At 35.4% G+C, this 72,089-nt stretch overlaps 1 protein-coding gene across 1 annotated transcript; it reads left to right on the plus strand.

Annotated features, from left to right (window-relative positions):
- Nucleotides 1-11,011: 11,011 nt before the first annotated feature.
- LOC106143489 (netrin receptor unc-5) lies at nucleotides 11,012-35,249 on the plus strand. The gene is made up of 10 exons (XM_060945268.1): nucleotides 11,012-11,157; nucleotides 16,628-17,080; nucleotides 24,804-24,982; nucleotides 28,459-28,537; nucleotides 31,195-31,365; nucleotides 31,898-32,041; nucleotides 32,644-32,778; nucleotides 33,346-33,469; nucleotides 34,297-34,412; nucleotides 35,055-35,249. The coding sequence occupies exons 1-10, from the start codon at nucleotides 11,061-11,063 to the stop codon at nucleotides 35,213-35,215; spliced, it is 1,659 nt and encodes a 552-aa protein (XP_060801251.1). The 5' UTR covers nucleotides 11,012-11,060; the 3' UTR covers nucleotides 35,216-35,249.
- The last annotated feature ends 36,840 nt before the right edge of the window (nucleotides 35,250-72,089 follow it).

Below are 72,089 nucleotides of genomic sequence, written 5' to 3' on the forward strand. Positions count from 1 at the left end.
AAGCTTCTTTATTTATAAAAGTTTAACTTTTACGTTTACCTACTTAAGTTCTTTGGGAAATTAAAACAACAATTAAAGAATTGAAAAAACCAATACTTACATAATTACGCGCACAAAGTCTACAACAGAAGCTAGCGGATCTTATATTTGAAGGGTAGAAAAGTAATTTCAATATTGAAGAAAAATAAGAGCAGAGTACAGTTCAATCAAAAAATCAATTGGCCCGGACAATCGCCGGCAAAAAGGTTCCGAACCCAATATTTTCTGTTAGCGGGTGACACTCGAGTCCTGCGGCCGCTAAAAACTCGATACAGTATTGCTTTCACAGCGAACTATCTGCCGTAGCTTAGTGTGGATATTCCTTCAACATACATACTTAAAATCATAAATGTATATCCCTTGCGTGGTAGATAAAGCCAACAATCTTGGAAAGACTGATATGGCACGTTCAGCTGTTTGGCGTAATAATAGAATTGAAATTGAAATAGTGACAGGTTGCTAGCCCATCGCCTAAAAGAAGAATCCCAAGTTTATATGCCTATACTTTAGTCGCCTATTACGACATCCATGGGAACGAGATGGAGTGGTCCTTTTTTTTTGGTGCCGGGACCCACACGGCAAAAACAAAAACTATATCAAGATATTATATATAGTACTAGTGACCCGCCCCGACTTCGCACGGGTGCAAAATTATAAATGTTATTTATTATACATAAAAACCTTCCTCTTGAATCACTCTACCTGTTACAATACTGCATCAAAATCCGTTGCGTAATTTTAAAGATTTAAGCATACAGACAAACAGACTAAAATAGCGACTTTGTTTTATACCATGTAATGATTAAATTATAAAAGTCGAAAAAATGGGAAGGTCCATATAATCCCATCGGTTGCCAGGTCAGCGCGACAAGGCGTGGACATAACGAGTTTAACAGAATATGATTTTCGCTCCAAATGGAGAGACGTTTTAGCATCGCTTTTTACGTTTCCCCATGAGGCTTGTCGCAGACTGTACGGGGAATACGAGGAATAATTGATATTTAGCGGGGAAATGTTCCTTCGTATTGTGAAATATTGTGTATATGTATTTTTTTTTTGTATATGTATTTGTACCGTAATATATGTAGTAGTAGTATTTAATTTTTGTTAGTTATCTGAGGGATAGGTGGTGTGGTTTCCGGCACCAGTACAAAAAAGAATAGGATCACTCTATCTCTTTCCCATGGATGTCGTAAAAGGCGACTAAGGGTTAGGCTTACAAACTTGGGATTCTTTTTTAGGCGATGTGGGCTAGCAATCTGTCACTATTTGAATCTCAATTCTATCATTAAGCCAAATAGCTGAGCGTGGCCTATTAGTCTTTTCAAGACTGTTAGCTCTGTCTACCCCGCAAGGGATATAGACATAACCATATGTATGTATGCATGGGATAGGCTAAATAAACTCGGGATTCTTCTATCAGGCGTTGGGATAGCAACTGTAAGGCATAAAGACGTGGTTATTGTCTTCAAAAGAAAAAATATCGTATGCTTTTTCTTTATTATGACAGCATATTTCTAATCGCATTTTCAGCTTTTCACTTTAGACTTTTGAATCCGCTTAAGATATGTCTGACTACATTAGAAATACATACGTACATGCTGTGAATATATAAGACGATATCCGACGGTAAATTAAACCACAAAGTCCGGTTAATTATATGGGAATTATTTAATACACTAGCTGTGCCTGCAACTTCGTCCGCGTGGAACTGTTATTTTGGGCATCATTGAAGCTCTCAAGAATGAATAATTTTCCCCGTTTTTTTTTCACATATTCCATTATTTCTTTGCTGTTTATAGTTGCAGCGTGATGTTATATAGCCTAAAGCCTTCCTCGATAAATGGTCTATTCGACGCAAAAAGAATTTTCATTTCGAACCAGATTAGCGCGTTCAAACAAACAAACTCTTCAGCTTATTAGTATAGATTATTAAGAATAATCAACAGCTTATATACTAAGGTAAATTGTGTGAAGAGGGGTAACTTCGCTGAGTATGTACCTACTAATTGTGCTACGTGCAACAATATTATTTACTGGTACATCATGTAGGATACTTTATTTCTAACGCAATAATGTATTTAACTTTGGTTTAAGATTGAGAAAGGCGTTAGGCAAGGATGTGTTGCGTCACCGTGGCTGTTCAACCTATTTATGGATAGCTGTTTGACAGATTTGAAAGAGTCTAAAAGTGGATTAAGGATGAATGAGTTACTCGTCAAATGTCTGCTCTATGCCGACGATCAGGTTATACTGGCGTCATCAGCGGAGGAGTTACAGGAGATGGTAAACTGTATGCATGAAGCTTTAAAAGAGAAAGGAATGAAAGTGAACGTAAGTAAAACTAAAACACTGGTTTTTGAAATGGAGAAAGAAATGACAGCATGTAATATTTTGATTGGAGGAGAAAAAGTGGAGCAAGTGAAAGAGTTTGTATATCTAGGATCAAAGTTTACATCAGATGGCAAGTATGATAGTGATATTGAAAGGAGAGTGAACGCGGGGAACATGGTGAATGGAGCTTTGCATGCCTTTATGAGCAGTCAGAAACTATCCAAAAAGGCTCGACTGGCTGTGCACAGGGGCGTGTTGGTCCCGACATTAATGTATGGGAGTGAAAGTTGGGTATGGCAAAAGAAGCATGAAAGCAGAATAAATGCAGTGGAAATGAGAGCGTTAAGGAGTATGATGGGTGTGAAATTGAGTGACAGGATAAGGAACAGCGTGATAAGGGAATGTTGTGATGTGAAAGAAGATGTAGTTACAGGAATAGAAAAGGGTATGTTAAGATGGTTCGGTCATGTGGAAAGGATGAATGAAAGCAGGTTGACTAAGCAGATATACAAGGAGAGTGTGGAGGGAAAGGTCGGAGTGGGAAGACCTAGACGAACGTATCTTGATCAAATTAAGGACGTCCTGGTAAAGGGTCAGGTCAAAAGTACCCGAAACCGCCGAGCTTGTATGAAGAGAGTTATGAATGTGGACGAAGCGAAAGAAGTATGCAGAGATCGTGGCAAGTGGAAAGAGGTAGTCTCTGCCTACCCCTCCGGGAAAGAGGCGTGATTTTATGTATGTATGTATGTATGTATTTAACAACACAACACCGTATATTGTTGCTAAAAACACAGTGACTTGTCGCTTTTTACCTAATTATATAGTTCCTTTATTGTTTGCCGGTTGAATGGAAGAGATCCCTTCATGGGATAAGTCCGCCATTGCAAGTGATTTTTTACTTTTATAAATATGTACTATTTCTTGTAACTGTGTTAATTTCTTTGCAATGAAGTAAATATCACAAACAAACACCTTTATGATTCAGAACTCCTCCGTTCTGAAAAAAACATACATACATATCTAATCTCAAACACCGTTGTGAGAAAAACTTTAATTAAACATTTTCCTTAAATTTTATTTGCGTTAACTTAAATTCAATAAGGCCCACGGTCCACTGCGGCCGTGTTAGACTCCCGTTGTCGCAGTTATAAGCCTCTTAAATCCGCCGCTCGCCTGCCTACCCTTTAACCAATACGTGACCGCTAGTATCACACGGAACGATGTGCTAAATTTTGGAGATGTTATTTGGTTTATTGTTGTCTTCCATCAGGAGAAGTGTTTTAACAATTTGAAATAAAATACAGACATACATATCCCTTGCGGGGTAGACAGAGCCAACAGTATTGAAAAGGCTGAATGGCCACGTTCAGCTATTTGGCTTAATGATATAATTGAGATTCGAATAGTGACAGGTTGCTAGCCCATCGCCTAAAAAAGAATCCTAAATTTGCCTATCCTTTAGTCGCCTTTTGCGACATCCATGGGAAAGGGATGGAGTGGCCCTATTATTTTTTATATTGGTGCCGGGAACCACACGGCATAAATAAAATACATCCTTTACAATTGTAATGTAGGCTAAACAATATGGATACAATTGCAAAGTAGCGCAATTACTGTCGCTCATGCGATGAGGGTTGTAAGAATTAGAGATTTGATTAGAAAATTGAGAGGTTTTTCATAATATTTTTCATCACAAAACCAACTTGATCTGACGAGGTTGCAAGAAAATAGTGATGAATTTGAACAAACCAAAAAAAAAGATCTAGGATAGTGACTAGGTCTCCGTCAACCCTATTAGGAAAGAGCCATGATTAATATTGCAAATTTTTTTCACAAAGCTATTAGTCAATATTAACACAAATCAAGTTTATAATATACAATCAAGAAGTAGAAGTAAGCCCAAAAATTTACAAATGATATGTTGGGGATGACCAAAAATGTTGGGTTTAAAAATGTTTCTTTTATTGTAGTGTCATTTTTTGAATAGAGTTTGTTTTTTTTTTTTGGTTTCTCGTTCTGTCAGTGGAAAAGTAAAGACCGTATTATCGCAATCACTTTATTTTATTTATGCCTGCCGCTATGTAGGATTATTTCTGGAACAAGGAGAGCTGCGCATAAAACGAATCTATAACAAATAGGTAATAGTGACTTTATTTTTTTTAATGCTAGTTATTTTTTTTTTATATTATTATGATGCCATGCCCATCGTTCTGTCATCTTTAACCCTCAGCAGGCTTGCCTCCCGTCGCCGCAATCGGCTCAGCGCGCAGTGTACCGTAAAATTGTGTTTGACGCTCGGACGCGGGGCGAAAATTAACAGCTTAGGACAAAATCTCCGTGTTATGATATAGCGCGATCATCGCTTTGAGTATGTTACCGGCTTTAGTTGTTTTCGGGCAGGTGTCGTGTTTTGTTTAATTATTAATATATTTTTTTTTAATTTTAATTAGGTAATATACACACATTTACGTTGTTCTTTGAGGTTTAATTAGGTACGGTTTTATGTATGTTAACTTTAGATTTATTATTCTATATACCTACACTTTTCTTACCCTTCATAATTTATGTTGTATACAGATTGTCTCAAAATCTATTGAGACACTGTTTGGTTTACAAATGCTACTCTATCGAAGAAATTCCGAAAATTCTCTCTTAGAATTTAGTCACATATCTGTTCTGTCACTATCTAAATATCAATTTTAACGATATTTCATCATCGAGATTTTACGAGAATATTAGCTCTGTCAGCCCAATAAGGTATAAAGACGTGATAAAATATACGTAGTCACAAAATGTACCTGACACATGACACGTGAAAAAATTCACACCTAGAAAAAAATTATTTATTATTTTTTTAACAGAATTAAAACCTTTATCTGATTATCTTTGGCCGCAAATAAAGTAAAATAATTTGTTCGAACTCAGTAAGCTGATGCGTTTTCACGCTGTCACGACTTTGTATTGAAGAACCACTTTTTTATTAACAATGTTAATTATTTTTGGGGGTTATGGGTGGGTATTATTGCATATGATGTTAATAGGATTTAAAAAAAAAATGAATAGACTACAGTGTTTTCTGTTTTGTATTGGCGCGATTCTCAATTTTTTATCTGTGCAATTTGAGTTATCAAAGCTAAATTTATCAAGTCATGAAGTTATATAAGAAAAAATGTATTGCGGTAGGTACGTAAAGAAAAAATATTCCAAAAAATAAAATAAATACTTTCATATGTGCAACGCAAAACGACAGGGTATTTATAACTTTGAAATTTATTTTTCGTATGTCTGTTTCATTGGACCTCAAGCAAATGTATGAACCGATTTTTAATGTGAATTAACCGAAAGTATTTTTTTTTTATTATCTATATAATTAGCTATATTTGATGAAAATCGGTTCAGGATGATTGCCGCTACAAAATGTCTAATTTCTTTTTTCACGACTCCGTCAATAAAGAATTTAAATAAATGGGTTGCAATAGTGAATGAAATGCTGGCATGAAATTTTTTTTATCCAAATTTTCAGTTTTTTTAATTTAAATAATTATACTTTAAACAACGTACCTACCTACATACAGTGCCGTGTGGTTCCCGGCACCAATACAATAAAGAATAGGACTACTCCGTTTCATTCCCATGGATATCGTAAAAGGCGACTAAGGGATAGGCTATCAAGACTGTTGGTCTATGTCTACCCTTGCAAGGGATATAGACGTGACATAACTATATGTATGTAAGTAGTACAATCCACAAACTGTATTTAGCACAGAGAAATGAACTTGAAAACTGAGCTAATAGCCATATAAAAACCGCAAATGAACTGTGTTAAGTAAATTCCAACTGCACCTCATTTGGTATTCCCCTGGTAGAAACGATGAGACTCAACACTTCTTGATAATGCTCAAATTAAGTCCACGGAGTCCGTAGTGAAAGGTAAAAACCTGGAACCGGGTGGGCAACATATACATACATACATATGATCACGTCTATATCCCTAGGGGGTAGACAGAGCCAACAGTCTTGAAAAGACTGATAGGCCACGCTCAGCTGTTTGGCTTAGTGATAGAATTGAGATTCTAATAGTGACAGGTTGCTAGCCCATCGCCTAAAAGAGGAATCCCAAGATTATAAGCCTATCCCTTAGTCACATCCGAGGGAAAGAGATGGTCCTATTCTTTTTTATAATGTTGCCGGGAACCACACGGCAACATTTACATTAAAAATATGTCAATTTACATCTAAATATATACCAAAAAATACAAACAAAGAAGGTTGTGCATTTCTATGAAAGCTTGAAATGAACATTATCATAGTCCAATTTGCAACTAATAAAGAGCTTACTATAAACCTATGTACAGACAATCCTATAATAAGTATAATAATGCCACTTAACCCACTAATCACCTGAAAAAGGGAGTATTCGGTAATCGGGTTATCGCTTGGCAACTTTCCTATGTTATCGAGTTTAACCCAAGATTCCAACAATTGGTGAAAAAGATTTGCGCGCGTGGCCCCCCGCACTTGTGTCGATCGTGAGAGGGTTGACAATGTGGGATAGGGTTATTTATACGACACGATTTTTTTCACTAAATTAAACGTTGGCTTTGTCATAATTATAATTATCATTTATTCCTAATAAGTGCCGTGTGGTTCCCGGCACCAATAGAAAAAAGATTAAGACCCTAAGAATAATAAGATAGGCTTACAAACTTGGGATCGTTTTTTAGGCGATGGGCTAGCAACCTGTCACTATTTGAATCTCAATTATATCATTAAGCCAATAACTGAACGTGGACTATCGGTCTTTTCAAGACAGTTAGCTTTGTCTACCCCACAAAGGAAATAGACGTGACCATAGATATGTATGTATGTATTTATTCCTAAGTTACAATATAAGTCTCTATTATACTGTTACCTAGCCTGTTACTGGATATACCTAGTTGTGATGAAGTATGTGAGTGTATCATTATTTTTTATAAGTTAATTTATGGTATACTAGAGGCCGCCCGCGACTTCGTTCGCATGGAAACCCTATCAATCCCGCGGGAACTCCGGGATAAATAGTAGCCTATATGTTATTTTGAGTCTTTAGCTACCTACATACCAAATTTCATCGAAACCGGTTCAAAAGTTTTTGCTTGAAAGAGTAACAAACATCCATACTGACATTCTCACAAACTTTCCCTTTATAATATTAGTAGGATAATTCATAATATGGCATATAATAAAAATGGCAGTACGTTTTAAATTGCCTTATCAGAGTTCCATGCACATTTTTATTATATCTTTGACTTTTCAACATCGCGGACGTAAAATTTTTAATATAGATAGTTTTTGAGATATTCATAATTTTTAAAACTTTAAGTATTCGCGACGTCTTAGTTCGCGGCGAACGACTCGTCATCATTCATTTGAAAGAACCACAATTTTAATATCGAAAAGCATACTTACATACTTATAGTTACGTCTATATCCCTTACAAGATAGATATAGCCAAAAGTTTAGTAAAGACTCAAAGACAAATTCGGCTGTACTTACTGGACAACCAGTCAAATCGTGCAGTGTAAACGACCCTTTCCACTAGAGCAGTACAAACTGTAGTGAAGTGGCGACAATCGGCTCACTCGCCCGAATACGGATTTACTCAGTCCGCGAGTGGAATCTATTTGGTTTGTTTATGAGCGCTTATTGTTTACTAGCTGTTGCCCGCGACTTCGTGCGGGTGGATTTTATCTTTGATTTTATGTTTATTAGGACCACTTTTGCTGGAAATCTTTTTTGTTTCTTTATTGTACATACGAGAGAACACAAAAATATAGTAAATTTGTAAGACAAAATATTCAAATAATAAATAAATATATACGGTACAAATTACACAGATTGAGTCAGTCTCGATGTAAGTTCAAAACTTGTGTTACGAGATACTAACACAACGATACTATATATTATCAAATACTTAGATATAAATATCCAATACCCAGACCAATCAGAAAAAGTTTGTTTCTCATGCCCTGACCGGGATTCGAACCCAAGACTTCCGGTGTCACAGACAAGCGTATTACCGCTGCGCCACAGAGGCGGACTTTTCCCATTTAGGGATTTCTTTCATAATTTTTTCACTACTACCTATATTTCGTTGATAAGACTAGATGACAAAAAAGTTTAAAATAAATTTTTGGACTTTATAATTATGCTTTTATATGTAAAAATGTAAGAAAATGAAAAATGGAATCAAACATTTTCTACGCAGATAACTCTGCTTGGAATGTAGTTTTTTTATTGGCTCAAAAATTCAAAAAAAATTCAAAAATGATAATTATAACCATAAAAAATGTATTTTATAATCTCCTATTCCTAACTGTATTTATATGTATGAGCTTGAAAGCTTAGTCTGTGAATGCACATACAGCAATAAAAAAAAAAACAAAAAAAAAATATTTATAAATCTCGGAAAACAAAATTTGATGTTTTATTGATTAGGTACTAAGTCTTTAAAGGTCCATTATTCATGAAAATCACCAACGGAAAGGCGACTACCCGCCAAATTTGAATTTCCGCACCTTAAATTGCGAAAAGAACGAAAATAAATTCGAATGTGTGCGAGAGAGACCTAAAATATTCCAAATACAAAAAATTCACTGAAGAATTCGGCTACTTACATATTTTTGATGCTTCAAAAGGAATCGGTGGCTTTGGAATAATTTTGAATTGAGAATACGCTGGAGCGCTGGGCGCCTTTTGTGCAATCAATATTCAATGTTGGCTACACTACTCGGAACATTTGAATTTGGAATCAATCATTTGGAATTTCAAATTTGGAAGACGTTCCGTACCGTGTGTAAATGCCACAAATGATTTGCGAATTATTCAAATAAGAAGGTATAAGGCTTCAGTGCTTATTTTAGATCCATCTTTTGCGCCGTGTGGTTTCAACCACTGTAGAATAGGACCACTCCATATCTTTCCCATAGATGTCGCAAAAAGGAGACTAAGGGCAAGGTTCTTTTTTTGGCTAACAACCTGTCACTATTTGAATCTCGATTCCATCATAGAATCGATCGCGGCTTTTGTCTTTTCAAGACAGTTGACTCTGTTTACCTCGCAAGGCATCGTAGACGTGAACGTTGATGTGATTCTATGTACGTTTGTATCTAATGTGTGATATTTAATGTGATCTAAGCGCATAATTATGCGTTTAAGTCACATTAATACGTATACCAGCTCGTTACACTCTTTTGCTGAATGTGGTGAGTGTTTTTACATACTTACATACATAAAATCACGACTTTTTCCCGGAGGGGTAGGCGACGTAGAAACTACATCTTTCCACTTGCCACGATCTCTGCATACTTCCTTGGCTGCATCCACATTCATAACTCTCTTCATGCAAGCTCATGAGTGTTATAGTGGACGTATAACTATAATGTTTATTTGAAATCTTGGAAGGCAGAAATCATATAAACATTACCTACTAGTAAAAAATATCCAGAACAAGTTCTAAATTCAAGCATTACTTAAATCATTGAGATGAAGTCTGTGCCTACTATGATAACGTATGAAACGTGATGAATGGATTATGCATAAAAATATTGAAAGTGCTATTATTACTCGTAATTAAGTGCCAAACATCAGTTCCGTAAAAGTAAAAAAAATATTAAAATACAAAATTTTATCGATTGATAGAGCAAATAATAAAACGTAGTAAACAAAAAAATACGATCCTCCTCCTTATTTGAAGTCGGTTAAAAACTTACGCTCTTTCGTCAGATTTAATATCAACGCCATCTATTCATTTACAAATAAACCTTGCTAACACAAAATCATACCTATTTAAATTGTACTATAATAAAAGCTTCAATGGAGCTTTTGTGTTTTCTTAGTATTGTACAAGAGGGCGCGCAAACGTGTCATCTATGGTTATAATGTAAAACTAATAACAAAGAACAGCTTTTGAAAGCAGAAGCATGGTAAAACTTAGAATTAGGTATGCTTTTTACGAGTTTAAGCGTGGAGAGCTTTTAAATGGGTTCGTGCTTGGAGAGCTTTTAGAAAGTTGAGCTGAAAGTAAAACAGATGGCGCTAGGAGTTGTAAATGATTATAATGTGCAAAAGCTCACTCGTGTCTGTTTAAATAACAAAAGTATGTAATTATTATTTTTTTATTTACAAAATACTAGCATGCCATTCAAAGTATTTTTTTCTAATTAACTATGAAATTAACCTACACCATTTAATATTTAAAGGTTACAAAGAGTTCAATATAATTTTTTTAAAGTTAATATCTATTATATATTTTTTTTAAATATTATTAACAAACGTTCAAACTTTTTTTTTATAAACTGCCAGTGTTTTGGAAAAAAACATTATACAACCTATTGCTTAACGATTCTTCAACAAAGATTCACCCTATATTCTATATTCAAGCAGTACGCAACGATCTTCGGTATAACGTGCACGCGTCCCATTATTTCAACCAATCGAAACACGTGCCTTTCGTATTTCAAATAGTGATAACAAAATAACGTTCTCTTTTTAAATACGCGCAAAATAATCTTTTTTTCTGTTGTTTTTTTTTCTAGAATGCCATAGAAAATTGCTCGTTCCGTTTTGCATTTTTGTTTTTATTTAAACATGTGTTATATATAGTGTCTAGTGAATCGTGATTTGTGAATGCAAAATTTTCAGTTTGAATGTTATTCAGTGACTTTATAGTTATGTTTCTACACAAATATGCCTTTAGGATTTTGTTGGTGCTCATTATGACAGAAGGATACGTTAAAAATGGAGGTAAATAAAAATGTGTGAAAGCTTTATAAAAAGTTAGTTTTTTGTAATAAAATCATTAATTCAGTAGCAGTTTTTTAATTGGCTACTTAAATAGCTACAAATAAATAATTATTGAATCTCAATTGTATTAATAAGCCAAACAACTGATGTCGTTGATCGTCGCCTAAAAGTGTATTCGAGACTGTTGGCTCTGTCTACCCCACAATGATTATGTATTTTTTTTTAACTATTCTTGTTATTATCTATCAAAAAATCATCACGTCATTTAAAACTATCTTTAGGCCTACCGAAATACCGTACCTGTTTCCGGTAGAGAACGCTAATCTTGACGCCGGAAAATAAGATACCCCGGCCTTACCTGGTTATAAGGGTTTAGTCACACTGAATATTTAGTCATTATTTGAACCTCTACTCTACCATTATAACAAGGCCTTTTAGTCTAAGATTGTTGGCTCTGTCTTCTCCGCAAGGGATATTACGTCTACATCTGTTGCGGGGTAGACAGAGCCTTGCTTTGCTGGATTTAAATAGTGACAGGTTACTAGCTCACAAGAAGAACCAAGGCCAACCAAAAACCAAGTATTGTCAGATAGCAATTTTCAAAAGTTCATTAGCCTTTCTATTATTAGGTACATCTATAGGAAAGAGATAGCGTGGTCCAATTCTTTAGTGCCGGTAACCACACGACACATTTCTATAGCACCTCTGTGTTATCTGTTATCAAAACGCGACTAGCACCGTTATTTACAGCTCTGGTGCTAACGAAATCATAATACCGGTAATTTACCGACACTTTATCATTTCATATCTAGACCTCAATTACTTTCACAATATCTACCTAGTCATAATTTTTAAGGTGTTAGCCTTAAAGTTGGTTATAAATTATAGTAACTGTCTCATTAACATGTCTTTTTTCCGTTGTGCCGTGTGGTTCCCGGCACCAATAGAAAAGAGAATAGGACCACTCCATCTCTCTCCCACGAATGTCGTACAAGGCAACTAAGGGATAGGCGTTTGTTTGTTTGTTTAGCTATCTGAACGACTTTTTTGCCCGATCTCAACGCTCGTGACTCTTCCTCCCGGCTTTAGTCCCGGTTTCATCCTCACCACTCTGGAGAGGAGCTAGGGGTATGCCTTTGACCATGGATTCTGAATTGGGTTATTCAGGATTTTACACGAAGCGACTCCAATCTGAAAGGTTCCCCAGTTAACCTAACCTAACCCGTATTGGAACATCCAGTTGCCTGAATGTGCAGGTTTCCTCACGATGTTTTCCCTTACCGTAAGAACATCGTTTAGTATTCAAACAAATGCACTGTATCTTTGTACATACATACATATAGTCACGTCTATATCCCTTGCGGGCTAGACAGAGCCAACAGTTTTAAAAAGACTGATAGGCCACGTTCAGCTATTTGGCTTTAAGATAGAATTAAGATTAAAATAGTGATAGGTTGCTAGCCCATCGCCTAACAGAAGAATCCCAAGTTTGTAAGCCTATCCCTTAGTCGCCTCCTACGACATCCATGGGAACGAGATGGAGTGGTCCTATTTTTTTTTTAATATTGGTGCCGGGATCCACACAGCACTGGTATCTTTGTAAAGAGTCATTATAGTACTCGTACATTATCGAGATGGGATTTGAACCTGTGCCTTTCTGCGCATCATGCATTTTAACCGGGCACCTTACCGAGTCGCCCACTGACGCTCTAACGTTCAACGCTAGTGATCCTATAATACTAATTTAGCATTAAATAACATTAAAAAAACATACATACATAAAATCTCGCCTCTTTCCCGGAGGGGTAGGCAGAGACTACCTCTTTCCACTTGCCACGATCTCTGCATATTTCCTTCGCTTCATCCACATTCATAACTCTCTTCATGCAAGCTCGGCGGTTTCGGGTACTTTTAACCTGACCCTTCACCAGGACGTCCTTAATTTGATCAAGATACGTTCGTCTAGGTCTTCCCACTCCGACCTTTCCCTCCACACTCTCCTTGTATATCTGCTTTGTCAATCTGCTTTCATTCATCCTCTAAAAAGAAGTTGGTTAAAATTATTAACATTCGTCTTACTGACAAAAGGACCTCTAACTCTCATTCCAGTGCATAGTAATTTATAAGCGGAATTCGTTATCAAAAATAAATATCTATAACAAAATGTCCCTAGGCATCCGTTTGTAAACGACACATTTGAAGGCAATTCCGTAATTTCCCACTGAGCCGTAACAAAAGATTGATCATTATCGGGCTAGTATCCCTGTTCATTGATTGGTTATTCCTGATACTTTCAATTCCTCTGCTTTTAAAATTTTAACTGAGTTTTTTTCCAATCAAGCACAGCTTTGAAGTTAAACTCTCGTAAGGATCTGAAAATTTCACAACTTGGATGTCTTTGTATTTTTCGTTTCTTACAATTTACAATTAATATTTTGATGCGCTGAGTTGATTCTGAAAACGACGCGTCACAAATATATATCATACATACATACCTACATATAATCACGTCTATAAAAATATATAGGAAAAAAGAATAGAACTATCTCAATCTCCTTTCCATGGATGTCGTTAAAATCGACTAAGGGATATGCTTATATGCTTGGGATTTTTCTTTCTTTTAGGCGATGGGCCAGCAACCTGTCACTATTTGAATCTCAATTCTATCATTAAGCCAAACAGCTGAACGTGGCCTATCAGTATTTTCAACACTGTTGGCTTTGTCATCCCGCAAGGGATAAAGACGTGATTATATGTTATATTATGCGCGAGTAATGCACTAGTTTTTCAGTTCCACCCTTTCCTCAAACACTTAACGTGAAACATTGCCAGTTCTCGAGAACCAATTAAGAGTTCGACAACTTTAGTTAAATAGTACAATTCTGTTTGTCAATTAACTTTCTGAGTTTTAGGTCCTTGCCAATTCACTCTGTCTGGCCGCTTTCGCTAATTTCATCAGGAACTTGGCCCAAACTGTTAAAAACTTCGCAATTAGGTAGGTAGGTAGGTAGGTTTTGTATTGACATTTGTCAAATTCTTGAGCCGTGTGTCGTGCGGTTTCCGGCACCTATAGAATAAAGAATAGGATCATTCCATCTCTTTTCCATGGTTGTCGTTAAAGGCGGCTAAGAGATAGGCTTATAAACTTGGGATTCTTCTTTTAGGCGACGTGCTAGCAACATGTGTCACTATGTGTATCTCAATCCAAACAGCTGAACGTGGCTTATCAGTCTATTCACGATTTTTGGCTCTGCCTGCCCCGCAAGGGATATGTATGTATTATTAAAAAGTAAATTATTTTTATACTGACATTAATATATGACTCTGTTTCTTTGTCTATATGTTTACAAGCTTTGCGCGGGATTTTGTTACCGTTCGCTATGTTACTTGTGAAGGTCTATCTATCTGTATACTTCTATCTATCACTGTGCAAAATTTCTTCAAAATCGGTTCAGTAGATTTTCTTTAAAGTTAACGTTACAACATATACAAAAAAAAATAACTGAGAAAAAACATCTATAAAGGATACTTCACTTAACTCCACCGACAAGAGTAAGCTCTTAAATTTAAGAAGAAATTTTTAAAGCTTATGAATTACAAACAAAACTACAAATCTTTGCTCTTTATATGATAAGTATAGATAAAAAAGCCATCATAGCCATAATACGGACGAAGTTCAGTTTTAAGAAATTATAAGATTTTGAGCTTAAAAAGAAATCAGAAGTTTTACTCGTAAAATAGCCTATTAAATTTAGCGAATTGAAGCCAAATCTTTCAAAATATTCAAAACAGGTAATAAAACAAAAACAAAATCGTTAAATAAACATCTGCAATTCTAAGAAAAGAAACGAGGATTCCCAAAGGAGGCGCATGCGCAGGTAGAATTGCGGTTGAGAACCTTGGGAGTGTGTTTTTTTGCCAAACAGTTTGTTATGGGCGTTAAAATTATTAAAAGGCAAAATGCCGACTAACTGATAATAAAATAGAATGGAATAGATTTATTTTCAAAATTGGTTACAAGGTATCATTTATTCGTCACACACGTCACATCACTTAAATCTAATTATAACTAGTGTAGAAGAACCGGCGGAACAAACTACACTGCAGCATTTTCATCGGACGTCAATTTACAAATATAGATCTCTTAAATCTAAATCGTGGAATTCGTCTACATTAAAAAACATGAATGAATGTAGACCTAATAATAAATAAATTGCCGTGTTAAACGTTCCTTTATTGGCTAACACGAAAATCATTTATGGAGTGGATTTTGGTCTCAATATTAAACCTGACTAGTTATTATACATACATACATACATACATACATACATATAATCACGTCCGTATTCCTTGCGGAGTAGACAGAGCCAACAGTCTTAAAAAGACTGAATGGTCACGTTCAGCTTTTTGGCTTAATGATAGAATTGAGATTCAAAAAGTGACAGGTTGCTAGTCCATCGCCCAAAAAAGAATCCCAAGTTTGTATGCCTATCTCTTAGTCGCCTTTTACGACATCCACGGGAAAGAGATGGAGTGGTCTTATTCTTTTTTCGTATTGTGCCGGGAACCACACGGCACACGGATATCAAACCTGAATAGTTATTATAGTGTTTATTAATCGCAGTGTCGCGATGAGGAATAGGCAGGACTATGGTTACATCCTCTCCCGGAAGAGGTGAGGAGCCCGGGGTACGCTTTTTTGACCATGATCGCCTTTTGTTTTCTTATACTTTTGTACACCTGAAACTAGTATACCGTCGACATATGAAAGTTTGTAAACATACATATGATCACGTCTATATCCCTAGCGGGGTAGACAGAGCCACCAGTCTTGAAAAGACTGATAGGCCACGCTCAGCTGTTTGACTTAGTGATAGAATTGAGATTCAAATAGTGACAGGTTGCTAGCCCATCGCCTTGTTAAGTTTGTAAAAAAGAAACTTTATCCCAAATGAAAAATATACCATTAACCATGTTGATAATTTATTCACATATTCACGTCTATATATCTCTAGCGAGGTAGACAAAGCCAGCAATCTTGAAAGACTGATTTGCCACTGTTAGGCTTATTGATAGAATTGAGATTTAAATAGTGACAGGTTGCTAGTACATCGCTTAAAAGGAGAATCCCAAGTTTATAAGCCTATCCCTTAGTCGCCTTTTACGATATCCATGGGAAAGAGATGGGGTGGTCCTATTCTTTATATTGATAACACACATACATAAAATCACGCCTCTTTCCCGGTGGGGTAGGCAGAGACTACATCTTTCCATTTGCCACGATCTCTGCATACTTCATATACATTCATGCGAGCTCGGTGGTTTCGGGTACTCTTGACCTGACCCTTTGCCAGGACGTCGTTAATTTGATCAAGATACGTTCACCTTAAGATATTGATAACCAAGCAATTAATTTTATTCCATTACTAAATTTTACAACAAAAGCTCAACAATTTAATGTTTGTTTCAGATGCCGAACATACTACAGAAAAAGAGACTAGACCGGAATACATACACCCAGACGGCCTTCTGACCTTCGACCCTTACCTCTCAGACTTCAAACCTGAAGTAGAAGAGGACGATTACATCCCCATTCCAGAGAACGACGAGACAATTGACGGCTTACCAATATTCCTACTAGAACCAAAGAATTCTTATGTCATTAAAACTAAACCTGCAACGTTGTTGTGCAGAGCCGCAAATGCTTTGCAAGTATTCTTTAAATGTAATGATCTTAGAACAGATAAGACTGAACAGTTTGAGCATGTGGATCCGCAGAATGGAGTGAGAGTAGTTGAAGCTGAATTGAATGTGACAAGAAATGAGTTAGAAGCATACTTCGGCGGGAAGTATAGTTGTGAGTGCTACGCGTGGAACAGTAAAGGGAAGATACGGAGCCAAGCTGTTTTCATTGAATATGCTTGTAAGTATTTTGGTGATAATGTTATTATTTGATGTGTCAACATTTAAATCTAAACTAATATTATTAAGCAGTGTTTAGGTATGAACTTGAAAATCTAATATAGTTTGGTAGCCTATCGCCTAAAAGAAGAATCCCAATTTTATAAGCCTATCCCTAAGTTCTTAATAATCCCTTAGGTCCTATTCTGTTTTTTATTGGTTCCGTGAACTACACGGCACAAGTTAGTATCTAAGTTTACCGGCAAATAAATTCCTGTAATTCTGTTCCTTGATGAAAAATTATATTGGGAAATCGTCCCAGCGGCAGAGTTTTCAAAATGTTTGTGTGCATAGGTTTCTGACATAATATTTAGGACTAGTAAAATAGAAATAAAATAAGTACACCAAACAGCCATAGGGGACTCAATTAAAAAGCTAAGGATTATCACGACCTCTATAACCATAAAGATATACCCTACAAAATACAGAATACCTCAGCGTGAGCCGGCTTTGCGATGAATATGTTAATTTTATCATTAGGGGACGGGCCCCTGCGCTAGTTGGTTCACATTGGTAGAGTGATTTGGGCGAGTTTGTAGTATATATATAGTATAGTGTTTGTAGAGTGAAAATGTGCATAAATATTACTTCTGAAAAAAAGACAGTTATATTTCCTTAGTAATTTTGTTTCATGTGTTTATCAGTCTTGATGATTTCTGTGTACATAAATTAGTAAATAAATATTCTGTTGGATATGTTGTGACTAGACTTTTATTAGTTTTACAGTTGTATTAATGTGACAACGTAATTAAAAAAGAAAAATATTTATTTGTAAAAAATATAAACAAAAATATATCTCCCGACAATTCTAGAGTCTCTTTAAAAGTAAACTTGTTATTCTTAAATAAAAATAGTCAGCAGGCGACCATTGCACATGCATCGTCGTTTTTACCGCGCGATAAACTATCGCTATCCCTTTCAACGCCATAATAAAAAGCGAAACAGCGCAATTCGCGTGTCATTTTAAACCCCGAGAATTACCTAAATCAATTAGGTTATTTTAATTCGCTCGCATGCCAGTCATCTGACCTAATGTGAACTTTAAATGCAGCTATGTATAGATTTATTATTATACAGTGAGTTAATTAAGAGAACCGTTTTCTATCTTATTCGTTGCTAGTTGACGAGGTTAGGGTGATAGTGGGGTTGCTATAAATAATGATTTGACCCAATTTGGTGGCGGAGGTAACGTTTGGTTGGTGAATTTTGGCGATCGTAATGTATAATGAGGACTTAAAACTAAGTTTGCTAAAGAAATGGGAAGGAGGAGCGATAAATATAATTTAATTCTAAGTTTAGATAATCGTGAAATAGACGCTCCAGCAGAAAATGCTACAGTGCAATTTGTTACTGCTTCTTCGGCGCTGACGCTTTGGAGGCGGCAGTAAACTTAGTTTTGAGTAATTTATTTGACTTCTACCCATGTCGTGAAATTAAATATGACAATAATTAAGTGATGTTTGAAATGTCCCAAAAAAAAAGATTTTGATTTTGAATTATATGAAAGCGGACCCTGGGTCCCGAAGCTTCCATACATAACACTTAAAGATGAGAGAGAGACAGAGAGAAAAGGCCTGTCATGGAAAGTCCTGGTTATATTTAGAAGTTTCTAACTTAATTTGAATTGGTTTACATTACCTTCTCGTTAGGTTGGCTTTTTTCGCCAATTTCCATTAAGTATACACTTAATTTTTAGTTAATTTAGATAATGTGACAATTTGATGCATTTTTCTTTGTAAAACTTCAATAGTTCTTAGGTTGTTCTGGTTTAAGGCATTACACACATAAATATAAAGTATTTTGAAAATAGATTGAAAACATTTTGATTTATCACATTTAACTTTTCGATTAATATAATTCGATTATAAATAATAATAAACAATTTTCATTTCATTCACTGCCAAATAAAACCGATAATCCAATGTTTCTCACGAAGCATTTAAGTTATTTTTATAAACTCATACATTTTACAACCATAAGTAAACGTATGAAAGGGCGACCACATTTAAATGTATGAATATTAAAAAGTTGGTGCGATGCCTCCGTGCCCTTATAGGGATTAATTCATCTTTCATTAAAATGTTCACAGCGTGCCGGCATTGCCGCGTGGTTCCCGGCACCAATACAAAAAAGAATAGGACCACTCCATCTCTTTCCTATGGATGTCGTAAGGGGCGATTAAGGGATGGGCTTATAAAATTGCGATCCATTTTTTTGGGCGATGGGCTGGCTACCTGTCACTATTTGGATCTCAATTCCATCATTGGGCCGAGCAGCTGAACGTGGCCATTCAGTTTTTGGGGGACTATTGGCTCTGTCTACCCCGTAAGGGATATAGACGTGACTGTATGTATGTATATGTTTACAGCGTAATGTCCTGCAGGACAAGAAGACGGATAAAGCAAGCGCCTTTTTAATTATAAGCTTACAAAGGATATGCGTGTTCGTTCATGTGTAGGTATTATTTTTATGGTTGATGGATTTATAAAAAAAAAACACGTTGTTTACGGAACCATTATAATATTTCAGAGCCTAGAATAATGAGTTCCAATTTATTTAATTCAAATTATAAACGGATGGATTCTATAAGTAAAAGACTCCATCTCGTTTATCGTAAAAGGCGACTAAGGGATAGTCTTATAAACATACATACATTATGGTCACGGGATTCCTCTTTTAGGCGATGGGCTAGCAACCTGACACTATTTGAATTTAAATTATATCGTTGAGCCTAACACTGCGGGCTCTGTCTACCCCGCAAGGGCTAGTGACGTGATTATAATATGAAAACTCAATTTCAATTTAAAAAAAGGGTGTATCAATTCACGATTTTTATAAAATTTTATTTTTAATCAAGGTGAGTGTGTACCTTCTTTAAGAATCATAAATTTATAACTCTGCCAGTTTTTAATTACCAATAAAATAAAGGGCAGGGTACACGTAAGAGGTTTATTAATGAAGTTGTTCTGTAGTCAATTATTATGAGTTTATTATACGGCCGATCGGATATCGACTCGTATAAAATCATAATTGTTGCTTTTATTCGACGTTTTATATGTTAATTGGTTTTAAAAGCTACGCTTTAGCATGAGTAAAGACTTGATCTAGTTTCTTAGGAATCCTTTTTTATAAGGTCTCATATTATAGTGCATTTTCGCTCAGATAATGGCTTTAAACATATATATGTACCTAGATATATATATCAGAAAATCATTAAACCATAGATGTGGTTGCCGGCACTTTAAAATAGAACCACTCCATATCTTTTCCCGGAATGTCGTAAAAGGCGACTAAGGGACAGGCTAGCAATTTGTCACTATTTAAATGTCGAATCTATCATTAAGCCAAACAGCTGAACGTGGCGTCTACAGAAAATCAGTAGTACTTACTTCTACTAGTTACTTCAATTAAAATTTTTGTTTCATACGTTTATTCCCATTAAACAAAACCATACGAAATCTACATAAGGGGTGCTATTTTAAACAATAGGGCCTGTTAATTGTGCGTTCCATTTTTGTCGCGTACTTATTTAGGCACATCCTGTTTCCAGCATTCCTCGGGCATTGTCTTATAATGAGAATAGATGTGGCGCCAAATGGAGTTAACGTAGGTACATACATACATACATATGGTCAAGTCTATATCCCTTGCGGGGTAGACAGAGCCAACAGTCTTGAAAAGACTGAATGGCCACGTTCAGCTATTTGGCTTAATGATAGAATTGAGATTCAAATAGTGACAGGTTGCTAGCCTGTCGCCTAAAAGAAGAATCCCAAGGAATAGATGGAGTGGTCCTATTATTTTTTGTAATGGTGCCGGGAACCACACGGACCTTTCTTACATTCGTCAAATGTATAAACTCACTACAGCAATAGCAGCCTGAGTCTATAATTAAATTCTCTCGTCTCTTCATAATTGGATGTGAAAACCCGACTGATGAGCGTATTGGAAACAATTGAATGTTTAAAATAGAACCCCACGCGGAGTCACCGATTGAGTGAAGACGGGAGGCAATGCCTCGTCAAGTCTAAATAGACTGTTCAACGATCATTTGATGCCTTTACGGGGTAGACAGAGCTAGGAGTCTTGTCAAGTCACTGTAACTGTGCCGGTGTCCTAACTAGACTGTTCAATGATCATTTGATGCCTTTACGGGATAGACAGAGCCAGGAGTCGTAACATTCAAAGGATATGTGAAGCTGGTTTAGTGACGATCATACATATATATAATCATAATCACGTCTATATCCCTTAAGCGGTAGACAGAGCCAGCCTATAGATCTCTTAAAACTACATCGTGGACGAATGCACATTGTTTACATTAAAAAAACATGAATAAATGTAGAACTAATTATACATACATACATATACATTATGGTCACGTCTATATCCCTTACGGGGCAGGCAGAGCCAACAGTCTTGAAAAGACCGAACTAATTATATCAATACGAATATTATGTGTTAGCTTATTATTTCACCCATGCATTCTCTAATGTGGCGTAGCTTCATATTGAATGCATTCTAGTTAAGATCAGTAGTTTGCAGATGTTGGATTATCATCAGACTGATATCGTCAGTGATTTGCTGTAATTGAAAACATCTTGAGGCGATCAACGGCTGTTATACTCGTATGTTGGTTTATCATAGAATTATCGATTTAATGTAGATCATTTAAGCTTTGTGTGCCGTGTGGTTCCCGGCACCAATTGAAAAAAGAATAGGAACACTCGGTTTCTTTTCTATGGATGTCGTGAAAGGCGACTAAGTTATAGACTTGTAGTCTATAACTTAGTCGCGTTGTTGGCGATTGGCTAGCAATCTGTCACTATTTGAATCTCAATTCCAGCATTAACGGCAAACAGATAAATGTGGCCTTTCAGTCTTTTCTAGACTGCTGGCTCTGTCCACCCCGCAAGGGAAATAGACGTGACTATATGTATGTATGTGTATATATGTAATCTTTGTTAAAGTACTTAACTTACACAAAGTTATGCACATTCAAAGCATGTATCTGTCATCGCGGAGAGATGACGTGTCTAATGTAATTCGCAAGGATATGGTAGACTGTGTGTGTTGTTTTGTTGTTATTCTCGTAAACGATTCGTCATATTATTGCCCTTTGTTAGGTGAAGCTTTCGTGTATGTGACATGGCAGACAAAATATAGGAAAAACAAGCAAGCCTTAGAAATCTTGATTGGAATTTCTGGTCATCGCAAATTTTAATTCAAATTCAAAATTTTTCTTCATTATTATGTGACATTTCGTATCACTTAATAATTGTTATATCTTCTGATTTCACAACATTGGTTGACGTCAAATAAATTACTAAAAACTAATGCCGCTTCCAAAGCGTCAGTTAACTTAGTTTAATATCTGTGTTATTTATAAATAGTATATATACAACGCGAAAGTTCAAAATCAGTTTAAGTTGAAGGAAGCCAATTTGACGAAATATTCGTATTGAAATCATTAGTTATATATGTATATTCATTCATATTTTTTAATGTAGACAATGTACATTCGTCCACGATTTAGATTAAAGAGATCAATATTTGTAAATTGACGTCTGGTGAAATTGCTGCAGTGTAGTTTGTTCCGCCGTTTCTTATACACATGAGCTCTGGAAGCGGTAGTAGATATAATTAGATTTCAGTGATGTGACGTCAATAAGTGATACCATATATCCAATTTTGAAAATAAATGTATTCGTTTCTAATAATACTGAATACCAATGATGTAAACAGTAGCTCCAAAACACGCAAACCACAGATATTTCAGTTCAAATAAAACTAAGAAAAGTAAACTAATTTCAAGATCTAAAGTTACCGATCATCAAAATTTATCTCCAAATATCTTCTAGCTAACGATCATAACTTCAGATCGGTTTCAGCTTAAGATTAAGGGTAGTAACACATTAGTCCCGAACAGATACCTGAATTATTAACAATTGATTGTGACTCATTCTTGGTGTGTTACCATTCAAGAGTTAGAGTTATAACTTTAGACTTAGGGCGTATCTTATGACCCAAGCCTAAGTCTCTAAGCCAAAATAATCATGAAAATAATTGGGGAAAATCAATTTTAATAACCTTAAAATCCCGGCACCAATACAAAAAAGATTAGGACCACTCCATCTCTTTCCCATGGATGTCGTAAAAGGCGACTAAGGGATAGGCTTACAAACTTGAGATTCTTTTTAGGCGATAGGCTAGCAACTTGTCACTATTCGAATCTCAATTCTATCTTAAAGCCAAATAGCTGAACGTGGCCTATCAGTCCGCTCAGGACTGTTGGCTCTGTCTACCCCGCAAGGGATAAAGACGTGATTATATGTATGTATGTATGTTAAAATAGTATTAAATTAAAATTAATTTGTACTTCCGTGTGTAATTAACACAAAACGATAACGTGAACAATTTTAATGACATTTGGCTCAAAAACAGTAATAACATAGAGACTAATTTTCTCTGGAAATTCCCACTGAAACATTGCGGAAATTTTTTTACATACATATGTACATATAGTCACATCTACATATATCCCTTGCGGGTAGACAGGGCCAACAGTCTTGAAAAGACTGATAGGCCACGTTCAGCTTCTTGGCTTAATGATAGAATTGAGATTCAAATAGTGACAGATTGCCAGCCCATCGCCTAAAAGAAGAATCCCAAGTTTATAAGCCTATCCCTTAGTCGCCTTTTATGACATCCATCACAAAGAGAAGGAGTGGTACTATTCTTTTTTTAATTATTATTGCCGGGAACCACACGGCAAATTTATTAAATGACAGCGTAAATGTGCCACTACCTTTAACGTTAAGGTTTAAAAATATCGTAATTTTAACTATCCCCTATCCCCTAGGGGCGCTATTACTGACAGGAAACGCATCCGACCGTTAACTCGAGGTTTTCACCGTTTGATAAATGCTCACTGCCTTTATTCGGGATGTTTAGGGAGGGTTGGAATTTAGCCGTGTTACAGATCTATGGAAAGTAGTAATGTTTTGTACGTAAGTAGACGTTGGGTGAGTAAAACGTCATAAATTGCGGTAAAAATTTAAACTGCCTGATGCCATTCATCAATGATAACGCCTATTTATGACTTAAAGGTACCAAAAAGTCGTATATACAGATCGAAAGAGATTTTTTTTTTTCTTATTTTACTGGTAAAAAAGGTGTAAATCCTGATGTCAGATAACGGCATTTTAGTTATACCACGGCAGTGTTAGAGTTTGTAGGCTTGTTAACTTGGGATTCTTCTTGTAGACGATGGGCTAGCAACCAAAGAATGTCCCTATCAATATATACAGTCGTATGTATGTATGCTTAGATCTTTATAACTACACAACCGATTTTGGTGCAGTTTTTTTTTCAAACAGATAATAATGATCCAAGAGGAAGGTTTATATGTATAAGTGTCACCCGTGCGAGGCCGGATCGTATAATATATAATCTGTACATACAGGAACAACTTGATAACCATAGTCCATACGGGCTAGGTCACCCCGAAAAGGTTGTGGAGGTCAAAACCTGACTCAGCTACTCTTTGATCATGAACAGGCATTATAACAGTGGGAGAAGAAACAAAATATTTTCCCTTCTTAATTGTACTGAATAATAATTCTTCCTTTGAACAAGTAAGTTAAAAGTAAGATCTTCTTCAACCTTCTCTTCTTTCCCACCAGACATCAAGAAGCAATTCGCGTACCAGCCGCAGTCGACGACCGTAGAAGCGGGCAGGGGAGCAAGCTTCAGATGTAGGCCTCCGCCCGCGGCTCCGCCTGCTACCATCAAGTGGACGAGGAACGGAGTCACTTTGGAAGCTACGGATGAAGCTCTAGTTTTACCCAGAGTGGACTTACAGGTATTAATCTACTGTTGTAATATGTCCGCCAAGAGGAAGTCAAGTCAAGTGCCGTGCGGTTCCCGACACCAATAAAAGAAAGAATAGGACCACTCCATCTCGTTCCCATGGATGTCGTAAAAGGCGACTATGGCGCTTATAAACTTGAAATTCTTCTTTTAGGCGATGTGCAAGCAACCTGTCACTATTTGAATCTCAATTCTATCATTAAGCCAAACAGTTGAACGTGACCTATCAGTCTTTTGAAGATTGTTGGCTCTGTATACCCCTGAAGGGATATAGACGTGATTATATGTATGTAAGACAAGACACGGCAAGGCAGTATCATCCTTTTCTTGAAACAATTCAGGCCCTTTTCGGCCCTCGTTTAACTTCGTAAGTAGGTATATAAATGAAATATACCCCAGATAATATTTATGATAGACAGATTATAATAGCCTGGCTAGATAAAAATTAAGGACGTCCTGGCAAAAGGTCAGGTCTAAAAGAAGAATTCCAAGTTTATATGCCTGTCCCATAGTCGCCTTTTACCGGGAACCACACAGCACATAAACGGCAAATAAATCTATACCATTCTACTCTATTCAAAAGCACATTCTAAATTTGTTGCATTCAGACACAGTACCTTACCCCATATTGGTAGAGTATTTTTCTAAGAAACATTTTTATGAAATATTAATTCCCAATCAATGCGGCGCCTCAAAGGATCATTACACAATTATCTTTAACGACTTTAAATTGTGCAAGACATGGATAGCTATTCTTTTCAGACTGGGCGAGTAAAGTTGCAAGGAGCCCGGAGGGGTAGGCAGAGACTACCAAGTTTATAATTTAAGATATTCGCAAGTTACTCACACATTTGAGACGTAATCTATCAAATCATAACGTATCAAACTATATAAAGGAGACCGTATTTAAAATATCATCTATCTTATTTACGTATTAGAATCGCACTTCTTTTGTTTTACTTTTCGCTAATTTAGAATAGAATAGAATAGAATAGAATAGAATAGATTTATTTTCAAAATTGGATACAAGGTATCACTTATTGACGTCACATAACTTAAGTCTAATTATAACTACTACCGCTTCCAAAGCGCATGTGTAGAAGAAGCGGCGGAACAAACTACACTGCAGAATTTTCATAGGACGTCAATTTACAAATATAGATCTCTTAAATCTAAATCGTGGACGAATGCACCTTGTCTACATTAAAAAACATGTATGAATGTAGAACTGATTATGTCAATACGAATATTTCGTCAAATAAAATAAATATAAAATAAAATATGTACATACTGTACAAATTATGTCAAGATCATGTCAAAAATACACAAGCATTTAAGAGGCCATTATGTCCAGCTCGGGCCACACATGTTTATCATTAATATAATCATCCGTGCTGTAATAGGCTTTCCTACAAAGCTCAACTTTAATATACTGTTTGAATTTTCTACCATTCATTTCAAGAACACTTTTTGGTAATTTATTATAAAATCTTATACAATTAATCAGAAATGATTTCCCTACCTTAGCCAGCCGATGTGCTGGGATCGACAACTTGTAATTGTTCCGCAGTGATCTACTAGTACATTCACCTACTTTTTTGAAAGAGTCTAAGTTTTTCCTAACATGCATGATGTTATCGAATATGTATTGGGAGGGCAAAGTTAAAATATTTAGGTTTTTGAAAAAATCTCTAAGGGAATCTCTTTGTTTAAGACCGTAGATATATCGAATTGCCCTTTTTTGTAAAATGAAAATAGTTTGTATGTCTGCTGCTGATCCCCAAAGCAGTAGACCATATGACATTAAACTATGAAAATAACTAAAATATACTAGCTTAGCAGTTGCCACATCCGTCAAATGCCTAATACGACGAATAGCGTATGCTGCAGAACTAAGCCTTTTAGAAAGTTTTAAAATGTGAGCATGCCATTTCAAATTTGAATCTAATGTTATTCCTAAGAAAGTAGTACTATCAACAAAATCTAATCTTTTACTACTTATACTAATATCCACATTTGCCTGCCGCACATTGGGAAGTGTAAACTTAATGCATTGGGTCTTATTTGCATTTAACAGTAAGTTGTTGATTGTAAACCAGTTAGAGATGGCGGCTAAAGTGCTATTCACATCATCACAGATTTCGCTACGGCGGTTCATTTTAAAAATTAGTGACGTATCATCTGCAAACAACACGATGCCAGTCTGTTTCTCAATCATGCAAGGCAGGTCGTTGATATATATCAGAAAGAGAAAAGGTCCCAAAATGGAACCTTGCGGTACCCCAATTTTTACCGTCGCTCTTTTCGATTTTGTATTATTGAAATCTACCGTCTGTAATCTATCACTAAGATATGATTTAATTAGTTCAACGGCAGCAGTATCGAACCCGTAATGAGCGAGCTTGAGCAGAAGAGTTCTATGATCTACGGAATCAAATGCTTTGGTCAGATCGCAAAACACTCCGATGGCATCCTGTGAGTCTTCCCATGCATTGAGAATATGAGTGACAAGAGCCACACCTGCATCTGTTGTACATTTCCCCTCAGTAAAGCCGTATTGCTGACTATGAAATAATTTATTAGACTTAAAGTAACGCTGCATTTGATTAAGCATGATTCTCTCGAACACCTTGCTCAAAATTGGTAAAATTGAGATTGGTCTATAATTACCAGGATCTGATTTTTCACCTTTCTTGAATAATGGAATTAGTTTACTATACTTCATTAAATTTGGAAATATCCCTTGGTCAACACAATTATTGAATATATATGCTAAGTCCCCAGCTATAATATTTATAATATGACATATCACAACAGCCGACATACCCCAATAATCCTCAGACTTTTTCAGATTAAGTTCTTTAAAGGTATTAATAATGTCAGTAGGGTCAATATTTAAGAATTTAAATTTGGAACTGCAAGTGCTGACATTATTTTTAAGTAGTATTTCAGCTTCATTAGGGCATGAGTCAATATTAGAAGTTAATTCCAACGGTATATTTGTAAAAAAATGTTCAAATAAATTTACTATTTCTGTTGTAGAGGTAATTTTCCTATCATTAAATTTAATTTCATTAATATTTTCTTTAAAATTACTTCTACCAGTTTCCTTGTTTATAACAATTTCTGCCCATTTTCAAATATTTTAATATCAAATTTGAACCATTGCCCTGTACATTTTTCTTCGTGACGTCAAAAAAAGAAGAAATAAAAAAATAACATTAAAAAATAGTTTTCTTTCCACAAACAATATATGTAATACTTAAGAAATATTGGGGAGTAAATTTGAGCCTGACAGAGTATCTCTTATGTCAATCAATTAACTTCTTACTACGAGTACCTCTACGCTTGCCTTGTTCCCAGTTTTAACCATACTACAAAGCGCTATTGAGATTTTCTTAGCGGCGAGTGCACTCGCTCTTTCACTCGACTAGTCTAACACGTGCTAACTACATAAAATTGTTGCAGGACATCGCCAACTATACGTGTGTGGCGGAGAACATCGCCGGTCGCCGGGAATCCGAAGTCGCCTTGCTTTCTGTATACGGTATGGTTTAATTGATTTTATCATGTTTTTTCTAAGACTAGGTACATGATAATGAAAAAGATTATTCGCTTGTCTTGCTACATTGTCATAATTTATATTGAGCCTTAGAATGATAAGGGCTAGACGGACGTACCTTGGTCAAATCGGAAAAGGTCAGGTCAAGATTACCTGAAACAAGAAGCAAGAAAATTATGCAGGGATCGAGGCCAGTCAATAGACGTAGTCTCTACCTACTCTTCCGGGAAAGAGGCGTGAATGAATATGTATATTTATAGACATGCTTAAATGATGTACAGAAATTGTAAGCCATGTTAAAACGAAGAGTCGAAGAATTAATACACACTGATATAATAGGTATTATTTGAATTGTTTATTATTTACTGTGACAATTACAATTTATAAAGTACAATAGGCGGACTTAATGCTAAGGGCATTATCTAACAGTGTACCATTGGGTTAAGCACAGAACCTTTATGTGTGAGAATCATCATACTTATCCATCCCATCCAACAATCCCAACTTTTATAATATAATGTGTGAGTAAGCTTATTTGTTACCTTTTCACAGTTAAACCACTATACCGATTTTAATGAAATTGGGTCATGGGGATAACGCTAGTTAAATATAGAGGAATCATTTGTAATACATATATTGTTTTCTGCTTTTAACAAAGAAGGTTTAAGGTGTCAATTTCTAACGACAACAAATTGTTATAAAAACAACTTACTCGCATTTACAGAAATGGCAATAAAACCCTTTCGTATAAAAACAGGGTAAATGTTTCGTTGGAAACGGGTGCGTCCAATTGTGGCAATTTTCTTGTCCAATAAATGCACATTCTTCACTAACCGTTAATGGAAAGATCGCAAGTCGAGATTGCAGTTTTTAGTTCTGACCGCATTGCCCATAGACAAAGATATACCTAGATACTGCACTTTCGTTTGTATGAGAACTAAGCGTTTAACTTACTCTAAATTCAATTGAGAGAAATTGTACGTATCACGAAGATAATATTTTTGTGTCTTGCAAAGCATAGACTAATTATTTAGGAAAAAGCGTAGCCAATATTTTTTTCTTAACGGAAAATCCCAATGGAAGCTCAAAGTTTAATAATGGGACTTTTGTCCCATTACCAATATCTTTAATTTTTTTTTAAGATTTACCTGATACAGTTCCATAGGTTCACTTCAATAATAACATATCTTTATACTTAGGTAATAATAATAACATCATCATATTTAAAAATAAATAGTTCCTAAAAAAGATTATTATTGGTCGTTTTTTTGCTCCAAAATTGAATAAGCTAAGTCAGACTGTTGCAGGATCTAGCTAAATTTATGTCTATGAACCGGACCTATTGATCGGTGTTGGGATAGTTCAGAGTAATCAGCTAATTGTAGTGTTCCTATATCACTTAGTAACATGTCTCAGCAAACGTTATACTGCATATTTATCTCTTAGTAATATCCTACACTCCCTTGAAAAGATTTGCCAAAGAATGTCGCTTAGTTACTTTCTCATTGATTCATTCATATAATCACGTCTGTATCCCTTGCGGGAAAGACAGAGCCAGCAGTCTTTATATCTACATAAAACACTTGTTTACTTAATAATAGTATTTGTATGGGAACATACAAACCTACATATTCCTTCTCAGGTACATTAAGCAAATATTCTATCACTTTATTTACACGTTTTCAAGTGCAAAAATAGGACTTCTTCATCTCTTTCCCACGGATGTCGTAAAAGGTGAGTAAGGGATAGGCTTATAGACCTTGGGATTCTTTTCCTAGGTTATAGGGAAGCAATCTGTCACTATTTGAATCTCAATCAGCTTATCAGCTTAACGTGGCCTATTAGTCTTTTAAGGCTCTGTCTACCCCGCAGAAAATATAGACGTGATCATATGAATGTATGAATAAAACACTTCTTTTGTTAAATTCGGTTAATAAACTCTAACACAGTAATTCATTTTCTTTAGCAAAGAATCGTCTGGCAGAACACAAAATGATAATGTTATTGATTTCAATGGTCCAAGAGGAAAAAGACACAAGAAATATAATAACCGTTCTGTATATATTTGTAACATAAAACAGTACATTCGTATAATAAAACAGCAGGTGGTATGTCCGAGAGTTTATAACGTTATGACGTTATATTAATGAGGAATCATTACATACATACATACATCCATACATATCATCAAGTCTATATCCCTGGCGGGGTAGACAGAGCCAACAGCCTTGAAAAGTCTGAAAGGCCACGTTCAGCTGTTTAGCTTAATGATAGATTTCACATTCAAATAGTGACAGGTTGCTAGCCCATCGCCTAAAAGAAGAATCCCAAGATTATAAGCCTATGCTTTAGTCGTCTTTTACGACATCCATGGGAATGATACTGAGTGGTCTTATTCTCTTTTTTATTTATGCCAAGAACCACACGGCGCACGCATACCTACAGACAGAAAAATTAGAGGGAGATTGCAAGTATTGATATTGATTATTGGGTTTTGTAGAACAAAAAACCCAATCTGTAAGACCCAATGGTTGACTGGTAGATAATGCTTCTAGCATTAAGTCCGCCAATTGTGCTACACATTTGCATCTTGTGCAATGAAATTTAAATAAATAAATTAAAAAAACCTATTTTTCCCTTAGTCAACGGTGGATGGTCATCATGGTCGCCCTGGCTGGCCTGCAGCTGCGGGTTGGAGACGAGCGGCCGCCGGCGCACCCGCTCGTGCACGGAGCCCGCCCCGGCCAACGGCGGAGCCCCGTGCAGAGGTGCTTCCGAGCAAACAGATGATGACTGCTTGAGGTGTCATAGTGGTGAGATAATCTTGTATTCGTTATTCCAGAACCTTAAGAGACACTTATTTTTCTAGAGAAATTTCTTCCAGTAGGCCCACGATAGGAAAATGTAAAGAAAGGCATTGGCTTGTGTACATAATTACTGTATCTGACTGTATGGTCAAGATTCAACTCGAAATTTACGCACACGAAGTCGCGGGCAACGGCTAGTATCAAATAAATAAACATATATACATGTAAAACAAGTTTAGTGACTTTAGCGTGGTTCTAACTTCATCTCTATTTCTCTTCTTTTTATAAAGTCCGAGTAGAGGAATAATAAGTAATGGGTCATGCTAACTTAAGGATGAGCACATACTATTCAAATCTCGGGCTTTTCTCCAGGAAGGACATATTTTCTGTCTATCCCACTCATGGTCAAACTGCAGGAAAATTATAAAAACCATTCATATTCCTAGTGCGATAGACTTCAGAGAGAGAGGGGAGATACTTTAGATTTAGCCTTTTAGAAAATATTCAATCAATTTCTACATGAAGGCATTTTCACCAGGTGGGACATGGTCACCTTGGGGAGAATGGTCTATCTGCAGCGAGGAATGCGTGAGGGTCCGAAGACGGATATGCACTGGATCCTGTTCTGGACCTACGGCTCAGCACGCTTCGTGTGTCGACGGCTTGTGTGCCCCTGGGATGAGTAAGTTGATATTAGATACAAATTCTTTGATAAGAGTATTTTTCCCTTTTTTTTATATATTTTTATCAACAAAACCAAGTTAGTTTGAGATAGGCCAAAAATTATAACATCGCATTATTTATTTGATGTATGTTAAGCATTTTTTTGTTTTTTTTTTGTCTCAAGGAATTTAGAGGTTTTTGTTAACCTAAGCGTAATTTTTTCAACCTGCCCCGGTGCCCTTGGGATCTATCCTCTGGATAGGAGGTTTATCACGATGATGATGTTTTCAAACCTTTTAGCTATGCTTTGGCATAAACACTCCTTCTTCCTCCTGGCTTTAGTCCCGGTTACATCCCCGCCACTCTGGAGAGGCAGCCGGGGCCCGGGGCCCACGCCCAATCCAGGATCCATGATCAAAGGCATTCCCTTTGACCAGGGATCCTAGATTGGGTGAACCAGGTTTTTACACGAATGGCAGCTTACTGATTCGACCACCGACTCTCTTAGCTCTTAGCATAGACTAGATCCTCATTTAGTTGAAATGCGTTTTATATCATAATAAATTTATAATGACGTATTTAATTACCAAAGTTACTTCAAATTCATCCTTATTGTCTTAGGGCTATACACGAACAACACGACATTGTATGTGGGTATCGGAATCACCATAGCTATGTTGATAGCTGGAGCGGCGATACTTTTCGTCTGGTGCAAGTATCGTAACTCAAGACCCGGGTATGCAGCTGCTAGAGCAGGTAACAGCGCAATCTAATTAATTTTTCAGAACTTATTAGGAGTGGACACGTCATGATATCTATTGACCGCGTTGTAGTTCCAACTATTTGCACTAGATGGCATTGTTTTGATTTTACCGATATTCAATGTTCTTATAATTTATACATTTCCGATCCGATGTCAAAAGTTCTGAAATAAACATGGAGACGGCGAGACCACTCCCCTTCTATTTTCTACTTTTATAAACCCCAGAAATTGCTTGGCATGTCTTCAGTACATTTCTTTTAAAACATTATTAAATTAGATTCTTTTCTTCTAAAAATAAGACCTAGTTAATATTAGGTATTTTCTGGGTGTATTAGGAAGAGTTATTATTATAGTAACTATGAAGTACAATAAATAAGACTGGTTAATTTCCGCTGTTCTTTTCTAATGGAAAAAACAAAACTATTACTACTATTTGTAGAAGATTTGCATGAAAAATTCCATAAATTCTTATTCACCCACACAAGTTAGAAAGTCCAGCATAGATTAAAGTCTTCAATCGAACTGTTTCTCATTTACCTATATCTTTCCTACAAACTTAGGCATACCAAAGTCATACTCGACTCGTGACAAAAGCAATGCTGGCCCGGACCTGACAAGGACCTGTAATGAGTACTGGATGCAGGGTCCCGACAACCATTACGATTTGCCGCAATTAAGAGACAGGTACAGTCATTACTACTCGTATTTTAACGGTTCTCTATCTATTAGCATAAAATTTTGTGTCATAATTTTACATGGCATACCTTTGTTTAGCCTAATAATTGTTACGCATAATAATATTTGGCATAACTTTTTAAGCATATTTCTTTAAGCATACCTACTATTAACATATCCTAACCTAACCTAAGAAGTACTCGCCTTATAGCGCACATCTGCTCTGCGCAAAAAATAAATAAGTCTAAACTTTATTTATGCCTATTGAAATAGTATGCCAAAACCAATTATGCCAAAAAACTATTATGACAAAAAATAGTATGCGTAACTTGTTATGCCAAACAAAAATAGGACAAAAAAATTTGTCGAATGAAAGGGATCCCTATTTTAACTGGGTGCCGTGTGGTTTAAAACACTTTAGAATAGAACCAATCCATATTTTTCCAATTGATGTTGTAAAAGGCGACTGAAGAAAAGCCTAGACTAAAAAACTTAGGATTCCTCGGCCGAAACGTTCTAGGAAAACTTGTGTGAAATTATTCGGTAAAGTTTTTCAATACAGCCGTTCAGTCTCCTCCATGGTAGGTATTAAGTACTCCATAACAAAGATAATTGTGTTTTAAACTTTTTGATGCTGTTGGCTTTGTCTAAGGCCAACAAAGGATAAAGACGTGGTGATATGTATGTATGTATGTTTGCTGATTTTGAAGGATATTTATCCAAAATCCAAAAAAACGACGCGTTTGTCTTCAAAGTTTGATTTATATGCTCTGGCTTTTCTTGTTAAACTTGAAATATTTTTTATTTATCTTTATTGTTTATATAAATTTCTCTAGCTATGCTTCTCCTTTTGGTAACCGGAGTCATCATCCGTCGTCAGCGGGCAGCAATCATTATGAGATGAAGCCCTACAGTCCATCAGGTGACTCTGCGTCAAGTTGTTATACTAATTGTAAGTATACGAAACATGCTTTAGAATTTTTTGAACAAGCTCTGATTTCTCTACGTTTCCTTTCATTTTCTTTGTCGTCTATAATTTATAACGACAATTATACATTGTTAAATTATTATTATACATTTTTTAATTATAATTAAACATACATTTTTTTTTGTTTATAATTAATTTCAGGCCATTATAATACTTATCTTTATTCTAACTTATATAGTCTCCATATGTAATTTATGTAGTTTTCTCAACAACTCTAGTGAAAATATAGAAAATAACATGTTCATACGTTATTACACTTCACGATTAGATATTTTAAATGAATGTATACGTGCATTAACGCGAACATACCGTTTTTTCCAACGTTTCGACCGAGTTGCACAGACAGTGGTCACAGCATGACATTAATTATCATTCCACGTGAAAGTTAAGTTAAAAAAAATAATGCACCTTCCCACTTCTATGTAAAGTCTAACAGAAAACAAGCTGCTAAAATGTCACTATTCAAATCTCACTTATGTTTGTTGATACTCTGTAACTTGATCGGCTTAAGTCAATTATATATTAAAAAAAAAACCACGTCCCGATTTCACCTCTGATCCAGTTCCCAACGTCTTTAATTCTATTCTAAAACTACCCTCATTACAGCAAGGACAATGACCTCGAGGTCCAGTGAGTGCTCGACGTCACAGATGGCTGACCTCGTGACGTCATCGCCCATGTCCAAGGTGGACGTAGCCGTGACACTTCCCTCGGGACCCCTGGACACTAGTTACAGGGACAAGATTTGTTTGACTATAGTCAAGTGAGACTAAAAAGGGGGTTAGGTATTGTTGAAATTGATAATTTTTTGACAGTCTACACTATTTAAGCTGTAATAAAAGCGAAGTTTTTCAATTACTTAATAATTTAATTATATTGATTAAAAAAAAATTGGTTATGTTCGTAAACGTTTATTTTAAACACACTGTATATGTTTACAACATAAATTGCAAAATAATTGACCTATTTTTGGTAAGTACAAAACGCAAAGTTTTCTATTTGATTTGACAATAATTTATATATTTTAAATTATTAAATCAGTAAACAGATAAAACATACTATATATCGACTGTCAATATAAAAAAAGTAATTTGTGAAGATAGTCTTTGTGTTTCTTTTTTTTTCTTATTTATTGTAAGTTGTAAGAAGGCCTTGTATTGTTGAGTTGTTTGTAAATTAATCGACTCGCTAGTTATTGTAATTATTAATTTATAACAATTGCACTTTTTTATTATTAAGTTTTAAAAAATAATTTGTTCGTAATGATTGGTCAATGATTGGAATGAATTAGTGTTAGTTTCAATAGGATGACTTTGAAATATTTTAATGTTAGACCCCTAATTCAGAGCTATCATCACGTAAATAAAACAACATCTTTTTAAAATTCGAAAAAGTAGGCAGTAACTACGTTTAAACCAAAAAAAAAGAAGAAATATAAAAATAAAGTACTGATCATTCATTTGAAAATAAATTAAAAGTCATCCTGTATTTTGATTATAACTTGTGCAAAGACTGAATGCAATAACACTGCCAATTTCAAAAGGTACGCAAAACACGCATCTTGGTTGTTATAAAGTACCTTTTATTATTTATTAGGTATTTATCAATCTGTTGCATATATTAGCACATGTGAAGCTAAATGTAAATATTGTAATCTGTGATATTTTGTAAGAATTAAAAATTAAATGTATACTAAACAAGTTTCTTTCCTTCTAATACTAACATAATCACCTCTTTATCTTAGAATAGAAAAGATTTATTGTTAAATGGGATACAAGGTATCACTTATTGACGTCACATCTTCCGCTTCTAAAACGTATGTATAGAAGAAGCGGCGGAACCAACTATCTTTTACAGAATAGACAGAATCAATAGTTTATTCATGGATGCTATAGGGATAGTGACAGGTTTCTAGTATATCGCAAAAGTAGTCTTAAGACTAAAAAACCTAAAATGTTAGACTTAGGTCTAAAATCGTACATACTAAAAACTTGATTTTATAATCAATTTTTTTTTCTTTACAGCACACTTCTAAACTTAAAAAAAAGGAACAATATTTTTCTCACATATTTCTCATCTCCAAATTTGACAAAAAAAGTCACAAGAAATTATCCCTTCTAACAGTGATTCGTCCTAATTTACAACTCCTTGATTAAGCACCGACGATCAGACATCCCTGGGAGGGTCGGCATATAAAAATAAACCAATTAAAACTACACTTAGCGACCACCCAATAAAGTTATGGAGGGCCCAATTTCTCAAACCCTTTTGGAGTTAGACAAATGAATCGTTTTTAGTATGTACGATTAATTACAGCTGAAACTGAAGATGATTAAGAGGAAGAATATTTTTTTTATTTCCGATTTTTTTTCTTTACTAAGAAAAAATATAAAAATTTCCGAAAATAGAAGTTTATTCATTCTTAGATGATAAGATGTCGCTAAAAAGTATTTACGGAGGAGATGGGTGTAAAAAATAAATGAAGTAAAAATTACCAACGCCTTTGTTAAAGGGAATTTTATAAACTCTTCCATTCTAGACCTTCATATCTAGAACATATCTTAAAATGAATGAATATAAAAGAAGTTTTACTTGACTAATGCCTTAAATATCTTTCTTTATTTCCTTTTCGGTCCTTGAATTTCCTGTATAATCATTACTCATGCTGGACGTGGCCCCTCAGTCTTTTCAAGACTCTTGCCTTTGTCTACCCCTCAAGGTACATAGAAGTGACTTTATGTGTGTACTCGTATGTACTATTACTCGCCTGGCTTTTATTAATTTATCGGTTTGAAAGCAGATAGTTTGTACAACTGATGTTGAGAATTTGGTAAAACCCAGAAAACTGTGGACAATAGCTACAATTTCTCGAAGATATTACTCATCATCATGAGTGAAAGAAAAAATAAAATAAGAAACAAATGAGGGATTTCAAATCAAATCAATTTCTTTAAAAGCTGTTTATATGTCGTTATGAAAAATCGCGTCTATACCCTAATAATACAGACGTAAGAAATCGTGTCGTTGTCGTGTCGTACGGTATAAAAAGCTTCACCGAACAAGTCAGAGTTATTTCTGTATCATGTCATTAGTCAAACTGTACAAGTTCAACACAAGTTTCGAACTGCTTTTAAGCGAACACTTACATTTGTCATGGGACTACTAATTTGAGCTTAGCCGGCGCCGAATGACTGATTAAAATTTGATAGTTTTAGTTCAACGTCGGAATTTTATGTGTCTTGAAAATTAAAATAGGGTATATACATAAATACATATGGTATCGTCTATATCCCTTGCGGGGTAAACAGAGCCAACAAATAGTGACAGGTTGCTAGCCCATCGCCTAAAATGAAGAACCCCAAGTTTGTAAGCTTATCCCTTAGTCGCCTTTTACGACATCCATGGGAAAGAGATGGATTTGAAAACTGAAACAAGCTCTTAAAAGTACGAAACAAGAAAATAGTCTCTACTAAAAATGATAGTAACATATTATGAAATATTTACCAACTAAGTATTAATACTTTTAATAGTTGTTAAACTAATTTATTTCAATAATCAACTAACTTATACGTTTTATATTTTAACGTATTTATACGCCATATTGATAGAGATAGTATATTTAAAAGATATAGTTGATTCTTTTTCGGCTTAATTCTATGTGAGGCTATGGTGTGTTATTCTAGCAATGAAAAAAAAAATTTAAAAAAATATTCTGCACTTATTTGCATTACTTCTTCTACCATATCCTTTGTGAAATTCCCATTTATACATTTAAAGACATTTTTAATATTTGCTTACCAATAGCAAACCCAATTTCAACGATGTCTGAACTCATTCCGTTATTTCCTGTTGTTCCTGACTCATGTCTCGTGATTGTTTTTGTCGAATCTTACACACGGTTCCCAGAATCATAGGGAAGGGTGAATCAAAGGTTATTTTTGGGTGTGACACCATTTTGTTTTGAAGAGACCGTGTCATAGCCCGACCTTTTTGTTGATTCACATCCACACACTATTGTATTTTTGTAACGACAAAACTCCAAAACTACTTGACCGACTTTCACGAAATTTGTCACAGATATAGAGAAGACCATAGAGAGGGACATACATTATTTTCTGGAAAATTCCAGAAATTTCCGTGGGAAATCCCACGGGATCTAAGCTCGCGCTCAGCTCGTAATAAGCTCGTAATAAATAAATTTGACTATCTCAATGACTTGGTATACATAAACAGAGTTTATGTACGAATAAAAAAATAGGGATAGGCTAATAAACTTGGGATTCTTCTTTTAGGCGATGGGCTAGCAGCCTGTCACTATTTGAATCTCAATTCTTTTATTAAGCCAAACAGCTGAAGCCTTTCAGTCTTTCAAGAATGCTGATTCTGTAAACTAAGGGATATACGTAATTATATGAATGTACGAGTGAAAAAATATTGAGGTTATTCGGGAAATTTTAACATTTGTATACCATGCAAAATCTACTGAACAACTTGATGTGGTTCTGACTTAAACAATTGTATTATGTTTCAGAACAACATACCTGAATAATCAGAATGATAATTAGACATCCTTAATTCTATATTAATTTTACTGCGAACTAAAACTAACCTTGTAACTAGCTTAGAAGGATGTTGTCTCTGCCTACCCCTCCGGGGCAGAGGCGTGATTTATCTATACTGATATTAAAAAGCTGAAGAGTTTGTTTGTTTGAACGCGCTAATATCAAGAACTACTGGTTCGAATTGAAAAAATATTTTTGCGTTGAATAGACTATTTATCGAGGAAGGCTCGGCTATATAACATCACGCTGCAACTACAAGGAGCGAAGAAGTAATGGAAAATGTGAAAAAAAAAAAAAACGGTTTTCCCCGTTTTTTTATATATTTTTTTTTCATCCTTGAGGGCTTCAATGATGCCCAGAATAACTATTCCACGCAGACGAAGTCGCAGGCACAGCGAGTGATAAACATACATACATATGGTCACGTCTATATCCCTGACTGAATGGCCACGTTCAGCTATTTGGCTTAATGATAGAATTGAGATTCAAATAGTGACAGGTCGCCAGCCCATCGCCTAAAAGAAGAAACCCAAGTTTTTAATCCTATCCCTTAGTCGCCTTTTACGACATCCATGGGAAAGAGATGGAGTGGTCCTATTCTTTTTTGTATTGGTGCCGGGAACCACACGGGACGTTGTGAGTGATATTGTTAAAATTAATCGACAAACATCTACCAGACCTCACACATTTATTTACAAAACAATCGCTTAACATAATCAATTCAATAGTTTTTTTCTCATAAACATTCAACATGAGATGTGAATAGTCCATATGGTCACATCCACATGTCCGTCGGGTAACCACAGTTAATACATTAATTGATTGATTAGTGGTTTCCAGGAAGGTCATTGACCTGGGTTAGTGGTAAGTAGCAATTAGATTGAATAAGTGGACAGTTTACGCATAGTGCTCCTATGATAATACATACATACATATAGTCACGTTTTTATCCCTTACAGGGTAGACAGAGCCAAGAGTTATGAAAAGACGAAAAGCACAATTCAAATAGTTACAAGTAGTCATCGCCTTGAAGAAGAATTTCTAGTTTGTTAGCCTTACCCTTGATTGGCTTTTACATTATGCACGGGTAAACAAGCAGCCATACATTGTGTTTTTCTTTGATTCCAGACCAATGAAGAAGCATATAAGAAGCTAAATTACCGACCTAGAAATCTCATGGCAATTTCTAGGGTGTGTTATCTGTGTCTGAGGTACAATAGACTTGGTCAGTAGAGGTTGTACTCGTAGATTCGGGAGGCTGGCAGACAATTGCATACATACATACATATGGTCACGTCTATGTCCCTTGCGGGGTAGAGTTCAGCTATTTGGCTTAATGATAGAATTGAGATTCAAAAAAGACACCCAAGTTTGTAAGCCTATCCCTTAGTCGCCTTTTACGACATCCATGGGAAAGAGATGGAGTGGTCCTATACTTTTTTGTATTGGTGCCGGGAACCTCACGGCAGACAATTATCTTAATGAATATGCGGGCTTGAAGCCTAATAATAAACCCACTGTTGACCGGGACTTTTCATCCGCAAGTTTCAGTCCAGTCTTGCTATGATATAGATAGCATTTTGGCTCAATTATGGGTTTTAAAAAAAAATACTGTGCCGTGTGGTTTGCGGCACTTAAGAATAGAACCAGTTTCTCTTTTTTCCATGGTTGTTGTAAAAGGCGACTAAGGAATCTACTTTCCATGACTGTTGGCTCAGTCTACCCCACAAGGGATATAAACGTCACCATATGTATGTATGTAAGTAAAAAAACAAATAATAAGTAAAAAAATGCCTAATTGTAATAGAAATGAGACATATCAGAGATCCACCTCTGCACTACAATTCTCATAGTTTCCGAGAAATGTCGGTACATACCGTCTCAAATCGCATACGTGGGATGTCAATACTGAACTGCGGAGTCTGTGCGTCTGGGTACTGTTGGGTTAAAATGTTGCATTTTGTGAAATAAATAATAAATAAATGAATAAGTACGGGACAAATTACACAGATTGAGTTAGCTTCGAAGAAAGAGAGAAAGATAATGTGGCTTATACTGTACTAGAGGCCGCCCGCGACTTCGTCCGCATGGAAACCCTATCAATCCCGCGGGAACTCTGGGATAAAAAGTAGCCTATGTATTATTCTGGGTCTTCAGCTACCTACATACCAAATTTCATGGTAATCGGTTCAGTAGTTTTTGCGTGAAAGAGTAACAAACATCCATACAAACTTTCGCCTTTATAATAGTAGTAGGATTACAAGTAGGCTCCGACTGCCCCGCAAGGGATAGTAGTAGTGTATGCCGGCTGCTTCTCTTTCCAAACAGATTGTAAAATATAATCAAAGGAAAGGCTTTGTAAAATTCTTCTCGTAATCGATCTGTCACTATTTGAGTCTCAATTCCATCATTAAACCATACAGTTTTTTGAACGTGGATCTTGTAGGCTTTATAACACTTGGCCTTCTGGCCTTCTAATAGACGTGATGATATATATTTATATGTATCATTTTAAGAGGAACGATTATTCCAATTTCTGTGCAAAATATATCGCGTAAAATCCATTTGCATCGGTCAATAATTAGCGGTGATCTAATTATTAGCAATTAGTGTCCGAATTTAGTCTCTCTTAATTGGCACATCAATGAAGATCGCTATTATGATCGGGAAATCAAATCGGCAGGGAATTTGGCGGTTTTAATTAGATACTAGTGTTCGCCTGCGACTTCCTCGATGTTTAAGTCTATTTTTTGTCTCCTTTTATTTCAGTAATTCTATCTCGTTAGGGCCGTAATTTTGTTTTTTTTTTTGCATTTAATAAATATACATAAAATCTCGCCTCTTTCGTATAAGTCTAGGGGTGACTATATATTTCCACCTGCCATGTCCCCGATTTGATCAAGAAAGATAGATTTAAACGCCGTGTGGTTCCCAGCATTTTGGAATAAGACCACCCCATCAATTTCCCACGGATATCGTAAAAGGCGACTAAGGGATAGGTAAATAAACTTGGGATTTTTGTTGTGAGCCATTCAGCTGAACGTGGCCTTTCAGTATTTTCAAGGCTGTTGGCTCTGTCATCCCCGCAAGGGATATAGATGTGATTATTTGTATGCAGACCTACATAATAAAAAAATATATTTATTCTATAAAAGTGCCATTTTAGTGCTCCATTCGGCTGAAGTCTAGTATGAGATATGCGATCGAACTTCTTCAGCACATTCTGAAGGAACAAAATAGCAGTGATTAGTACATATTATTGTCTTGATAAGCTGATGTTATTCCTATTTCATTAGCTGTTAAGGCGAAAATCTCTTGTAGTTAATTAAATATTTAGAAGCCATTAGCTGTGTGGTTCCCGACACCAATATAACAAGGACCACTCCATCTCTTTCTCCTTATATGCAATGGACTTGTAACCTGGCACTATTTAAATTTCAACACTATCATCAAGCCAACCAATGAATGTTGGCTCTGTCTACCCTGCAAAGGATTTAGACGTGATGTAACATTCATAATAAAGTATTAGTCATTCATTTTGGAATAGCAGTTCAAACTTATCATAACAAACTAATTTGATAATAACAAAACAAATACGTCAGGACGCCATGACCATTGAAAATGTTTTCAAATATGGAAGAAAGTTGCGAACGAGAATAATCAATGAAAGAATAGATTCATGTTGAACGAAAACAGTTTTAAAAAAAGAAATTAAAATAAACCAGTTAATCAAAATTCATCGAATACACATCATCACTATTCATAGTCAATAAACTAATAACATTTAGCCGTCAAACATTCAATAAATTAATACCAATTTATTACAAAATCGATATCCGTTTGAAACAAACAGGAATTATGCTCATTACGTATTCCGCATTCGATACTCATTGGCCCGAACGAAATAACACTTCATCAATGCGTGAGTTTGAATTCGACGTCACTCATGGCGCGTTATATGTCATATCAATAGCAACTAATGACCTCTAGTTAATTAGACGTCATTGCATAAACAGAAAGCGTCGCTTCGAATGCAGTGACCGTACAGGGCGCGACATAGAATAATTAATTTTGAATTTGGAAAAGTAAATATTTTTGTGTTGTTTCTTTTGTTCGGATTTTATTTGGCCAGCGACATTTTGAATTTTCGGCATTATTAATGAAAATTTGCTTGTGTTACAAAATGGAAATAAGTACAGTCGACTGTCCAAAAATATAACTCTTTATACGAACAAACCATAGAGGAATCAAGTTTCTTTGTCTGCAGATGACTGTGCTCTTTTACTATAGACTCAGAGTAAAGTCTTAGAAAGACTGAAAGGTCTCGGTCAGTTGTATGGCCAAATGATGAAATTACAGTTTCAAGTATTTACCTTTGGTTGACTGTTACAACCTGCATAGAAAGAGAAGCAGCTGGCCCACTTAGAAAGAAAGAAAAAAAACCTTATTTATTTAGTACAAACTACAAATTAAATAAATGACTATTTACATTCAAATATGTACCAAAAAAGTCTCTGCACACCAAATGTCATAGTGTGAGCCGCGTCGCTGGCCGTCCTCGGATACCTTTGACAAAAAAAAAATTTGATACAGAACAAAAACGACATATACACTATATTTTTCCTTCACTAAACTAAAACATACCTACTAACTAAAATAAATCTAAAATCTAATACTTAATAAACTAAAATAAATATATATATTTCCAAAACTATGCAAGCGACAACCATGACTGTTTACAAAGTTAGGGCGACCTAATGTACGTTTCAGACAAAATTGAGTTATATCGAGTGCTAATGACAACGCACTGTGTATATGTAAACGAGGCTTGAGTTATGACAATATTGGCCGGCTTCATTGCTTTACATACATACATATAATCACGTCTATATCCCTTGCGGAGTAGACAGAGCCAACAGTCTTGATAAGACTGATAGGCCACGTTCAGCTATTTGGCTTTAAGATAGAATTGGGATTCAAATAGTGACAGGTTGCTAGCCCATCGCCTAAAAGAAGAATCCCAAGTTTATAAGCCTACCCCTTAGTCGTATTTTACGACATCCATGGTAGGGACATGGAGTGGTCCTATTCTTATCTATTGTTGCCAGGAACCACACGGCATTCATTGCTCTAATTGTGACTAAACAGGTATCTACTGAAAAAGAAAAGGACCACTCTTTCCCGTGGATATCGAAAACGGCGACTGAGGGATATCCTCATAAACTTGGGATTATTTTTTAGGCGTTATGCTATTTGAATCTCAATTCTATTATTAAGCCAAAAAGCTGAACGTGGCCTATCAATCTTTTCAAGACTTTTGGCTCTGTCTTACCGGCAAGAGATAAAGTGGTTATATATATGACTGTATGTATTAAAACATGAAATTCTCATCCAGAATGCAGTAAAATGCATCCTTCAGTAAGTATCTTAAACAGTTTACATCGTAATAAATGTCATTTAAGCCACGTTTTATTTGAAGTCGGCACATAAATTAACCATAAGTCGCCTTTATGAAGATATCCAGGGGTTAATACTTGTTTAATGTCAGACTTTTAGTGCTTTGAGAAGCGTAAGTGTCCATTTTGAGATGCTTTTAAACTTGTTCATTTAAATAAGGAGATGAGGTAGGTACATACATATAGTCACGTCTATATCCTTCACGGAGTGGACAGAGCCAACAGTCTTAAAAATACTGATAGGCCACGTTCAGCTGTTTGGCTTAATGATAGAATTGAGATTCAAATAGTGACAGTTCGCTTAACTGCCGCTTAAAAAAGAATTCCAAGTTTGTAAGCCCATCCCTTAGTCGCTATTTACGACATCCATGGGAAAGAGATGGATTGGTCCTGTTCTTTTTTCTAATGGCGCCGGGAACAAAAATATTCCCCTTCAAATTACATCAATTCAAAATTAACATTTCAACCACAATACACGCAGTCCTTCAATCACCCTTTCCCTTGCATAATCCATCCTTCAATGAAAGCTGATTGCAGAATCCGAAGCACTTCACTTTTGTATAGAAGATAGTAATTTTCCACTCACTGTGTTCCTTGCAAGTCTTTGAAGATTGTAATTTGGTCGTGAATAGAAAGATTTATATGTAATAATAACTTTAATTAGCGTAACATAATGGCGATTGTGCCTTGTAGAATCATGGTGTGGTTAAAGTCCATTGTGATTAGTCCACACTAATAATAAAGAGGAAAGATTTGTATTTTTGTATGTTTGTGTGGAATAAACTCAAAAACTACTGGTCCGATTTTGATATAATTTGGCACAGATATAGAATAGACCTTCAAAAGTGACATAGGCATAAATTTGTTTTGAAATAAATTAGTTTTCAGGTAGATTATTCAAAATATGTCCACCCGTGCGAAGCCGGGGCGGGCCGCTAGTCATAAATAAAGTAAATGAAATTCTCTTAAATGTACATAATATGTAAGGAATAAACAGTGCCGTGTGGTTCCCGGCACCGATATAAAAATAATAGGACCACACACTCTCTGTTATCTGATACTTACTTGGGGAATTTCAAGGTAAGAGTGAAATGCAATATTTGAGTTTGCGACTTTGCTTATCATCAGAATTGTGTTGAAACGCCCTGAAAAAAGAGTAAACCAATTTACATTGTTGACAGACTACACGTCACGCAGGCAAAGTCACAGGAAAAAAATATCCTAATTTGACATACATACATATATAGATATAATCACGTCTATATCCCTTGGGTGGGTAGACAGAGCCAACAATCTTGCAAAAACTGATAGGCCTCGTTCAGCTGTTTGGCTTAATTATAGAATTGAGATTCATATAGTGACAGGTTGCTAGCCCATCAACTAGAAGAAGAATCCCAAGTTTATAAGCCTATACTTTAGTTGCCTTTTACGATATCCATGGAAACGAGACGGAGTGGTCCTATTCTTTTTTATATTGGTACCACACGGTACTACCGGGAACCACACGGCACTAATTTAAAACAGTTTTATTTTATCTAACATCCACATTAATTACAATTCGCTACCGAAAACTCGCAAATTCTCCCAAAACCCAACCAATCTTGGCATTTAACTGACGGAAATCATGTTTCCTCCTAAATCGCATTAACTTGGCAAACTTTTTTAACCCCCATCGTGTAAATAAGGCGACAAGCAACGGAACTCTGGACGCCAATAAAACACTAATTTTTCCTTTTCAAGTATGTTTTCCATAGCGGTTAGCGTCGCTTTTGTTTATATAGCTTTGTTTATTTAGGGATTTTAAAATAAAGTTTTTTTATGTCAATCATTACGACTGCCAATCTATCTACATACATATATTAATAAACACGCCTCTTTTCCTGAATTTTTAAACACCGATATTTTTAATAGTGCTGTGTGGTACCCGGCACCAATACAAAGGAATAGGACCATTTTGTCTTTTTCCCATGGATGTCGTAAAATGCGACTTACGGATAGGCTTGTAAACTTGTGATTCTTTTCTATTAAGTTGATGCGCTAGCTACCTGTCTCTATTTTTGACGGCCTCTATGGCGCAGCGGTAGTAGGTACGCTTGTCTGTTTCAATTGTTGTATGTAATTTGTCCCGTATATATTTATTTATTATCTTTATACCATGTACCACTTCGAAATCCGCTCTAGTCTATAATCTCGTCACAGTTCTCGGACACCCTGTATATAACAATAGACCCGCTAATTCAGAGCACATGTCACGTCCAAACAGGAACTGAATTACAAAGGATGAATGATTTCTTGCGAATACTTTGTCCGTGTGATGATTGACTGATGTGTTAATTTATTCTGCTCGTCTCTTTATAGGTTATGTTACACGAGTATGACATAATTTTATGTGAAGATTATTATTGGAATCAGCTTTGGGTTCAAAGACGTCTGCTTTTTAGCAGTTGATTGAAATACATTCCTGCTTTATTTAAAACTAGATGTGTTTAGGAGCGACGGTAAAAATTGGGGTACCGCAAGGTTCCATTTTGGGACCTTTTCTCTTTCTGATATATATCAACGACCTGCCTTGCATGATTGAGAAACAGACTGGCATCGTGTTGTTTGCAGATGATACGTCACTAATTTTTAAAATGAACCGCCGTAGCGAAATCTGTGATGATGTGAATAGCACTTTAGCCGCCATCTCTAACTGGTTTACAATCAACAACTTATTGTTAAATGCAAATAAGACCCAATGCATTAAGTTTACACTTCCCAATGTGCGGCAGGCAAATGTGGATATTAGTATAAGTAGTAAAAGATTAGATTTAGTTGATAGTACTACTTTCTTAGGAATAACATTAGATTCAAATTTGAAATGGCATGCTCACATTTTAAAACTTTCTAAAAGGCTTAGTTCTGCAGCATACGCTATTCGTCGTATTAGGCATTTGACGGATGTGGCAACTGCTAAGCTAGTATATTTTAGTTATTTTCATAGTTTAATGTCATATGGTCTACTGCTTTGGGGATCAGCAGCAGACATACAAACTATTTTCATTTTACAAAAAAGGGCAATTCGATATATCTACGGTCTTAAACAAAGAGATTCCCTTAGAGATTTTTTCAAAAACCTAAATATTTTAACTTTGCCCTCCCAATACATATTCGATAACATCATGCATGTTAGGAAAAACTTAGACTCTTTCAAAAAAGTAGGTGAATGTACTAGTAGATCACTGCGGAACAATTACAAGTTGTCGATCCCAGCACATCGGCTGGCTAAGGTAGGGAAATCATTTCTGATTAATTGTATAAGATTTTATAATAAATTACCAAAAAGTGTTCTTGAAATGAATGATAGAAAATTCAAACAGTATATTAAAGTTGAGCTTTGTAGGAAAGCCTATTACAGCACGGATGATTATATTAATGATAAACATGTGTGGCCCGAGCTGGACATAATAGCCTCTTAATTCTTGTGTATTTTGACATGATCTTGACATAATTTGTACAGTATGTACATATTTTATTTTATATTTATTTTATTTGACGAAATATTCGTATTGACATAATCAGTTCTACATTCATACATGTTTTTTAATGTAGACAATGTGCATTCGTCCACGATTTTGATTTAAGAGATCTATATTTGTAAATTGACGTCCTATGAAAATGCTGCAGTGTAGTTTGTTCCGCCGCTTCTTCTACACATGCGCTTTGGAAGCGGTAGTAGTTATAATTAGATTTAAGTTATGTGACGTCAATAAGTGATACCTTGTATCCAATTTTGAAAATAAATCTATTCTATTCTATTCTATTCTATTCTAGGGCTAAATATACGATAACCGCTAATTCAATGATGCCCAAAATAACTATTCCACGCGGACGATGTCGCGGGCACAGCTACTATATAATATTACGCAGTTTATTTTAAATTCCATTTAATTTAACCAAACCATTTAATCTCGTCTATATTCCTATTGGATGGACAGAGCCAACAGTCTTGAAAACCTTGAAAGGCCACGTTCAGGTGTATGGCTTATTGATGGGATTGAGATTCAAATAGTGATAGATAGCTAGCATATCGCCTACGAGAAGAATCCCAGGTTTATTTGGTATCATTGCTAAGTGTGTTAAATAAAAACACAACATACATACATGTAATCACGTCCATATATATCCCTTGCGTGGTATACAGAGCCAACAGTTTTGAAAGACTAATAAATAGGCCACGTTTAGCTGTTTGGCTTAATGATAGAATTGAGATTCAAATAGTGACAGGTTGCTAGTCTGTCGCCTAAAAGAAGAATCCTAAGTTTATAAGCCTATCCATTAGTCGCATTTTACGACATCCATGAGAAAGAGTGGTCCTATTCTTCCATTTCTAATGGTGCCGGAAACCACACGGCACAACAAAAAAGAACAAGTGGAAAATATAGCGTAGCTATCATTATCGACATTCCTAGAACCCGTAGACTGGACAAAACAGGAAATTAACTTTCTCCCTCTCGCGTGACAAGTTTATTAAGAATACTTTCCTTAAACTTTTTATTTTTCTTCTTTTATTAGATGAGAGACGCCGGTCGACAATTTATACTTTTATTGCGATACATTCATTGCTTTTTGTACCTACTAGGTTCGTACCGGTACTTTAACTATTTTATTTGGTGGTGGGTTTTTTCCTGACTCACAAAATCTAAGCAAGTGTAAATAAATATAAATATATACGGGACAAATTACACAGATTGAGTTACCCTCGAAGTAAGTTCGAAACTTGTGTTACGAGATACTAACTTAACGATACTATATTTTATAATAAATACTTATATAGATAAACATCCAAGACCCAGGCCAATCAGAGAAAGTTCGTTTCTCATCATGCCCTAGCCGGGATTCGAACCCGGGACCTCCGGTGACACAGACAAGCGTACTACCGCTGCGCCACAGAGGCCGTCAAAGTGTCAAATGTGGAGTCTCTTCCTTACAATGGAGCACATGTAGGGCCACACAGGATGATCTGATGACAGTCATCGATGAGGCTGTTAAAATGTGGGTAAATGTTGATTATGGTTGGAGGGATTATCGACACTCTAAGAAGGCGTACGTGAAAAAAAAATGTGAAAATAGTAAGCTTTTCTTTCAATTGAAATACCTGATGTATGAAGGTACCTAACAGGAACTTCGTTTTTGTAATAAATAAAACTGGCCACATCACACACGAGCGATTCGAAGTACATATAAAATTATGATCACATTTTTTAACAAAACTTGCATAAAACACCAAAAATATACCTACAATATTTTTTTTATTTTATTTTCAAATAAGTGACACAGTCATACAGCACATTTATATGTGAGACATTAAATACTTTGTATGAGTTGTATGGATGCGTTTACGACCAACTTTATGGTACACTGACAATACCCATTCAACATCAATGTAACTTTTGAAGAATCGTTTAGCTATAGTTTTTTGGTGTTTGTATTGGAGTATAAAAAAAAGGTTTGCTGATTGTGGTGACGTGTGGTGTAGTATAGAACCACTCCATATATTTCCCATGGATGTCTTAAAAGGCGATTAAGGGAATTGATCACAAACTTGGGATTCCTCTTGTAGGCGGTGGGCTAGCAACGTGTCAGTATAAAATAAAAATAAAAATTTGAAGCGCGAAAGATTTTGCTATCAGTTCAAACTGCTAGCAAATTCGGAATTTACTTCTTCTGTTCTTCGTTTCAACAGGATACTTAGAAAAATCAAGGTTTATTTGAGCTATAATATAACTGATTTTAAACTTTAGCGTTGCATTGTACTATTTATAAATAAAACATGTATAAATAAAACAGAGCTAACAGTCCCGAAAAGACTGACAGCAGTTGTTCGGCTTAATGATAGAATTGAGGTTCAAATAGTGACAGGTCTAGAAGAAGAATCTCAAGTACCTACTACATAAGCCTATTCCGTAGTCGCCTTTTGCGACATCCAGGGTAAAGTGATGGAGTGGTCTTATTCTTTTTTTTTCTAAATAGTACCACACGGAAAACGATTGTAAATTCCTAAAAATTTTTTTTGGAAAATTCACAAAATAATTTTAAAGCACAATAAAAATAGATAGAATCCACTTAAAATTCATTCGGTAGGTCCAGCAAAAAGATGAGGGTAGATGGTAGAACTTGCTCCAGATTCCCAGAATCCCTATAATGCCGGAATTAATATCAGTGAGCCGGTAATAGGGAAAGATTGCGGCGGTTTGTCTCCATCAAACGGGAGAGGATGAATTATTGCTAGAGATTTAACTGTTTTGTTTTTGGGATTTCTATTTTATTTATTTCCTAGCTGTACCGGCTAACGTTGTTTTGTCATATAAATAATTTTTAAGTAATTTCTAGTTAAAAAAGAATGTTAGGGGTGGACAACTCTTATCACTAAGGGGTATGATGTTGGTTCGATTCTCAGACCTACTCAATATGCTCACAAAATTTCATGAGAATCGATCAAGCCGTTTCGGAGGAGTACGATAACGAACATTGTGACACGAGAATTTTGTATAGAAGACTAGCTGTGCCAGCGTGTTTCTTTTTACAAGCAGAATCGTGCAGTTTTTACCATCATAGCGTTTTAGTTGTTATTTTATGAAATTACTTCTAACAAAAAATGCGACGAAATTATCACCTTATAAAGACAGGGTATTTACCTGATGTAACATAAATTTTCATAAAAACCCTTTTGATAATTGCAAATATTTATATAGTAAGGAACTATATGGAATTAACTTATACCTATATTTTGTAATAAATACTTATACAGATAAACATCCAAGACCCAGGCCAATCAGAAAAAGTTCTTTACTCACCATGCTCTGGCCGGGATTCGAACACGGGACCTTCGGTGTCACTGACAAGCGTACCACCGCTGCGCCACAGAGGCCGTCAAAAACATTGCAACTAGGCACTCGTCAAATTAGAGATTTTAACACATTTCATATTGCTTACCAAAAAAAAAATGTGTAAAATGTCTAGTCATACATTTTAACCGGCACGTAACCTGCACTAATAACATTAATTGTACCAGTTATATCGTGATCACATATTTAACAGCTTTCGGAAACTGTTATAGAGTACAAGTTAATTTAATTCTCATTTCGTGTAATTGGTGGCTGTTTCTTTTTTATACTTTTGTACCGTTAAGTTTTATGTGCCGCTTCTGTTTCATCTTAATTGATTATTTGTTGATTATCTCTATTTAATTAGGCTAGATTTAGTTATATGCCAGTGGTTCTCAGCACCAATAATGCCGTGTGGTTTCCGGCACCAATAAAAAAAAGAATAGGACCACTCCATCTGTTTCCCATGAATGCCGTAAAAGGCAACTAAGGGATAAGCTTATAAAGTTGCGGTTATTTTTTGGGCGACGGGCTAGCAACTTGTGACTATTTGAATCTCAATTCTATCATTAAGTCGAAGAGCTGAACGTGGCCCTTCAATTTTTTCAAGACTGTTGGCTCTGTCTACCCCGCAAGGTTTATAGACGTGACTATATGTTACCTTAATAGCAAGCACAAATACGGTTTTGTGATTCCCTGTAATAACAAAAGGTAATATAAAATAATGACGGGGTGGTTTTAATGGATATTACGAGGGACTGATAGAAATTACAAAGTCTATACTTTTATGTAAATTACAGATTATATTGTCTGTCTTGAAATTGCTTGTCGATTGATGTACAATCGTTATTTATAACTAGCTGTGCCCGCGACTTCGTCCGCGTGGAATAGTTATTTTGAGCATCATTGAAGCCATCAAGGATGAATAATTTTCCCCGTTGTTTTTCTTCTTTTTTTACGACATCCGTGAGGAAGATACGGAGTAGTCCTATTCTTTTTTTCTATTAGTGCCGGGAACCACACGGCAAAAAGCGAAAGAAGTATTTTTAACGCAGGGATCGTGGCAAGAAAGAAGCGTAATTAATGTAAGTATGTATGCATGAACAACCTGATTATTTATAAACAAGATAACGCACGCAGATCCGCCCGCACGAATGGAAAATACCCGCTAATTCTAAATTTCAAATCTCCAGACCTGGCGTTTGAGCTGTCAGTCAGTCAATGTCCTCTTTTTAAGTTACAAGTGGTTCCAATCAGTTCAAATCGTTGTTTGAGTTTGAAACGTTACTGTAACAAACTATAGTCAATCAATACGGCATAGTGAACAGCGGGGGGGTCGAAGGTAAATACTGGGGTGCGGGTAATTTACCAATTTACCCCGATGAGTGGGCAATTGATGTGACTATGGAGTTGGCAGAAAAATAGATCGTTATTTCTTGAAAGCTTTGATAAATCCAAGGCGCACCTCAAGCTCCTTTCTAGACAGAGGTTACAATTAAGGAACAAGATTTAGAACAGAATAGAATCTTTATTTGTTTCTGATAAGGGTTCACAAAAGGTGTGCATTTTACTTCATTTTCATAACTCTCTTGTCATAAATATATGCTAATAGAATGATTTTAATATTTACTACATCAGGCACCCCACGCTTTTTACTCAGATTTAAATTGTTTTGTTTATAAATTTAATTTTGTTATAATTTTAATCGGAGGTAATTGACTATAACTGATTGTTCGACTTGCTACTACTGTTTTATAATTCCTTTGTCATTAATTTTTATTTTCTATTTTTTAGTTTGATTAGCAATAAAAGCGTAGTTTTTTTTTTTTTAAACAATTATTTTTAAGTTCCAAGTGGTTCCAATCAGTTCAAATCGTTGTTTGAGTTTGAAAAGTTACTGTAACAAACTATAGTCAATCAATACATAGTGCAACAGCGGGGGGGTCGAAGGTAACTACAGGGGTGCGGGTAATTTACCAATTTACCCCGATACATATCATATCATCACGTCTATATCCCTTACGGGGTAGACAGACCCAACAGTCTTGAAAAGACTGAAAGGCCACGTTCAGCTATTTGGCTTAATGATAGAATTGATATTCAAATAGTGACAGGTTGCTAGCCTGTCGCCTAAAAAAGAATCCCAAGTTTGTAAGCCTATCCCTTAATCGCCTTTTACGACATCCGTGGGAAAGAGATGGAGTGGTCCTATTCTTTTTTTTATTGGTGCCGGGAACCACACGGCACCAATTTACCAATTTACCCCGATGAGTGGGCAATTGATGTGACTATGAAGTTGGCAGAAAAATAGATCGTTATTTCTTTAAAGCTTCACTACATAGTATAAAACAAAGTCACTATTTTAGTCTGTTTGTCTGTATGCTTCTAAATCTTTAAAGTTACGCAACGGATTTTGATGCGGTTTTTTGTAACAGGTAGAATGATTCAAGAGGAAGGTTTTTATGTATAATTTTTTCCGAATTTTGCACCCGTGCGAAGCCGGGGCGGGTCGCTAGTTAATGATATTATTATTAGTTATTATAAAGTAAACAGAAGTTACAACCAAGAAACAAGATTTAGAATAGAATACAATCTTTATTTGTTTCTGATAAGGGTTCACAAAAGGTGTATAAGGCATCCATGGAAATCTCAATCCTAGCATTAATGCATAATAGCTAATATAGCATATAGCTAATCATGGCCTTTCGAAAACATTGGGACTGTCTACCCCGTAAGGCATAAAGACGTTGTTTTATGTATGTATGGAAAAGGGGTGAAGTGGTATTGCTTTAAATAAAGTTTGATAGCCCATCGTCTCAATTTTTTAAACTACAAAACGGTTGTATGGGTTTTATTTTATTATAAATCCTGTCGCATGTTCAAAGTTTCAGCGGTATCAGCAAACAGGCAAACAGAACACCGTTCTGCATGATCGACTCCGGCTGTATGGGAGACATACAAAATTAAAACGCGATTGGTTAGAAAATGACGTTGCGGTTAAAATTTATCGGTTCATTGTTATTTATTAGCTATGATTAGGTACGTTATTATGCTTTTGTAATATTTTGTATTATTCATGTGCATGTACTCCTTATCTTTGGCATAGATGTCGTAGAAAGCGACTAAGGGATAGTGTTATAAAGTTCCTCTTTAGGCAATTCCTCTTGTAGATGTTGTATTATTCATGTCTTATGTTCCATATCTTTGACATTAATGTCGTGGAAAGCGACTAAGGGATAGTGTTATATAAACTCGAGATTCCTCTTGTAGGCGATGGGCTAGCAACCTGTCACTATTCGAATCTCACTTCACATTTGGCTGGATTTTTTCATATTCATCTGTAAATCTCATCTCTTTTACTTGGGATCATGTCGCCTTTACTAATACCATATCAGAAATTTTTACCCTCAAATTTTTGCCTTTTTTTTAAACATTCAAAATCAATTAGCGAGTACAAGGAAACGTAATCAATACTAGCAAATCCAGCTTATATTTTATAATCTGCGAAACTGGAGACTGTTTGCGATACCTATAGTCGGGCGAAAATAAACAAAACGTTATTCAATCTACCCTCCTACTGTAAGCAATCACTCCATAGTAGGGGCCGAGGGGTGTTGTGGCCATGAAATATATTTGTGCAATATATAATAAGACGACGACATTATTTTTTCACGACATTTATTTAATTTTTGTAGAAAAAAAAAAAAAAAAATATAACATAAAAATTTATAAAACTGATTATTAAAAAATATGTACGAGTATGTGAGAGAAGTTTTGTTTTTTGCTTTTGTTTAAATCCTTTTTGTTAGCTGATCTAGTTATCTCTTAATATTGCCAGCGTAAAAATAAGTCCTCTTACTTAGATAGAATAGGGAGTCTGTGGTACGATGTAAGACGTTAAAAGATGTGTTTTTAAGAAGTCTAAGGGTAGGGAGGATTTAAGATATAATTCCGCACTGTTTTACTTTCAATCCCACAACTATACTTATATTTCAAATTAAATAGGACTCTGGGAAAAAATTGTTCTACAATTCGCCCGCGTGATAGAAAAAATCCCGGAATTTTTTTTTCCGCGAGAATTCGATCTGGCAACGTTAGCGCAATTTTCTTCTTTCTTTTTACACGGCCATACCAACATTTATTTGCGATTGGTTCAATTTTAAAACTTCCCCGAATGAATTTGTCTTCTGCATACTTCCTTAAATAAGTTGATTTTAAAGATATAATTATTATGCCCGAACACAAGTAAATTTAATTTTGTGCTTAATTATAAATGCTTATTTAATGTTGCAACATATTAAAACCGTTTTCTTTTTTGTCTCAGTTTTACACCCACTTCAGATATCAACTTACAAACAAGACATGCAACTTGATGTAAGCATGCAATTAACACCGACATACAATTAAGTCAAGTTATACTTACCTGATAATTATGGGAGAGTGACCACTCTTGATGACATGTTGACGGATGGAACACTGTGTTATTAGCAAGGCATTTACTTAAGAGCAACCTTACGGCGCGGCGCTTTTGTACCGTGTGGTTCACGGCACCAATAAAAAAATAATACGACCACTCCATCTGCTTCCCATGGATGTCGGTAAAGGCGACTAAGGGTTAGGCTTGTTAACTTGGGATTCTACTTTAAGGGGCGAGCAACTTGTCACTATTTGAATCTCAATTCTATCATTAAGCCAAGCGGCTGAACGTGGCCTACCGGTCTTTTTCAAGACTGTTGGCTCCGTCTGCCCCGCAAGGGATATAGACGTTTTTGGAAGTCCTCAATTCCCGTCTCGTGGCCACACATATCCACGTGACTGACACACCCGCGACAGACATATCCGAAATCGCTGCGACATTCTTCTAAACGTCTTCTCAAACAATGCGTTTTGGGGTCCATCGACTACACATCAAATTTCAACTTTCCGTTGTTTATGTAGAATTCAAATTGGTATGAACGTTGATTGTCAGTAATTTTATTTATTTTTTTATAGTGATCAGACTCTTATTATATGGGTGTAGAGTTGAATTTCGTTCAGTGTGTTTCGGTCCCCATAGTTGTGAAAGTTTTGGTTTTGCAGTGAAGTGACAGATTCGATTTTAAATTGTTTATCGTTAGGCACTCTTGTTTGGGGTTTGATTTTGGAATTCACGAAAAGTATTCGAATACTCGTCAGTCAGGATGTAATGGCTTGGGGATATTGTAAAAGGATATTTGAAAGTGCATTATCTTCGAAAAAGCGGGTGGGATTCGAACCTGTGCCTTTTCGCGCCACACGCATTTAAACTTGGCACCTTAACGATTAGACCACCTATGCTCTACACTAGATAGATATATAGATAGACTTTTTATTGTACCATAAGAAAAAGAAAAACAGAAAAAAAAAACACAGGTAATGAGATACAAAGGCGGACTTATCGCTTAAGCAATCTCATCCAGTCAACCTTAGGGTCGGAGGAAATTAAAATAGACTTTAGACAGACACTAGTAACTTAGTTGTGGCATAATAAAGATCGTGGTCAAAAACATCAAACTCCATCTCTATCCCATGGATGTCGTTAAAGGCGACTAAGGCATATGCTTACAAAATTGAGATTCTTATTTTTAGATAATGGGCTAGCAACCTGTCACTATCTGAATCTCAATTCTATCATCAAGCCAAAAAGCTGAACGTTGCCTGTCAGTCTTGTCAAGAATGTTGGCTCTGTCTACACCACAAGGGATATAGACGTGATAATATGTATGTATGTATATCAAAAACATGAAAAGTTAAAAACTAGTAGGATAAGTAATTTTAAAAGCTTTTGTTAACGTAAACAAGTGAAGATCGTGAGCCAAAACGATTTTTTTTTCTTTCAGTAAGATCTTGAAAAGTACTGGATATAATAGCTATTTCTGAATAGGCATCACTGGGCATGAAATGTGACATCTGCCACAGTACTTATGACAAAGCCCTTGCACGGTAGACGCTTCGTGTCTCTGAAGTACGCATTGAGGGGAGATATGAGGGGCCCTTTAAACGTTTTGCGTTTAAAATACCTACCTATAACATATAAAGAGGTAAGTGTAGTTATTTTGACACAGTTGAAACAGTTGTTCTACATACATCCTATATTTTTGGTGTGGTTCCCGGCACCAATACAAAAACGAATAGGACCACTCCATCTCTTTCCCATGGATGTCGTAAAAGGCGACTAAGGGATAGGCTTACAAACTTGGGATTCTTTTTTTAGGCGATGGGCTAGCAACCTGTCACTATTTGGTTCTCAATCCTATCATTAAGCCAAATAGCTGAACGTGGCCGATCAGACTTTTCAAGACTGTTGGCTCTGTCTACCCCACAAGGGATATAGACATATGTATGTATGTATCCTATATTTTTTACAATTCTTTAATGTTGCCTTGTGGTTCACAGCAGTTGAGATATAGAACCACTCCATATGTTGTCTGTGGTCTATCATAAAAGGCAACTAAGGGCACAGAAGGACTAAAGATCTCGCAATAATATTTATATTTTTAGCGCTGAGACTACTTATACCTTTTTACTTATCAAGATCTCACTTCTTTTGCTTCATTCACATTCTTCATTTACATTGAAAATTGTTTCTTTTAAATTTATCGACTATATATAATTTTATCGACACCTTCTGCTTATAACAGATCATAAAATAAGCTTAATTGATGAATGATGACCTACGGCAGAACTGAATGACAAAAATTGTTTTTTTTGTAATATCTTTATTGCACAAAAATTCACACAGTTACAAGAAATAGTATTTATACAAGAAATAAATCACTTAAAATATTTTTTTTTTTCAAAACGGGAAAAATTAGTTTAAAAATGGTATTTAACCCTTTTTTTACTCTTTTCCCAACATCGTATCAGACAATACATACAAACAGAACTTGCAAATCAGACAACGTACTATTAAACTATACATTTTCCGATGCATCAGTACCGTCGGATAATCCGTTAATTGACGCAGCTCTCAACTCCCACGATCATTTGTAATTCCTTGTTTACTCACAAACTGTCCGTTTTTAGGGTACCGTAGGCAAAAAAACTTTAGAGTGTGGATGGGTGAGAGGTTAAAGGTATTCGTGATAAAAATTGTACCCGTTTACAAAAATTGAAATTCTGATCTTTGTTACAATTAACACAGAACGGAATTTCAACTTAGCTTTTGACTATTAATGGCAGAAAATTATTAGCCGCTGTTCTTCTTTTTCGTCGTCGTTTGCTCTTGACTTGAATTAACAGACATGATCAGACATGTTCTTTGGAGGAGATTAGCGCTGTTTCTTGCCAATTATCTATAACAGATACTTAGCGGGAAGTTTAATTGATCGACACGTTGGTCGGGGCTTTTACCAGGTCAATACAATGCAGAGATCTTTCCTAATCTTATACATACATACACATACATATGATCACGTCTATATCCCTTGTGGGGTAACAGTCTTGAAAAGGCTGATAGGTCACGCTCAGCTATTTGGCTTAATGATAGAATTGAGATTCAAATAGTGACAGGTTGCTAGCCCATCGCCTAAAAAAAGAATCCCAAGTTCGTAAGCCTATCCCGTAGTCGCCTTTTACGACATCCATAGGAAAGAGGTGGGATAGGCTTATAAACTTGGGATTCCTCTTTTAGGCGTTGGGCTAGCAACCTGTCACTATTTGAATCTCAATTCTATCTTTAAGCCAAATAGCTGGACGTGGCCATTCGGTCTTTTCAAGATTATTGGCTCTGTCTACCCCGCAAGGGATATAGACGTGACCACATGTATGTATGTATGTGTATTATACGCACTCTAGAATTGTCGGACTTATCTAGCTTAGGTGAACCCAGGTGTTTCTTAAAAAGACAAAATACTGTAAGAATGTCAAAAGTGATAAGGGAATGTTGTGATGTGAAAGATGATGTAGTTACAGGAATAGTAAATGGTATGTTAAGATGGTTTGGTCATGTGGAGAGAATGAATGAAAGGGTTAGGTTAGCAGGTTGACTAAACAGATATACAAGGAGAGTGTGGAGGGAAAGGTCAGAGTGGGAAGGCCTAGACGAACGAAACTTGATCAAATTAAGGACGTCCTGGCAAAGGGTCAGGTCAAGAGTACCCGAAACCGCCGAGCTTGCATGAAGAGAGTTATGAATGTGGATGAAGCGAAGGAAGTATGCAGATCGTGGCAAGTGGAAAGATGTAGTCTCTGCCAACCCCTCCGGTAAAGAGGCGTGATTTTATGTATGTATGTCAAAAGTTTTGAAGTTTAATTGCGAAGTAAACTCGAACATAGTAAATGTAGCAATCATTTTATCGTGTCTTAGGCAACTAGTTAGTCGCAGTTCTCAAATTGTAACGCTTGGGGCGGTGGTGGGCCATGAGACCGAAAAATTCGTATTCAAATTCATATTGAAAATTTTATTCAATATTATAAGACATTTTAATATTGACTTTATAATTGTTATTTCAACTACACATTTATGAAAACTTAGAATAGAATATGTGAACGAGATGTGACGAGACGAGACATTGTTTAAATTAATTGATTTATACCTACCGAATTTTAGTATATATTGTTAATGTACCTATATTTTTATAACCAAATATAAATAAATATCCCTTGCAGGGTAGACAGAGCCAACAGTCTTGAAAAGACTGATAAATCACGTTCGGATTTTTGGCTTAATGATAGAATTGAGATTCAAATAGTGACAGGTTGCTAGCCCATCGCCTAAAAGAAGAATCCCAATTTTTTAAGCCTATTCCTTAGTCGCCTTTCACAACATCCATGGGAACGAGATGGAATGGTCCTATTCTTTATTTATATTAATGCTGGGAACCACACGGCACAGGATTTTAAGAATTAAACATATTTAATAAGTTGTTTCACTTTTTTTCTTTACAGAAGCACTATAAAATCTATACTCTCTCTTTGGTAAATGTTTAGTGGCCCCACACGTGCTACAGTAAACGTTAATTAGCGAATGGCAATTTGTGAGCCTCAAATTGGCTTAGTCAAGTCTCGATTTGACTACAGGCACCAGGTAAAACAGATATTTGCTTTAAATGTACAATACAATTCTTGCCGAAATAGAATAGGGCCACCTTCTCTTTCCCATGAATGTCGTAAAAGGCGACTTAGGGACCTGATTGTTTAGGAACCTGTCACTATTTGAATCTCAATTCTATCATTCGGCAGCTGAACGTGACCTTTTAGTCTTTTGATTACTGTTGGGTCGGGGGTCATGTAATAAGAATTATTATATTATGAATCTTTAGTTTAAATGTTAAACGTTTTTATGCATACGCCATACCGCTCCAAAATTCGTCTTTCCTCTCATGGGTCTACTGGAAGAGATTTCTTTTGAAATAAGTAGCACCTTTATACTAGAATTACTGTAATAAATGCTCCTGTATATATATATATATTATTTTGTACATCCTACTACTATCCTACTACTATTATAAAGGCGAAAGTTTGTATGGATGTATGGATGTTTGTTACTCTTTCACGCAAAAACTACTGAACCGATTACCATGAAATTTGGTATGTAGGTAGCTAAAGACCCAGAATAACACATAGGCTACTTTTTATCCCAGAGTTACCGCGGGATTGATAGGGTTTCCATGCGGACGAAGTCGCGGGCGGCCTCTAGTAAATAAATAAATAAGAATTATAACATTGTAATTAGACTAATATTATATCTAATTTTCATTTTTAAATTAAATCATTGTACTGTTTTAGAGCATATGACAACAAAACAAACAAAGTGCTAGAAGGATTTATTGCTGAGTGCGAGATAACGGAGACGCGAGTGAAAATATCAAGTGCAGATATTTCATTGTTATGGAGTTGGTACACTGTAAAGATAACTAGAAAAATAAATACCTACAAATTTAATTTTTTGATAAATTAATCATCTATAAATTTATTTTATTAAATTGAATGTATTTCTGAACCAAAATATAATAAAAATAATTCATTTATCTGCCGTGCCCGTGGGAATTCCAAATAATCGTTTCTTAGCGCACGTACCCAACAATGTACCTTCCTGTCAAATTTCATCTTATTTGGCTCAGTATTCTTTAAGATTTCGTCATCAGACAGCCTAAATGAGTGAGCGTTTTTGGCATTTATAAATAAACTAGAGGCCGCCCGCGACTTCGTCCGCATGGAAACCCTATCAATCCCGCGGTATCTCCGAGATAAAAAGTAGCCTATATGTTATTCTGGGTCTTCAGCTACCTACATACCAAATTTCATCGTAATCGGTTCAGTAGTTTTTGCGTGAAAGAGTAACAAGCATCCATACTGACATACAAAGTTTCGCATTTATAATATTAGTAGGACTTAGATAGATTGAGACTATGTAGTCATTTGACGGACTCTGTGGCGCAGCGGTAGCACACTTGTCTGTGACACCGGAGGTCCCGGGTTCGAATCCCGGCCAGGGCATGATGAGAAAAGAACTTTTTCTGATTGGCCTGGTTCTTGGATGTTTATCTATATAAGTATTTATTATAAAATATAGTATTGTTGAGTTAGTATCTCGTAACACATGTCTCGAACTTACTTCGAGGCTTACTCAATCAGTGTAATTTGTCCCGTATATATTTATTTTTTATTTATTTGTTAAACTTGGGATTCTTTAAGGTGATGGGCAAGCAACCTGTCGCTATTTGAATCTCAATTCTATCATTAAGCCAAACAGCTGAACGTGGCCTTGCATTATTTTCAAGACTGTTGGCTCTGTCTACCTCGCAAGGGATATAAACGTGATTATATGTACTAGAATAGAATAGAATAGATTTATTTTCAAAATTGGATACAAGGTATCACTTATTGACGTCACATCACTTAAATCTAATTATAACTACTACCGCTTCCAAAGCGCATGTGTAGAAGAAGCGGCGGAACAAACTTCACTGCAGCATTTTCTTACATATATAATATATATGTAATAATCAAGTGTATCATCCATTTTGGAAGAATCCCCGGCGGGTTGAACACAATGCGATTTATTCTCATAACGCGGCGCGCTCCGAATCAAAATAAACATCATGCGATATATTAAACTTTGTTTGTCGCAAATGGGAATAACGTTACGGTTATAGTTTTTAAAAGTTACATAAATTTAAAAATAAATTTTTATCTTTAAAATTTTGTTAAATCCTTCTATTATAATATTATAAATGCGAAAGTTTGTATGTCAGGATGTCAGTATGGATGTTTGTTACTCTTTCACGCAAAACTACTGAACTGATTACGATGAAATTTGGTATATATGTAGTTAGCTGAATACCTAACATATAGGCTACTTTTTATCCCGGAGTACCCGCGGAAATGATTCCACGCGGACGAAGTCGCGGGCGGCCTCTAGTATTATATAGGTAAGCCTACTAGCTGTCTCGGCAAACAAACCAAATGTAAATAATTTTTAAGTTACTTCTAGTTAAAAAAAAATTAAGGGTGGACAACCCTTATCACTAAGGGGTATTAAAAATAGATGTTGGCCGATTCTCAGACCTACTCAATATCACTCACAAAACTTGAGAATCGGTCAAGCCGTTTCAGAGGAGTACGGGAACGAACATTGTGACACGAGATTTTTATATATAAGATTTTATTTTCTAAAAAATATAGCTTTTGTTCAGATTTGAACGAAAGGCACACGTGTCACGTTTTTATTCCTCACAGAGTGAATAGAGTCAAAAGTGACGAGGGTTAAAGATCACTTTCGTCCGGACTGTTAAATAATAGACTAATGATTCAGACATGATGAAACTATGCTAACCCATCGCCTAAAATAATAATTTTATCTTTCTTATTACTTATTACTACTTAAGTTACTGGCCGAGTAACAGTAATTATTAATTAATTTCTTAATCAATAATTCAAATTCGTAAATTAAAGTTCAATCAAAGTAAGCATTTTATAAGTGCTTACTTTGATTGAACTTATCTATTTCTATACATGAAAATAGAACAATTAAAAAAAATCAAATTTAGAACAGTCCAATAAAAATACAGAATTATTTTCAGTATTTAACTTGAACCATATCAGTTTACACAAAAAATATACTTATCGCCTTTCGTTAAAGTGCAAAATCAATTTTTAATATTTTTCCAAATCACGATACTCGTTTCTATGACAACGTCACGGACAGTTCGCAAAATCAGTTTTGCATTTGAAGAAACCTCGTTGTGCTTGTAATAGGGTTGATAATTGTTTAAAATTATGAATCTTTAAGTTAGTATCTGAGTAACAATGTACAGTGAAGTGGACAATGGAGTAAAACTGTTTGTTTCTGTGAGGGCCTGTGAGAGACTTAAGAGCTATTAGGGTTGTCTACGGCTGGAACTGAGGGACCAGCAGGGTTGCCAACTGAAAAATGCGAGGGCTTATAGATTGCAAACATTTGCATATTAATACAGGTTCAAATCCTATAAGTGGTAGCGTATATTTGAGTTTATGACGTAAAAGGGGTAAAAGAGACTGAGTTAAAAGATAAATATGAAAAGTAAAAAATTGTGCTGATGTAGCCTTGCAGGGTTTTCTATACATACATACATATACATATGGTCACGTCTATATCCTTTGCGGGGTAGAGCCAACATTTTTGAAAAGACTGAATGGCCACGTTCAGCTATTTGGCTAAGTGATAGAATTGAGATTCAAATAGTGACAGGTTGCTAGCCCATCGCCTTATAGAAGAATCCCAAATTTATAAGCCTATCCCGTAGTCGACTTTCACGACATCCATAGGAATGAGATGGAAGGGTCCTTTTTTTATTGGTGCCGGGAACCATACGGCACAAAATTCTATTATTGAAAATATTTTTCAATCGCAAAATTAATAGGACGTTAAAGGGAAAAACAATGAAAATTATCCACTGTCTCAATCCAAAACAGTCTTTTCACGACGAAACAGTACCGAGCTTCACAACTTTTTCGACAATCTGTTTTTAATTAGCGCGACAAAAAAAAAATTTGAAAAACTTGGCGAATTTGCAGAGACAGGAATTTAATTAAAGTTAATTATAACGAAAAAAAAAAACTGAGGCGAAATAATTGAAAGCGATTGTTCTTAAGGTTTTTTGATGATTTTCAAAAGTTTCACTTGGAATTTTGTTTTTTTTTTTTTAGGAATATATTATTCCGGCTACCGTTCGGAAATATCAATTCGAAGAGCTTCCTTTAAACTCGATACAGGAATGACTGTTAGCAATTATAAAACGACTGCTGACGAATACGTATGACACACGGCACGGTTACAAAGTACCATCGCTAACAAAATGCGTTAAGACTTTTAAAAATCAGTCTCATTTAATAATTCCCATTGCCTTTAGTTCCCGTGTGGTTCCCGGCACCAATAGATGGCAACATGGATGTCTTAAATACATCGCACATCGTAAAAGGCGACTAAAGGTTAGGCTTGTAAACTTGAGATTCTTTCTTTAGGCGATAGGCTAGCAACCTGTCACTATTTGAATCTTTATTCTGTCATTAAGCCAAACAGCTGAACGTAGCCTTTCATTAAATGTAAAGCCTTAAGAGAAAAGGTAATTTATACGGACTCCTGTAATTTATTGCTTTTGTATAGTTTTGAATAAAAGTATATTTCGAGAAATATAATGTCTATGTGCTATAAAGATTTATAACTTGTTTATCATCAAACTTAAGTTTTAATGAAAACAAAACGTAAAATAGTAACCAAAGAATTTGTGAAAAATTATGAGTGTAGCAATTTAAAAAGTTCTAAAAATATTGTGATATTAAAAAAAAAACGTTTATAAAACTTTACATTCGTTAAGTCAAAACTTTTCTACTCACCAGTACTTGAGCAAACGGTACGTTTAATTTGACTAATGGCCAAACTGTGAAACGTTCTTATTGCGGCAACAACGGACAGACAGACGGGACGCGACATTTAGTTTTAATTTAATGAATCTAAGTATGGATCTCTTAATTTACACTTGAACTTGTGACTCAAATTAATTAACTTGCATTGTTTTCTTTCTTTTCACGAGAACAGGCTAAGTAAAAAAATCTTAAAAAAAAATCTTTTGTAACACAAATTAATTGTTTACACTTGTAATGGTTTTTCAGAGATAATTAATTGGAGTTTTTTTTTATAATGATAAGATGGATTCTTATCAATATTTGCCGATATTACGACAAATAAAAATGAGAGACTAAAACTGGTTTGAATCATAAGGCCTGCTAATACATTTCTTTTTCAATAAAATATTCTACTAACTACACATAAAATAGTTAAAACTCTGTCAAATAATTTGTCTTGCATCTTTTAAACCAGTAATTTATGATCCAAATATTTGATAGTCTAACAGCTTCCAACATACTTATCTCATGCGCTATAGATTTACTGGAAATTTATTAAAATTACCGATTCAACACATTTCCCACTAAACCTGTTGCATCGGATATTAGAATCTTGTAATAAAATTTAATATGAAACATAAAGTATGTAAGTAGATACTCATATGTTTTTGACATCGGAAATTCGGCTTCTTGTCCTTTGAATTCATTTTTTTAGCTGGATGTCTCAATATTGGAATAAAAATTTACAAATCGTGTCAGGTCGCTAGCCCATCCCCAAAAGGAAAGGCACGCTGTTGTTGTTGTTTTTTTATTGATTTATTATTTAATTTATTCATAACAATATTTTTTTAAATAATAATTTCTATTTTTATTATATGTAATGTCTTGCCCTGAAGAAGTGGGTAATTAAGTTCCCAATACAAAAGGATGGGCCTTTTGTATTGGGAACTTAATTACCCACTTCTTGATAAATGTAACAAGCAAAAATTCAAGGAAAAAATATAATACCTTAATAAAGGTCATAAATCTAACAAGAAATATTTACAATACAAATGCATTGTTTGATAACATTCAGAGTTAACATAAACAGAATTGTCTCTAAGTGTACACTCTGGGGCATTTATCACTATACAAGCCATTAGTTCCATTAGCCGTGCATTTGAGAAAGTATAAATGTATCCAAATCTTTTGGAATGTTCTGAGATTTTAGTTTTACGATTGTCATTTATTTTGGAGTATTAGGTACGTAGAGTGAGTAGAAAGATAGCAAGCGCGATTATAAGTTTTGGCAGAAAGAGCGACGTGCTATGACTTTTTAATATAAAGCTATAGGTAGATCAATTTTTTTGTAATGTTACTTTTTCTCTATGTAAGTTTATTATTTCAAACCCGTCAACATTTATTGAAAATGAAACGTGAAACGTGAAACAAAATACTATAATCAAAATGCGAGATTTGATCAGTTTAGAGCAATAACAATAGACATACATATTACATACATCACGCCTTTATCCTTTAAGGGATAGACAGAACCAGCAATCTTAGCAATATTGAAAGGCCTTGTTCAGATAACGAAGAAACAAATCATTATTTTTATTTTTTTAACGAAGAGTTATAATGACTTGGTCAATCGTCTCTCTCTAATAGTGGCACGCGCTCTACAGAAAAAAGTATTAATTTCTACTTTTCAAAGCTCTAGCTAAGGACCATTGTATTATCACACCCTCTTGATTTACCCGGCAGTAAATCCAAAGTATCAATAACTTGCTAGAAATAGTCTACGGTTTTTAGTCTTAGGTTTTCTGGTTGCTTTATAATAAATCCGCTTTTGTACCGTTTCCGTCATATTTCATCAATTCTATCACCAAGCCAAACAGCTGAACGTGGCTTATCAGTATTTCAAAACTGTTGTCTCTATCTTCCCCGCAAGGGATATAGACGTGATTATATGTATGTATTTATCCTTCTTATATTTAAAAGTATTAAATACTTTTGTTCTAAAAGTTGTAATTAATACAAAACACTAATAATTAAGTGATTCTATTTGACTATGCAGAACGCCATTTACCGTGTATTATTCAATACCTATAAAGACTGAATGACCGACATAAAGTAAAACGATGCAGGTATGTAAATTGGAACTTATAAAAAAAAGGAAGTAAGCATTTTTTTTATATTTTAGCGCGCGGACTTGCCATCATTAAAATTGACGTATCTATTACTTTACAACGTCCAATTTATAACAAAAACAACGAGCGCTCTATAATTGAAAAACTTTTAATCAACAAAACAAACAAGTTAAAACCATTACGACAAAGCAATAAAACTATAAAAAAAATTCCCATAACAAAATGGATGAACACTTTATTCGCTGAATGTACCGCTACCGCTAAGCGACGAGATCAATCGAACTGAAAAGTTCCCAGAAAAAAAAATAACAGTCACGAATGCTTTTTTGCATTAAAAATTTATGTTATTTCCTTTGCAACCCCTTGTTTTTCCAAGAAAATTGCTATGATCCCCTCTGGAAGTACAGTCTCACTGCAAACTTTCTTTGTATAAATAACGTTTGGTAATAAAGCGATGCATTATTAAATTTCAGACGTTTGATGTTTGGGTAAACAGGATTTTGAGTCAAATTCGTTTTATTTGTGTTTTTATCGTGTTTCGAGTATAATGTGATGTCGTATATATATTTTTAATGAGGCGTCTTTAGAAAAGTTAAATGTATCATGTTTTATTTATTTACTTCACTAGCTCCCGTCCGTGAATCCGATTGCGCGCCGTTTTCATCCTAATTGAGGAATGTCCATAAGTCAATGATATTATGACTATAATAACGATAACTTAAACTCTTCGTTTTGCTTTTGCTAATTTTACCAATAAATAAAATCTTTAAGAGATCTATATTTGTAAACTGACGTCCAGTGAAAATGCTGCAGTGTAGTTAGTTCCGCTGCTTCTTCTTCACAAGCGCTTTGGAAGCGGTAGTAGTTATGTGGTTCCCGGCACCAATAGAAAAAAAATAATAGGACCACTCCATCTCTTTCGACTTTCGAAGAAGCGACTTAGAGATAGGCTTATTTACTTGGAGTTCCTCTTTTAGGCGATGGGCTAGCAACCTATCACTATTTAAATATCAATCCTATCATTAGACCAAGCTACTGAGCGTGGCCTTTCGGTCTTTTGATAATGAATAGCTCTGTCTGCCCCGCGAGGGATGGGACGTGATTTTATGTTATGTTTCTCGTGACATCCGCTCTAAATAAAAAACAAGGGCTTCCTTTTTAACTATTCAAAATCATATTCACACTGACACGGCGAAGCGCAATCCTTTCATAGTCCAAAGGGAATTTGATATCCCTGAAATTTGAAACGCCGTATACGAAATATACCGGCCCCGCATTATACTGTCCTCTTTATACAAATATTGAATAATGGTGACCCTTATTAAACCAGTACGTAAGGTTTTATTTTTCGACTGTCAAAAATGATGAGTTGATGCCACGAGGTGAGAAAGTAATGGAGTTTGTTATAAATTTTTTTTCTTCCATGCTTGTATTAAAAAAAGAAATAATTTGTTGTTTTTTTTATTATTATTAATAAATATAAAAAAAAAACTGTTTTGAACCATTTTGAAAATATTCGGCACAAAGGTAGAGAAAACCTTTGGGACATAACCTAACATAGAGCTACATTTTTATATAATTTCCACGGGAACATTTAAATTTAATGCGGGCTTCGGATTCGGATTTGCGGATTCGGTTAGTTGTCAATATAGTGAACTGGCATTCACAATAATTCTGGCGAAAGAACAGGTCAAGAGTACACGATACCAATGAGCTTGCAGAGACTTATCAATGCGGATAAAATGAAAGTTAATATGCAGGAATCGTGGCATGTAGAAAAGATTTATCTTTGCCTACCCCTCCGAGACTCCTCGAGAAAGAAACGTATTAGCGTATGTAAATATGGGTATGTATGTACTGTTGACTCTGTCTACCCCGCAAGGGATATACCTAGACGTGACCATATGTATGTATGTATATGTCTAAATAATCTTGATAAAAAGCAAAAGTAAAAATATTTTTTAGAGCAAACTCCATTACGATTCTAAGCTTCTTGACGGCCCTTCAGGGCCTGTTAGCCTTTCCCACGTGTATTTGCCTCACGTCAAACATTCTGCCAAGCATTATGGTAATAGAATAAGAAATTATAGTTGGCCACATTCGCTACTTTGCATAATCTACCAATGACAGTGACATTAAGATGTTTACACTACTCCTGACTGACGAGTTAAAATCAAGTTTAATGCAATAAAAATAAGAGTTGTTTTTTCGTTGTAGAATTTTGTTTATTTTTTTTTTTATTCCAATTGTACTGTTTTGCAACTTCGCTTAGCGTATGAGTGTTTTTGTGAGCTATTTGTGATTGTGAACATGTTGCATTGCTACTTGGCTTGTTTCTTAACCCGTTTTAGTGAAAATGTTTTTATATTTCTATTTATTTTTATTTTGCGATAAAAGTAATATAACTATATCTTTAGAAAATTATTCTGTGATATAAATTTTGGTGAAATTTTGCATAAGTCAACGTTATAATAAAGATGTGGGAATCATTCGAGAAAAGTAAAAAAAAAAAATAGTGGTGGCCAAGGCTTAATAATTTTACAGACTGCTTATCACTGAGCATTTAAGAATGGATTAGATAGATACTGTTAGATAATGCTATTAGCATTAAGTCCGCCTATTGTACTTTACAAATTGTAATTGTTACAATAAATAAATAAATAAAAAAAATGGAATCAATACATATTTTTTCCATGGATGTCGTAAAAAGCGAATTAGTGATAGGCTTATAAGCTTCGGATTCCTCTTGTCTAGCAAACTTGCACTATTTGAATCTCAATTCTATCATGAAGCCATAAAGCTTTCCGTGAACGTTCTTTCCAGCCATTTTAAGACTGTTGGCTCTGTCTACCCCGCAAGGGATATAAACGTAACTATACCCACGTATGTACACATAGGGAGAAGTCCCGTAACGCCGGACGGCACCTAGCGCCGGACACTCGTACTATTCAAGCGAGTACAAATCAGTTCGTTTCAAAATACAAGTGAAAGTGGTGCTGGGGCATACAGGTACAAGATCACGCGCCGTGCCTCACCAGCGACGCACACGGCCGCGGCAGGAGTAACCATTTGCTGTTTTAGGCTCGAAATCACGGCGTCACCTAAATATCAATGTAAGTAATTCTAGTATATTTATGCATTTACATTTGAGTGGTATTCAAAGATAAAATCAGTACTCGATTGTTATCCGTAAAATGGTAGAATATTATTACATCTTTTAAACAATTTTAGTAGGTACCATCTAATGAACGAAAATGTGTGTCCCTTAGCACCGGACACTAAGTCGGCTCTTAGTGCCGGACAGTAAACATATTGATATTTCTTGTAAGAAATTACGTATTTTATTCTAACAAAATTTAATAATTTTGTTTTAGAGTATAGAAGAAAGAAGATAGTTAAAATGGAAGAGAAGAAAAAGAAAGGATCCTGGGATCCACAGAGCTTACAAACTGCTATTGATAAGGTTATGTCAAAAGAACTCAGTGTAAGACAAGCTTCAATGCGATACAATATTCCTAAAAGCACTATACATTAAATAAAGGCCCTAAATCGAGAAGAAGTAACAATGAAACCAAAGTTAGGTAGATTCACTAACACCTTCTCAGCAGAGTATGAAGAAGTCTTGGTTGACCACATTAAAGATTTATCGAATAGATGCATAACGCTCATGAAAAAGAAGTTTCTTAAATTAGCATACGACTTAGCTGAAGTCATGAAGATTCCTCATCGATTTAATAAAGAAAAAGGCAGTGCTGATAAATAAAAAATAAAAGTCGCAATAAAAAATTACGACTTCATGAAAAGGTATTCTGACATTTCGTTGAGAACACCGGAATCGACAAGCATGATGCGCCCCGTAGGATTTAACAAACCACGAGTGGATCTCTTCTACGACAACCTTGAAAAGCTGATGAAACAGTACAACATTCACACCCTCAAGAATTTATAACTGTGATGAAACTGGTGTCAGTTGCGTGCACAAATATTCGTCCGGTACTAGGTGCCACTTTTTAAAATTATGTTTTTTGTTACCAAAGTTTGTTTGATAGTATTAATTATTTTTTAGCAGAGGTTGCATTTTTGTTAAATTAATTTGATTTCTAACTTTGTTATCTAATATAAGTCATGATTTTATAAACATTCCTTAAATATTTTATGTTTTATTTTGAAATAACCTTAGGTGTCCGCCACTGGGGGACTTCCCCCTATAAGACATTGCTAACATTACAATTATGAATGGAAACCACAAACGAGAGTGAGAATACAAATTCTAGCTTCGCAGAAAGCGGAAGTCACAATAATGAGACAGAATTGTAACTAAAATAATTTACTACGCCGCCATTTTGTCACAAGCCAACATCACGGTCTACTCTGAACACTCGTAACATAACTTACTCATACATTTTGGAGAACGGCCAAATAATTTCGCTGCATACCGCCCATCCTGTGTATATTGCCTCGTAAAAATATAGCATTTCTTCATCTTTGAACGTAGACATCTTAGAAAAATGGAGCTCAAACGATGTATTTTAATTACGCATTTGTTACTTTAAATAACTTTAAATAGTAGTTTAACCAACCAGTATATTATTATGTAAAATGGTAGTTTTGAGGTTCTTTATCTTTTATTTTTTAAATGCTTTATATATTATTTTGTGATATTTATTTGATAATTTCAAATTGTATCAACAGTGTGGGAAGTCTGAGGTCTGTAGCACAGTTTTAACTAACACAGACTTCAGAGTTCATGTTATCTGTACGTGTAATTTTATCAAATAAAGAT

The sequence above is a fragment of the Amyelois transitella genome, chromosome 7, assembly GCF_032362555.1.
Source record: "Amyelois transitella isolate CPQ chromosome 7, ilAmyTran1.1, whole genome shotgun sequence".
Classification (NCBI taxonomy): domain Eukaryota; kingdom Metazoa; phylum Arthropoda; class Insecta; order Lepidoptera; family Pyralidae; genus Amyelois; species Amyelois transitella.

Coding starts and splice junctions, on each gene's coding strand:
- LOC106143489 (XM_060945268.1), top strand. CDS start 11,061: ATGTTATTCAGTGACTTTATAGTTATGTTTCTACACAAATATGCCTTT. Junction 32,042..32,643: donor CTTGTGTGCCCCTGGGATGA/GTAAGTTGATAT, acceptor TTATTGTCTTAG/GGCTATACACGAACAACACG. Junction 32,779..33,345: donor GTATGCAGCTGCTAGAGCAG/GTAACAGCGCAA, acceptor CTACAAACTTAG/GCATACCAAAGTCATACTCG.